The sequence below is a fragment of the Trifolium pratense genome, linkage group LG3 (genome assembly GCF_020283565.1).
Source record: "Trifolium pratense cultivar HEN17-A07 linkage group LG3, ARS_RC_1.1, whole genome shotgun sequence".
NCBI lineage: Eukaryota > Viridiplantae > Streptophyta > Magnoliopsida > Fabales > Fabaceae > Trifolium > Trifolium pratense.
In genome coordinates, this window is record NC_060061.1 from 25009332 (window position 1) to 25081420 (window position 72089).

At 30.6% G+C, this 72089-nt stretch overlaps 5 protein-coding genes and 1 pseudogene across 5 annotated transcripts; 1 reads left to right on the forward strand and 5 right to left on the reverse strand.

The window, feature by feature from the left end:
- Window positions 1-1368: 1368 nt before the first annotated feature.
- Window positions 1369-4581, reverse strand: LOC123913706 (lysine histidine transporter-like 8). Its single transcript, XM_045964527.1, has 5 exons — window positions 4080-4581; window positions 3022-3155; window positions 2448-2896; window positions 2122-2253; window positions 1369-1971 (listed from the first exon to the last, which is right to left on the reverse strand). Exons 1-5 carry the CDS (start codon window positions 4400-4402, stop codon window positions 1486-1488), a joined length of 1524 nt encoding a protein of 507 aa, XP_045820483.1. The 5' UTR covers window positions 4403-4581; the 3' UTR covers window positions 1369-1485.
- A 9597-nt stretch (window positions 4582-14178) lies between these two features.
- LOC123914839 lies at window positions 14179-19410 on the reverse strand (annotated as a pseudogene).
- A 357-nt stretch (window positions 19411-19767) lies between these two features.
- LOC123913708 (lysine histidine transporter-like 8) lies at window positions 19768-23097 on the reverse strand. The gene is made up of 5 exons (XM_045964531.1): window positions 22781-23097; window positions 21204-21337; window positions 20624-21072; window positions 20378-20509; window positions 19768-20253 (listed from the first exon to the last, which is right to left on the reverse strand). Exons 1-5 carry the CDS (start codon window positions 23095-23097, stop codon window positions 19768-19770), a joined length of 1518 nt encoding a protein of 505 aa, XP_045820487.1.
- A 5712-nt stretch (window positions 23098-28809) lies between these two features.
- LOC123913709 (lysine histidine transporter-like 8) lies at window positions 28810-35900 on the reverse strand. Its single transcript, XM_045964532.1, has 5 exons — window positions 35402-35900; window positions 30608-30744; window positions 30030-30478; window positions 29739-29870; window positions 28810-29618 (listed from the first exon to the last, which is right to left on the reverse strand). The coding sequence occupies exons 1-5, from the start codon at window positions 35725-35727 to the stop codon at window positions 29133-29135; spliced, it is 1530 nt and encodes a 509-aa protein (XP_045820488.1). The 5' UTR covers window positions 35728-35900; the 3' UTR covers window positions 28810-29132.
- Window positions 35901-51029: 15129 nt separating this feature from the next.
- On the reverse strand, window positions 51030-51855 carry LOC123916721 (auxin-responsive protein SAUR68-like). Its single transcript, XM_045968236.1, has one exon. The coding sequence runs from the start codon at window positions 51559-51561 to the stop codon at window positions 51127-51129; it is 435 nt and encodes a 144-aa protein (XP_045824192.1). The 5' UTR covers window positions 51562-51855; the 3' UTR covers window positions 51030-51126.
- A 16897-nt stretch (window positions 51856-68752) lies between these two features.
- LOC123917586 (expansin-like A3) lies at window positions 68753-71041 on the forward strand. Its single transcript, XM_045969347.1, has 5 exons — window positions 68753-68967; window positions 69072-69181; window positions 69423-69601; window positions 70362-70494; window positions 70618-71041. Exons 1-5 carry the CDS (start codon window positions 68853-68855, stop codon window positions 70861-70863), a joined length of 783 nt encoding a protein of 260 aa, XP_045825303.1. The 5' UTR covers window positions 68753-68852; the 3' UTR covers window positions 70864-71041.
- Window positions 71042-72089: the final 1048 nt, after the last annotated feature.

Sequence of the window (72089 nt, forward strand, 5' to 3'; positions counted from 1 at the left end):
TTCAGAGTTCTAGAGTTTAGGCAGATCAATTTATGAATTTTGGGTTACCGAAAGTTTTATTTATTTCCTAAAAACTAACTCACACGTGAGCTCTTCTTATTTCTATTTTAAAATCAATTTATGAATTTCTATTTTGGCCAATTACAAACATCCATGTGTAAAAATACTGCCACATCAACTTTTTTTTGTCAAAATAGGTCAAAATAAGAATGAGGGACTACAAAGTGCAAAAAAGAGTAAAAGTGAGGGACTAAAATTGCACAATTGAAACTAGGGGGAATAAAATTGCACAATTTGAAAACTTGGGGGACTAAAAGTGCATTTAAGCCTAAACTAAAAGGACTAATTTGGTATTTAAAAAATTTAATAGATCAATCTGTTATAAATATTGAACGTAAACGACCCCAGATATATTTGGCCTAAATTATAACAAAACCTCAAATATTTAAGGAAATTGACAAAGAACTAAACCTACTTAATTTTTAAAACAGATGATTTTGATACGTTGATAGCAATCTTGAAGATAATAATAAGCCAAAAAGAAAAGAAAGGTGTTGTGAGAGTGGAGAACAAATATTGATAAACAAACAAGTTGAAACCTTGGTGAAGGGTGATAATGGGTCTATTTGTTTCAACTTTAAAAAAATAGATTTTTTCTTTGTATTTTTGAAAATAAATTTGCTAAAACTGATTTTCAAAATATTACAAGTTTTTTTATATTCCTTTTTTCTAAATCGAAACAATAATTTTGACATCATATAACATAAACACACATTATTGAAGATCAAAATATAGTCAAAATCACAATGTTTTCAAAAAGTTGTATTTCAAAAATGATTTTTATGAAAATCTATTTGATATAGCTTTAAAATTAAGTGATTTTTCGAAATTTTGATATCAAATATTTTTTTTTCAATAAAATAATCAAGTACCTAAAATTACATTTTAAGAATAACTATTTAAACCAAATTTTTATTTGAAGCTTTTATAAAAAGTTTATTTGTAACTTTTTTTTATACAAAATTATGTAACACTACAAGAATCTATTTTAAAAAAAAAATTATAACAAACAGGCCCAGTGTCCATTTTTCTTCAAGCAATATATAGATGAATGAATAAATTGACAGGCGATAATACAACAACTCAAACCCTGGTCATATACATGTACACTTTCAAAATTAATTTTTCTTATATATCTAAAGCTGGACACATCTTGGGGTGGTTGGCGCGCTTAGAAAAATCGACTAGGATTGTAAAAGAATAATCCTCATAAGTTTAACTCAGTTGGTAGGGACATTACATATATATATATATATATATATATATATATATATATATATATATATATATATATATATATATATATATATATAAGAACTGGAGTTTCTAGCAACTAAGCTACATGACAAAAAAAAATAAAAAAAAAATAAACTATTGCTAAATAAAATTAAAATTATCATGGGTAAGCTAAGTCCTTGTCCTTTATTAAGGTTTGAAAAAATTAGCATGTAATCCTTTGTCAGCCAAAGTCCTTATAGCAGCAGCCACCAAAAGAACACTGAGAAGCATCCCTAAGCAACCAAGTACGAGGTTGAAGCACCATACTACACCCTTTGCACGTGGTTTCTTAATTGCTAGCCACATGAAACAAGGGTATGCATATGTAACAGGCACGAGGGTAATTCCACCAAGGAGTGCTGCAAGGCTTGGCAAGAAAGGGAATGTGACCGCTATAAAAAATGTGATCCCTCCAAAGATTAAGCGTAAGCATGTTCTCAACCATCGTGGACATTTCTGATTCTTTAAGATTGTGTATCTTAGTTCCAAGTTGTCAAAAACAGGCATGGCGTAGACTTGGAAGCTACACAAACAATGCAATATCACTAGAACATATAATGCACCCATTGAGAATTTTGTTACTTGTTGTTTGTGAAATTGTGTGAACGCCGTTAATAATCCTCGATCAGGTATCTGAAAGGAATATGAATACACAAAATTAAATATTAATTAAGATTTTAATTTAAAAACAATATCATTGTAACAAGTTTTTACACGCTCTACTTTTATGATAACCACTCTTAAGATCACAAGCATAAGCATGAACATTTTTGATGTGCTAACCTGATTTCCATATGCCCAGAATCCGATAATTGCGAGGGGAAATAGACATGTGGCAATGAGTATATATGAAACAGTGACTCCTCTGCGCATTGGTTCTTTTGAAGTTTCTTTAAAATTTGAAGGAAGTGTCCCCTATAAAACAAAGACAGAGTTATTTAGGGAAGTTGTGAGGTGTAAATGTTTTCCTAATTCCAACTAATTAATTTAGACATTGATAGTTTGATGCATCATAGTTCATAGATATTTTATTTATAAAACATATAATATATGTATATGATGAAGGCTAGTAATTCAATATAATAAATATCATGTCATAATAATATTACCTGTATTTCTAGCACAACATTGTGCCCTCTAAAAGCTAGCACAATAATTCCAATAGCATTCATAATGTCACTAATCTTCACTACAGAGGATTCTTGTGACATCAATGTAGTACTATAGGACACACCCATTGGCCTACCCTTCTTAACAGAAAGGGACCAAAAGAGTGTGCAGTAACTGATTGCAATAACAGCGCCCACCAAAGAGACAGTAGCTATTGAATTGAGATTAGGCAACTGAGCAATGAGTATGGCTGCACAAGTAAACACCAAGAACCACTCCACACCGCTTAGCGAGTGAGCGCTACATGTCTGAACTCCGTTATCATTTTCACAAAGAATCTTGAATAATTGTTTCATTGTCCCACCACCAGTGATTATAAGCGTAACACAAGTACCTCCTGATAGGTACATTACTGGAAATAGTGCTGCTAATTTTCCTAACCTTTCCCCTGAAATTAATATGCACAAGTAAAATTGAATTAAATGTGAGTACAATATTCATTAATTTGATGGCTAAGAGTGTGATAGATAGACTCTATTTAATAGACAATAAGAATAAGATAAATGTTCTTACCAAAGGCAGACATAGCAAGGAAGAGGTATCTACTATGACGTTTTCTAGAGGCAGATTCATGAAGCTCAATTAGGAGAAATATTGTATAAAGTTGCCAAATGAATGCAATTGTTAAACACACACTACCCCATGCCCTACAAGTAGTAAAATAGACATTAGTGCCACATTAGTTATTAATAAATTTTTCTTTCCACAAATGTTTTTTATAATATTCTAAATATGATTAAGATATCTACGTGGTTTATTTGGTTTAGTCAACATTAGTTGAAGCTTTTCAAAAAGGTCTGGAATTTTTAAATTCTAATACTGAAGACCAGAGTCTCACATTTTCGATAAAAAAAATTGTAACAGGACCGATATCACTTTGAATTTTCAACAAAGTAAAGTTGAATAAAAAATTATGGTAAAGTTAAGTGAAATTTCAAGGAAGCTTTTAAAATATTTTTAAATTCAGTCGGTCTTGAATTGTTGACTTTGAATGCAAGACAAAACTAGCTAAGTTACAATCATCAACAGACTGATGGTGGTTGCGAAAACGTGATTAGTAATTTACTATTTTTCAATTTTAAATATAAGCAAAAAAAACCAATAAATCTGATTTATATTATAGACCAAATTTATTAACAAATCTAAAAAGTAGTTTTTTTTTTTCCTTCCTTATTTTAAAATTGAGAGAGTAACATCTTTGTTTAAGTAAAAACATACGATATATTTTTAAATATTCAAAAAGAGATTCTAAAAAGTTCCGAATCTAACTATATTTTAAATCATACTATCTTTGTTCCATATATATTATAATATTACAAGAGACGGTTTATTTTTTAAATTTATTGAATAATTGATGTATTTAGTCTATACAATTGATATATTTGATCAGGTACAACAATTATTCAATGAATCTAAAAAGTGAATTGTCTTTTGAATAAATAACCAGAGGTACTATTATACAGTATATTGCATTATTCATATTATACAATATTTTGACAAGTATATATTCAGAATATTCCTATGCATATAGTATGACATATAATAATGTTAGCTAAGAATAAGATACGTACCAACCAAGAGTGGCAAAGGCAACAGGAAGCATAAGAGCTTGAAATCCAATGTTTGAATTAAGAATATGGAAGACTGCATAATATGCATTTCCATTTCTTGATTCTGTAATTGGAAGCCACTCATCTTTTGGATGCTGAACTTGCTCACTTTCTGATGACAATGAGTCGGATTCAGAGCCAGAATTAGTGGTTGGTTCATCATGAATATGTATGAACAAAGTTGGAGATAATGGAGATTTGAAATTAGCATCAGAGAATTGTAACAGAGCTAATTCTGATCTCAAATATTCATCTTCATCATCATGATGATGTACTTCTCCCATGTCTACGTCGTAATTGTATACAATAATACAACTATATAGTAATATTAATACTGATTAATTAATGACAGATGCGAAAAAACTGAATTAGAAGAAATTGAAGCTATTATGGAGTTGTTGTGAATGATGAAATTGAATTGCAGAGTTTTGCAGCTTATATAGTGATGATGAAAAACATTGGAGTCAAACTATTCAAGTCCAAAAGCGTGGTGAATTCCACTCAAGGAATTACGTCATGTGTTGCTGATCTCACTGCATACTGTGTTAACTAACACTAACCAATCTAAATTAATTACTAATGTTATATTTGACAAATATGATTAATTAAGTGAAAATATTTAATAATCTATATGCAGCCACCCCTATATTTCCTGATCTCATGGAATACGTACCCACATGTGGGTAATATCCTCTTTTTTTTTTGCGGCTATCTCCTCCATAACTATGTACTCTTCTCCCTTCTTTTTGAGTTCTTCAAGGGTCAGGGTGTCCCAATTAAAATAGAGGCACGTTCAAAAAAATAATAATAATAGTTCATAGGATAAATAAGACAATGCAACTTCAATTAAAATACAATGTTTTCTTTTTGTAGTTTGAATGAGCCACATCAACACTGTCCGCCAAATATGAGTCAAATAGAAATTAAAACTTGATCTAAGTTTTTAATTTTTTTATGGTGATATTTTTGTTTCACCAACATGTAGCCAAAACTAGTGCTAACTACTCCAACTGTGAAGGCCAGTCAGATTACGTTTTTATATCATTTTACACCGTTCAAGCTTTCAAAAAATGGGAAGGAGAACAAAATAATGATTTGTCACGTTGGACAATTAAATACTACAAGGGATTACTGAGTTGCAGTGATGATGAAGCGATAGACTACTTTAAAAATATGGATCGGAATCAAAAGATTTTCACTTGGGAAGATGATTCGGATACCAACACGATAGATGTTGCCTTTGACAAACCGAATGTCAAAGCTCGAAAGCAATGGATTAATGGTTGGTATGACCTTCACCCCAGATAATAATTTTAAGTTTGAAATTTGACTTTTTTTTCATTCATTTTTTTTCTTTCCTTTTTTCTGTCCGATAATTATTTGGAGATTCAAGATGAAAAATTCTTACTATTCAAAGAATTCATCGATAAAGAGTACATTTTATATGCTATTGCTAAGTTGAAAAGGAGCATTCCATCTATGATGGATGACCTTTTTACTGCCCAAAAAAGATTCTTTACGGCTTTTTAAGAAGAATTTAGTCAAAGAAATTAAAGTAAACCAATTTATTGGCTATGTTTCTGATGAAACATAGCCAATAAATTGGTTTACTTTAATTTCTTTGACTAAATTCTTAATAGTCGTAAATAATTTTTCATTGGGTAGGAACAAACCCATTCATCATAGATGGAATGTCAACTTAGCAATAACATATAAAATGTACTCTTTATTGATGAATTCTTTGAATCGTAAAGATTTATCTTGAATCTCCAAATAATTGTCGGACCGAACAAAAGTAAAAGGAAAAAAATGAAAAAAAAAAAAAAGAAGTCAAATTTCACACTTAAAATTATTTTTGGGGTGATGGTCATACCATCAAGCTATTAATTCATTGCCTTCGACATTCAGTTTGTCAAAGGCAACATCTATCGCGGCGTTGGGATCCGAATAATCTTTCCAAGTGAAAATCTTTTGATTCCAATCCATATTTTTAAAGTAGTCTATCGTTTCATCATCATTGCAACTCCATGATCCCTTGTAGTATTTAATTGTCCAAAGTGACAAATCATTGTTTTGTTCTCCTTCCTATTTCTTAGGAGCTTGAACGGTATAAAATCGTATGAAAACGTAACCTGAGTGGCCAATTGGAGTACTTAGCACTAGTTTTGGCCAAACAAAGAACAAAAAAAACACCATCATCAAAAAAATTAAAGACTTAGATAAGTTTTAATTTCTATTTGACTCATATTTGGCAGAAAGTGTTGGTATGGCTCATTCAAACTACAAAAAGAAAATAAAAACAAAAGAAAATAACAATAAAAATAGAAGCAGAGAAAAAAGTCAATTTCTTATGCTCTGCGGCTCTGCCCCCACCTTTTATCCTCTCTCTCTGTGTGATCAATGCAATTGAATGAAAAACACAAACCGTTTCAAAGATAGAAAAAGGATGAAGATCGACAAGATGGAACTGAGCATAGTTTAAGTACAGTGAGGTGGCGGTGATGTTGTGCACAGCGGCAACGGTTAAAATTCAGTCTTTTTAATCCTAAAAGATAGACAAGTTTCCACTTTCCATATTGATTTGTTGACTACAGTCTTTTAATCCTCAACCAATTTTCCATTGGTTGTGGCATAAATTATAGGGATTATTTTAAGTGTAAAAGTTGAAATTGCATTTAAGCTAAGGGTCTTGTTAACATGTGCATATAGGGCACATGATAAGATATCTCAATATAGAAATTTAACATTTAATGATACAAGACATTTAATGCTTGAAAAGTTAAAATGCACAAATTCTAAGACATAATTTCTATTTTTACTACCTTATCATGTGCCATATATGCACATGTTAACATTCTCCTTAAGCTAAAATCTATAATATGTAATAAGCCAGACATATTTACCTTTCTCTCTCCTCTCCTCATTCAACCTCATTCCTCACATTTAATGTTGATATACATATTAATTAAGAGAAGAAATACAATTATGAGTTTTAATGTCCATTTTCTCACATTTTGAATTTAAAAATTATTTCCTTAATTTTCACGGAGCAATAAATGTGATATAATTTCAGTAATACATTTATTTCTAATTATGGTAAAAATACGTTTTTCTTGGCAATATAAGAAAAATTCTTATATTATTTGTGAATGAAAATCATACATAATGATGGATGAGATGTTTGAACTAATTTATTATCATACGTTGTATTTTTGTTGATTTTTATGTATATGTTTTTTAATATTTTTACTTTTAATTTATACAATATACTTTTTTATGTGGTTTTGCATTGGTAGAATTTTGTGTTATGGTTCTTATTGTTAATTTGATGTAAATATACATGTTTTGATTTCCAGGGATTCCCATGGAGATTGATTTGTGGAGATAAAGTTGAGATTCATGTAACAAAATATATGCAACATTCATATTATTGAGGTACTATTATTTTGTGCAATTGTTTATTCTTCTATTTTTCCTACAATTATAATTAATCATGTTATGAAGGACTAAACATATACTCGATTCATATATATATATATAAATATCACCATTTTATTTATGTGATAGGTATTATTTTTCCTACAATTATAATTAATCATGCTATTATTTTGATATTGATTTATATTTACCAGCAATATGTAGATATCACCATTTTATTTATGTGATAGGTATTTCAGGTATAGTAATATCACTCTTTTTTTGTCTTTATTTTTTTTATTCACTTTCTCATCAAATTTTCCTCACATTAATTTTAATCTTCTTATACTTTTGTTTAATCTATTTTTTTTTCCAGCAACAACAATCATAGGTATTCTCTTTTTCTCTTCACCTCTTTTGTGTGACTTATTTGTATGACATTTTTTTTGGTCTAATTTTTTATACATTTCTATCATAATTGAATACCCTGATTCGAGTGTTTGCAACGTGTATAACCTTAATACATGGTTTCTAATTTTGATTATAATTGTTTTCATTGTTTATTGCAGATTCATGATCCAGTAAAAAGATAAGAATGTTATACCATCTATATATGTGATTGATATGTGGTTTTTATTTATTTATTTGGTCAAGATATGTTGTTTTTATTTTATATTGGTATTTCTAGACATCTATATCTTTTTTTTTTTTGACAATCGACATTCATATCTTACATGTTAAGAAGATGAAATAATTACATGTAGTAGACATCTATATTAATGGACCTCTCTGTTATTGAGAAGATGAAATATTATATTTATCTTACATGTTTATTGAACTTCTCTATTGTTATAAAATAAAAATTTGGAACTCTCTATTTTTTTAATTCTTTTTATACGTATTTTTTCATCTCTCATTCTTTATTCTTTTGGCTCATTCTACATATATATATATATATATATATATATATATATATATATATATATATATATATATAAATTATTATTCTTTTATTATTAAAGCTTAAGTAAAAAAATGTAATTTCTAATTTATATAATTCTCTGTAAGCAATCATATATAAACCGATTTCATTTTTTCTCTCCTATATCATATGGCCTGATTAAAACAACCAACACATCTCCTTTGATTTTGCATTCAATGAAATCTATCTATATTTATAATCTATAAATCTATACATATGATAAAACCAGATTTATTTGTCTCTCTTTCATCTTCTCATTTATTCTCATTCCTCATGCATTTGAAATTTAATGTGATTATTAAAATTAATGACAAAAAAACAATCTGTCCAAAGTGATGATAAAAAACGAAAATGGTACATGTAGAAAAAGTTGTCCAATGCAGTCCATTTGTATATTTTTTTGAACAACCAATTATCCGGTCCAGTCCATTTGCGTATTTTATTTCATTAAACCAAATTAATAAAATTGTTGACCACACACCATATGTAAATATGATAATCCCAATTATCACATTAATTACATTCATGATTCTTGCATTTTTTTTTAAACGCATCATTGATTTATTTATTTAATGAAATAAAAGTCATTCCATTTGTTAGACCAATAATGTGTTTTTAATAAGGAAAAGTTTTTCTATAACATTAAACTGATATAAATATACAAATAATAAAATGACTTAAAAATTTATTTGAATCTTTTTATGACAAGAAAAAAGTTGTCTAAATATAGCAATAGCAATAATAAATTCCACAATTTTATGCGAAAAAAAAAATTTCACATAAATTGTTCAATTTATACTTTTATTTTTGGCCAAAATCGTATAAATGGTAATCAATATAATTATGTAATTAAAGAATGACATAAAAAAAAGCTGTACATATGAGAAATATATGCCATTAAAGACTAAGAAATTAATGAATGATGAATATACATAACCGATAAAATAAGAATTATTCTTACTATTAAAACAATTTAAAATAAGAATTATTATTAGTCATTGCAATTGTAATAGGATAAAAAAAATGATTGTAAACATGTTTATTAAAAAAAAAGTGTGATATCCTCTTTTAATTTATTTTTAAAAATTGAGAAGCTTTATACGATTGTGTTTATAATTCAAAATTACAAATTTAGAAAATGACTAATATTGTACAGATTTATTTGTTAGTATTTATTTACACTTTTAATTTTAAGATATTTCATCCATAAATCAGGGAAAATAATTAATGTGATTATTTGATGTCTTTATGTTCTTTTTTTTTTATTCTCATATCTTATTTTTCTTGCAAATATATGATGTATTTTTTTTTATCAGTATTTACTCCCGATTTTTTATTTTTATTATGATTTTGTCAATATCATGTTTTATATTGGATTTAATCATCTGTTATATTTCATTTGCAGATATGTAGAAAGAATGTGAAATGACTCAATTAAGATCAAGATAATTGCAATTGAGGAGAAAATTGATTTATTTTTTATTAGGTTAGAATTATTTTCCGTATTATTTTTTATTTATTTAGAGTAGACCACCAAAGAGGAGAAAAGGCGATATAATTTCTCATACTCCTTTATTCTTTTATATTTGGTTAGTTAATCTTTATTGTTAATTTCTTTCAAAACTTGAATGTGATTTATTTGATCCAACTTTTTTCTTTTTTGCAGATGATTCAAGGTTTATTTTTGGTACTTTCAATATTTTTTTTATTGGCAGTTTCAAGATTCATAAACTATTGATTTTATTGTAATTAAATTTGAATTAATTAGAGTTTTGAAATGTTTACCTGAAATACAATTTTTATTGTTCATATGAATATGTTATAGAGTCGATTGAAATTTGATTTATCATTTAATTAGTTTTGTGTGTTTGTCACTTTTGGTTGATCTTATAATTGTAACATGGAAATTTGGATATTTTGTCCAAAAAGTTTATATAAGGGAAACATGAAGAAAAAAGTGTTTATGTGTCCAAAAAAAATAAAAAAAGTTTATATAAGGAAAACATGAAGAAAAAAACGGAAAAAGGTAATTAAACAGAGAAAATTAAAGTTTATGTGTGTAAATTTTTGTTTTGTACGTGGAATATTATTTAGAAGTTTCACTGCCAATTTCGATAAAAAAAAAAAGTTTCATTGTCACTCAATTGCTCAAGTCAAATATAGAAATAATATATAGCTAGCGTATTAATATTACACTAACACAAAATTGGGCACACAAAGAAAAACACATAGTATAGTTTTTTAACAAAAGAAAATAACAAGTCTACAAAAATATGCATTCTCACCCAACAAAATAAATTAATATGCATTAATTATGACAATAAAGAAATCTATAGATTCATACATTATTACCGGATCTATTCTATTTTTGTAATATATATTATAGTTTGTATTTCTACTCATGTTAATATGAAGGACTATTCTTTTGTAATTTCTACGAAAACTTATATATCTATTAATATATATTAATATGAAGACCCATATTTTTTTTTTGTAATTTTTATGAAATCTATATTTTTATTCATATTAATACGATGACAATTTTTTTATATATATTAAGGAGGCCTAAAATCCCAAAAGAAAAACAATTACATAGAAATCACTCGAGGGGTAGTGTTTTCCAAGAAATCAAAGTGAAATATAACCCTAATTTGAGTTGGACAAGCATAAAAAAATTACAACATACATCAATAGGGGCCTATTTTTTTATTGTAATTTATATGATAACATATATTTATACTTCTGCATATATTAATATAAAGACCTATTTATTTTATAATTTTTACGGAATCTATATTTTTAGTTATATATTAATAGGGAGACTACTTTTTTTTAAAAGCGAAGGACCATTTTTTAGCGAAGGACCATTTTTATGTGCATAGATTTTACAGTCGTTCTACTATACTATAGTTCCTTTACTTTCTTTTTTAAAAAAAAAAAATTATAAGTGACAAAAAAAGATGATGTGACAGCTGAGTCACTTAAGTGACTTACCACATCAGCATTGACTTGGTCAAAATTGACCTTTTGCAAAATGAGGTAAACATAGGGGACCAAAAATGCTATTTTGAAACATAGAGGGCCAAAATTGCAACTTTGCAAAACTTGGGCCAAAAGTGCAATATAGCCAAAAATTGATTATATTTTTTTTGACAAAAGGTAAGGGATTAATTTTAGACTCAACTAATTAAGTTTTTAAGTTCTCGCTTCTTTGCCACATGATGCGAATAACTCTAGCATGTGTTATACTTGAAATTCTCATATCCTCCACCTTATGTGGACAAAATGATTCCACTTGACGAACGTTAAAATGATCGTTTATGAAAATTTACTTAGTGGTCATAAATAAAAACATGAAAATTTGACTTTAAAGGTTCATGATAATTCCACTATTTATCTAAAATTTTTCATTATTGACTTTTTACGACTATAAAGACATCTTTTATAATTTATATTAAAAAATTGCAAATTTTATAAAGAGTTAAATAAATTTTTGGCTTTAATGCAGTTTTGATCCCCCTATTTTGAAAAACCTTAACTTTTGATCCCCTATTTTAAAACTCAACACTTTTGATCCCCCTATTTTAGTTTTTTGTTAGTTTTAGTCCCCCACCTCAATTTGGTCAAACTTTTGCTAATGTGTCATGCTCACTGATGATGTGGCATTGTACATGTGGACAACTTGCTATGATGATGTCAGAAAAATTGGTGACACACAATATTTGACCTATAGAGATGCATGTTTTGCAATGAGATTCCTTAAAGATGATCGTGTTTACATCACTGCAATCAAAGAAGCAAAAGATTGGGGCTCAGGACACTATCTAAGGAAATTGTTTGTCCACATGTACAATGCCACGTCATCAGTGAGCATGACACATAAGCAAAAGTTTGACCAAATTGAGGTAGGAGACTAAAACTAACAAAAAACTAAAATAGGGGGATCAAAAGTGCTGAGTTTTAAAATAGGGGATCAAAAATTAAGATTTTTTAAAATAGGGGGATCAAAACTGCATTAAAACCTAAATTTTTTATTTTTATAAATATCTCAAATTTCGTTTTTACTCTTTATAATTTTTTTTTAACAAATTTTGGTCCTCAAATATTTTTCGTAATAACTTTTAGTCTCTGCTTTTAAGTCAATTCATGTGTCTTATTTTTCGTAACGACTTTTAGTCTCTGCTTTTAAGTTAACTCATCTTTTGTTAAAAATTCTAAACTTCAATAGGAGAATTTCGATAAATTTTTTAACAAAAGATGAATTTTTAAATGCCAATTTTTTTTTTGACGAATTAAGCGTCACAAACTTAAAAATTGATATTTAACTCATCCCATGCTAAAAACAATTAAAATTTTGCAAGATAGATTTCTATATATTTAATAAATATGACTGTGAAAAAAATTCAAAATTTCATAATTTTGAGATTCTTATAACAAAATAAACATAAATATGAATAAAAAAACTCTTTTAGAAATATAAAGAGTGCATATGAGTTGACTTAAAAACAAGAATCAAATATTGTGACAAAAAATATTTAAAGGACTAAAATATGTTAAAAAGAATACAGGGACTAAAAATAAAATTTAAAATATTTATAGAGATGAAAAATTTCTTTTAACTCTTTTATAAATATATTTTTTACCCGTGCTTGGCACGGGTCCGGATACTAGTTAAACTAGTTGCGAAATTGATAGACAACTTACGACAAGTGCTTTGGCAGAATCATCTTCCGTCAATATTAGAGTAAATTTGTTAGAATATCCAGTGCCAGCCAATATTGCAGCATCCTCTAAAAATTTAAAAGATTTCATCTAAAAAAAAAAGATTTCATCCAAAAGAATAAATAAATAAAATATTTTATTTAGATCTTGTCTATTTTTTTTGCCAGTATTTTTATTACATATAATTTAATTAGAGTATTTTGCCCTTTTTTTTTGTAAATGTTTTTTTGGCTTCTATAATAATTAAAAATAAAAATGCTTTATGTTATGGTGAGTTTGTTAATAAAAAATTTTTGCTGCTAAAAAAAAGACGTGCCTTATACATAAAAGAAAAGGGTTAAATATATTTTTAGTCCGTATAAATATCTTAATTTTTTTTAGTCCCTATAAAAAATTTCACCAAGTTTTAGTCCTCAAATATTTTAAGTGCCACTTTTTGGTCCTGCTTTTCGGTCAACTCATGTATATCATTTGAAATTTAATTTTTTTTTCTTGCGATCATGTTTATTACATTATAATAATCTCTCTTGCAAAAGTTTAAATTTTTTAAACAAGGGATGAATTAAATATGATTTGTTTTTTGTTTATATAAATTCATAAATAATTCATCTAACATTAAAAAATTCTAAATTTTTGTACGAGAGATTCTTATAATAACATATAAACATGAATACAAAAAACCAATAAAAAAAATGTGAAGTAGGGACCAAAAGTTGTGAAAAGAAATATTTGATGGACTAAAACTTGCTGAAGTTTTTTACATAGACAAAAAAATCGAGATATTTATAGGGACCAAAAATTTATTTAACCCACAAAAAAATTACCATTTATAATTTGGATATCCAAAAACCAATCCAAATTAAACCACACAAAATTAGAACCAAATAAGTTATGGCATCAAGTGGTTAATTAGAACCAAATTAAACCACACTATAAATAAATAGTTATCACATGTACAAGCTTCACATTAATACTTGGCTACTTGCTAACTTTTTTTCTTTTCTTTTTTTATTTTTCAATCAAATTCTCTTCTCTTCGAAAAGAATTAGCGAGATAATCCTTCAACCTCCCCATCTCTTGTGCTACATCTAGCATGGTTGGTCTTGTGTAAGGGTTCTGTTTTGTACACAGTATCCCTAGCGCAATGAGTTCTATAGCACAAAACTATTTGATAAATAGCAATCTTGAAACAGACACAAAAAAGTCATACTCAGTTTCTTAAAACTGTAAAGTATAGATCCTGTTTGAATATAAACCTTAATTAAGTGCTTATACTATAATGCTCATCATATATGTGCTTATGAGCTATTTCTATAACAAAAGTTAAAATAAAGTCCAATTGCTTTCCTATAAGTTGTTTTCTTAAGCTATCATGAAGAGTTTATGAAATTAAGCTCAAAACAGCCTATAGACATGTCAAAAGTTGTTTTCATTAGCTCTTTCAAATAGTCTCACAATAAGCTGAAATAAATCAATCCAAACATGATCTTACTCATTAATTATTAACAAAAAATAGTCATGAACATGTCATAGAAAAATGTTGAAAGTTCATACCTGGAGCTATATAACCAACTGAGCCAAATAACAAGCCATGTGTTGAACTGAAAGATGTTGAATTATTACATGTGGAAGTATTGTCATCACTTTTTGCAAGCCTTGAAATTCCAAAATCAGTAACCAAAGCTGTAAAGTCATCATCAAGTAGTATGTTACTTGGCTTAAGATCACAATGCACTACTTTACTTTCACAGGAGATTAATGGTGCAGATAACACATTCCCTCAACTACATCACTGCAAATCCTCACTAATTGAATCACATCCAGTCTCTGGCTTAACTCATGGTTTGGATCATATAAGTGCTTTTCAAGACTACCATTTGACATTAGTGGACGAACAAGAGCCTTAAATTCTGGTTTATTGCAAATTGTGATGATCCTTATTAAATTTATATGCCTTATCTTTTTAAGAATTTGACATTCCCTTCTAAAGCTCCATGATTTTTCACCATCTGTTCTTGTATCCAATACCTTCACAGCTACTCCATGATACAGATAGAACTGAAGGCCAAAATCACAAACTAATAATGTCATGTAATAGCCTAAATAGTAGCCAAGTCATGTAGTGGAGCAAATTATATACCAAAGAAAATTGCTCGTGTACTGTCAGACTAAAATGATGAAAAGAACTCATAAAGACTCCTAAGTGCTAAGTTCTAGTCATAAAATATTAAAGGAAAACTCACAAAAAAGTACTCCTTCCCAGAAAAATAGATTTATTAGAAATGTGCTATTTACAAAGTCATATTATATTAACAGTTATGCATTACAGTGTAAATAGTATTACTCAAGAAATCCCCATAGGCAGCAAACATGCATTTTATGCTGCAACTATAGAGAATGAAACAGAAGATCAAAGACAAGTCAAAGTAATCTGAAAACATTTTTGAACTGAACCACCAAAACCCTTAAACCCATATTGGTCCAAACAAAACAAAACAAACAAGTTAACAATCACTACTCCTTCCAGACCTCATGTTGGTTGGTCCAAGGAAACTTGGCACCAGAACCATCACCAGACCGGTTCGAATCCGTCCACCACGATCCCGGTTCAAACCGTCCCCTATTATAATAATTTTGGGGCTTAAATAAACCGTTCCTTTTTCTCATCAAGCCAATGACTTTTATTGGGAGCTTCCTCAACAAGACTAGCCATAGCTTGTTTATTCAAATTCTTCTTATCCTCTTCAATAAACTCGAATCGGGTAAAGATTGGGGTCAATTGAAAGAGGATTTTTTAGGGTTACATAAGCTTTCTTGTAATCAGGTTTAGCGATTAAAATTCCACCGCGTTTCTTCTTCTTTCCGTCCATGTTCAATGTACGAACCTTTTCGACTTGGAATCCGTAGAGAGATTCGAGAATGCGTTTGATCTCGATCTTGGTGGCTGAAGGAATGGTTTTGAGATCAATTTCTTGAATGTTTGTGAAGGTTGTTGGCATGAGAAGTTTGATTGGTAGGTTTGCCAAGTTGACGACTCTTCTTCCTAATCTGCTTCCCTTCTCTGCACTTTCGATAAACCCTCACTCACTCGCAGTTCAATTCGCAAAAGTTTTGTTCTGTTTGTTTGGAAATGGAAATGGAAATGCAGCACCCCCGGCACATACATGAGCGCAGGTATTCCCAATTTACCCTCTCGCTACTTAGAAAGCAAATGTGATAAAATACAAAACTAAAACATGGTTGTTTGCTTGCAGCGTTGTGAACGGTATGGGAATGTATGGTTCGCGTCCCACGCAGTGAACGTGTCGGTAGTAAAAACATGAAAAATGTTATTCTAACATAATTTTCAAACAAAAATACAATAAATATATACTTTTTGTTTTTTTAATATTATCTGCATGCATCGATTTCTGTGCATATGAGTGGTAAAAAAATGTGTCAATTATGTGTCCTCAATTTTTGTGTTTAGATAACAATCCTCTAAATACATAGCCCCAAACAACTGATTGTCAGCTTATTAATTCTGATTGGTCGAGAGGGAGTTGTGAATAGTGCATCAACCAATTAGAATGCATCAAAAAGTTTCTATAAAAGGGATGCATTTGTGTGAAAAAAATTTACAGCAAAAATCTCTTCTCCTTCCGTCATTCTCATTCCGTTAAATTTTTTATTTTATAGTTTTTTTTGTTATTTTAGTTTCATGTGTAAACGGTCGGATAGTCCGATGTCGATTACCCATAACACTCCTACTAGTGTTGTTTTGTGACCATAGTTGGGAATGTTATGGTAATAGATAGAGCTGTCAAAACGGGCGGCCCGGACAATTTCGGGCCGGCCCGGTCGGGCTTCGGGCTTCGTCGGGCCGGGTTAAAAAGCCCGGATGAAAAATGGGCTATCAAAATTAGTGCCCGAGCCCGGCCCGGTACGGGTAGTCGGGCTTTCGGGCCGGGCCGGTTTTTTTTATTTATTTATTTTTTTTACTTCTAGTGCTCAAACTCAACCAAGTAAATACCATTAATAATTCTCGCGCGTCCTATTTTTTACTCATCCGCTATATATATATATATATATATATATATATATATATATATATATATATATATATAATAATTCTCGCGCGCCGTATTTTTACTCATCCCCTATCTACGAGTTTCTCGCGCGCCCTACTTTTACTCATTCACTACCTACGAGTTTTTCGCGCGTCATATTTTTACACATCCGCTACCTACGAGTTTCTCGCACGCCCTATTTTTACTCATCCGCTATGTACGAGTTTCTCGCGCGCCCTATTTTTATTCATCCACTACGTACGAGATTCTCGCGCGCCCTATTTTTACTCATCCACTACCTACGAGTTTCTCGCGCCCTATTTTTAAGCATCCGCTACTTACGATTTTCTCGTGCGTCATATTTTTACTCATCCGCTACCTACGACTTTCTCGCACGCCCTATTTTTACTCATCCGTTACGTTCGAGTTTCTCGCGCGCCCTATTTTTATTCATCCACTACGTACGAGTTTCTCGCGCGTCCTATTTTTACTCATTTGCTACCTACGAGTTTTTTGGGTGCCCAATTTTTACTCATCTGCTACTTAAGTAGGGGACGGTGTTTTATAATTTATAGGCTTAAATATGTCATTAGTCCCTGCAATTACACCAAATTTTGGTATTGGTCCCTGCACTTTTTTTTGTTGGGTTTAGGTCCTTGCAATTACATTGAGTTTTGGTATTAGTCCTTACTGTTAGTTGACAGTTACAAAAATGTTAAAAGTTAACGGAGTGCCACGTGGCCCAATCAATATATGCCACGTGGCACTGTAAAAGGCTCTTTTTTTTTGGGATAATTCACATTTATTATATTTATATTTTATTTTTTTTAATTTTAATTTTTTCGGGCTTGCGGGCCGCCCGCGGCCCATTCGGGCTAGCCCATATTGTAATCGGGCTTTGTCGGGCCGGGCTAAAAAGCCCGGAAAATAATTCGGGCTAGGATTTTCAAAGCCCGAGCCCGGGAAAAAATCGGGCTTGGCGGGCCGGCCCATTCGGGCTAGCCCATTTTGACAGCTCTAGTAATAGACATTGGATTTTTTGTGTCCAAATTAATTAGGAATGTTATGAGTATTCGAAATTGGTCCTACGTTGTTTATATTTTTGAGGTTTTTTCATCTGTCAACTTTTCAATACTGCACGTTCATCTTTTTTCGTTTTTATTAAATTTTTATGTAATTTGTTTAGGAGTGATATGAGTAACCGAAACCGGTACTACCAAAGTTTTCGAATGGGTCCGGTGGTTGAGGCTGGTTATTGTAATTTATTTTTTTTGAAAATGTTATGAGTAATCGAAACGGGTACTACCAAACTTTATATTTGAGCTACGCAATTGAGACTGTAGCGGACACAAATGAGACTCTCCTGTGGAGGTGAAGTGAATGGTGGTAAAGATTGAAAGACAAATAGGCCGATATTTATATCTTTGTTTCCGGCTTAGGTGCGAATTCGCCGAAGGTGTCAGCTCAAGAGGATGGGACAAAGAAGAGATTGAGATTGTTTAGTTTATTTAATTGGAAATGAAAATGCTGGATGTAATATTCAAAATGATTTAATTTTTTTGTCTAATCATTTAATAAAACAAAATTCTTAATTTGTGATTTTTTTTCCGCCCCCAACGATCGTCATCTTGGGAGCGAACACCCACGGGGATCGCCATCTAGGGAGCGAACGTAATGTACACCAGAGGCATCTGGAAGATTGTATTTTCCTGCATAATCTTTTGAATCATGTTTGGCGCGTAAGTAAGTTGGGTTTAGGTACACCTGTATTGTCCTTTGTAAGAGCACTTGAGGACGGTTTAGGCTCTTCACCTTTAGTCTGTGCTCGTTCGTATGTTTGTCGTGGTCGTTTTGCCACATGTTTATCCTTATCCCATTTTGATGAGTCTTCTAGTATGTTGAGCTTTAGCCGATCCAGAACAAGTAGAATGGTTATATCATTTGACCCTTCGATGGAGAAAACAATCTTGAAGTCATAGATCTCAAGATTTTCTCAACAATCTTATTCTTAGTCAATCTTTTCCCTTGAGTTGTATATTGTTTGTAATAGAAAGAGTTCTTGCAAATAACTCATCCACAAACTCACCTTGAGATCCTTCATTCTGCTATCACCAACTACCATGAGTTATTTTGGTGTAGGATTTGAAGCTGCCACAGTAATAACATTCTCAATCAATCCCCAATATTCTTTAGCATGGAGCAAGTTTTCCATTAATTCCGCCCAATGATCATAGAAACCATTAAACTTCATAATTGATGGTGGCATGGAAGCTAAAGATTCGGCCATAATTAAAGGGTAAACATGAACTATCGTTCTGGTGAACGAAAAAACGGTTGCATCATTGTAACAGAAAATGCGCGCATAAACGAGCTCACAAAATTGTGTTGTGTAGAAATCGAAACTAACTTGAAGAAATTAATTAGGATTCTAAGAAAATAATTATTGCATAAAATTATCATCGGTAGTTCCTTATCCTTATTAAGGTTTGAAGAAATTAGCATATAACCCATTGTCAACTAAAGTCCTTATAGCAGCAGCCATCAAAAGAACACTAAGAAGCATCCCTAAGCAACCAAGCACAAGGTTGAAGCACCACATTGCACCCTTTGTACAAGGTTTCTTAATAGCTAGCCACATGAAACATGGGTATGCATATGTGACGGGAACAAGTGTTATTCCACCAAGGAGTGGTACAAAGCTTGGCAAGAAAGGGAACATGACCGCTATAAAAAATGTGATCCCTCCGAACACTAAGCGAAAACATGTTCTTAACCATTGTGGGCATTTTTCATTCCTTAAGATTGTGTATCTTAGTTCTAGGTTGTCAAAAACAGGCATGGCATAGACTTGGTAGCTACTCAAACAATGAAGTACCACCATAACATGGATTGCACCCATTAAGAACTTTGTTACTTGTTGTTTGTGGAATTGTAAGAATGCCGTTAACAATCCTCGATCTGGTATCTGGAAGGAACATGAATACACAACATTAAATATTAATTAAGATTTAATTTATACACAATATTGTTATAAAAATGTTTTTTTATCGTGTATGGCTTTTATGATATTGTTGTGATATACTGCTGACCTTGTTTCCATATGCCCAAAATCCGGCAATTGCGAGGGGAAAGAAACACATGGAAATAAGTATATATGAAATGATGATTCCTCTGCGCATTGGTTCTTTTGATGTTTCTCTGAAATTTGAAGGAAGTGTCCCCTGTAAAACAAAGTCAAAGTCTTTCAAGAGGTGTAATTCAATAGAATCCATACTACTGTGTAAAAAAATAAAATAGAATCCATACTATATCATATCATGATATCATAATGTTACCTGTATTTCTAGCACAACATTGTGCCCTCTAAAAGCTAGCACAATAATTCCAATAGCATTCACAATGTCACTAATTTTCCCTACAATTGATTCTTGTGAAACCAATCTATTACTGTAGGACACATCCTCTGGCCTACTCTTCTTGACAGAAAGCGACCAAAATAGCGTGCAGTATGTGATTGAAGCAACAACCCCCACCAAAGAGATAACTGCCACTGAATTGAGATTAGGCAGCTGAGAAACAATTATGGCAGCACAAGTAAACACCAGGAACCACTCTACCCCGCTCAGCGAGTGTGTGCTACATGTCTTAACTCCATTATCATTTTCGCAAATAATCTTGAATAATTGCTTCATTGTCCCGCCACCCGTGATTATAAGTATTACACAAGTACCTCCTGATAAGTACATTACAGGAAATAGTGCTGCTACTTTTCCTAACCTTTCACCTGAAATTAATATGCAAATTAAAGCAAAAGAAGATTAAATGTGAGTACAATATTAACTTTGAAATCTAATTAAGAGCGTGAGAGATAAACTCTCTTTGATAAGAAATAATTGATAAGGGAAATTTGGTTACCAAAGGCAGACATAGCAAGATAGAGGTATCTACTGTGACGTTTTCCAGAGGCAGATTCATGAAGCTCAATTAGGACAAATATTGTATAAAGTTGCCAAATGAATGCTATTGACAAACACACACTACCCCATACCCTGCAAGTAGTAATTGATTTTAATATGTGTTAGTACTATGTGGATAGCAAAATCAATCTTCCTTAAAACTATATCTATGGATCTAGGAGACAACATTGTTATATGCACTATCCTTTAACAACATCTAATGCTAAAAAATAAAATATCAAATACAAATAATATAAAAGCATGTTGTGTGTCATACTTTGAAGTTTGAACGGACTTTGCAGGAATATGTGGTATATTTCTAATTCTAACACTTTTTGCTTATTAAAAAAAAAAACACATGGCCTCCACCATTATATATACTAAAGTAGGCATGACAATAATAAAATTCATACTTACAGGTACTCGTTCAAAAAAAATAAAAAAATAAAACTAATATCTATAGGTACGTGTTCAAACCCGCTTTGATATGACCGGGAAAATCCGAGTTGACTAGGTTTGATTTTGGATTTGAGTTTCCTTCGATTTTAAAAGACATGGGTGGGGCAGGTAATGAGGATATTGACACCCACCCAAATCCGTCCCGTTTATATCGGAATTATATTTATATCTCTTAAATTAAAATCCTTAAGCAAACTCTTAAATTACATTCATATGTTTATTTTTATTTTTATGTTGAGTATTAAACAACCAATTTTCTTTGATTTTTTCCTTGTTCGAAAAAGTTATAGTGTTGAAAAAATAATTTTGGTTTTTTAACAAAAATCTTTATAAATGTGCCGCACACACATCTTCTATTTGATGTGTCACACATACATCTTCTACTTGTTGATGAATTTTTTGCGGTAAGACATTTTATGTGTAAATATTCAATGGTACGTAGTTTCGTCTATTTTCCTAAAAAAAATTATGTGTGTGCGACATTTATAAAAAATAATTACTTTTAAAACTATTCATCTATTTATTAAAGGTTTTATAAAAAAATTGAAAAGTAAATAAAAAAAATTAAAACTGTTACTTCAAATGATTTTTTTCCCCATTGATCTAGTAATAGTGAATAACATATACTCAAAATACAACGTACGAAGAGTGACAAATATAGTGACCTGAATTCCAACTCGAGAATCCGCTTAGAATGATCCCACAGTTAACCACGATACTTTAACAACAAAACAATGAAAAAAATCTTTAAATTAGAAGTTGGTTTTAGCAGCTTATTGAAAAAAATTAAATTTTATTACCGTGTGTTTATATAAATAAAACTCATGTTTGTATAATCTATAACAAACCGACTCATATTTTAAAACGTGATTAATTGATTATTATCATTTGGTGTATCTATAAAATTTTCTTTTAAGTAAACAACAAAAACAAGATTCTAAAAAGGTCTGTATCTAACTAACTTATTTAATAAACAGCCTAAATAATTATCATTATAATTTAATAATCTAATTGGCACATTCGAAATTTACGAATGTACGGTAGAATTTCCCTAATACTGTTAGATAAGATACGTACCAACCAAGAGTAGCAAAGGCAACAGGAACCATGAGAGCTTGAAATCCAATGTTTGAATTAAGAATATGGAAGACTGCATAATATACATTTCCATTTCTTGATTCTGTTAATGGAAGCCACTCATCTTTTGGATGCTCAACTTGCTCACTTTGTGATGATGATGAGTAAGATTCAGAGCCAGAATTAGTGGTTGGTTCATCATGAATATCTATGAACAGAGTTGGAGATATTGGAGATTTGAAATTTGCATCAGAGAATTGTAACAAAATTACTTCTGATCTAAAATATTCAGCTTCATCATGATTTACTTCATCCATGTCTATGTAAATTGTACACAAAAATACAACTATATAGTACTAATATCAATAATAATTAATTAACCAACAAAAGCACGAAATTACAATAAATAGAAGCTGTTATAGAGTTGTGAAGATGAGAATTCAATTGCAGAGTTTTTGCAGGTTATATATAGTATACAATCATGATGAAAAACATTGGAGTCAATTAGTCAAACTATTCAAATCCTACAATGTGGTGGTCAAACTATTCATAAACTACGTCATGTGCTAATCTCACTGCATATACGTACTGTGTTAACACCAGACATGTAGCCCTGTATATATTTCTTGATCTCATGGGATACGTACCCACATGTACGTAATCTCCTCTCTTTTTTTGCGGCTATCTCCTCCATAACTATGTACCCTAATCCCTTCTTTTTGAGTTCTCCAAGGGTCAGGGCGTCCCAATCAAAATAGGTGGCACAATGCATGTCTCTTGAAAAAAAATAATACTCCCTCCAATCCTTATTACAAGAAGGGATTCACTTTTTAGATACATTGAAAGTTTGATGTAACTGTCTATATTATTATCTAGATATATAAAATTTTGAATGTATCTAAAAAGTGATAATGGGTGCGTTTGATCCGCTAAAAAATAAGGGACTGAACAGGACAACTCCTGCTGTACTGTGTTTGATTTTAAAACTGTTCCTGGTACTGGACAAACTGGGGGCCAAGGGACATGACAAAACTTGAAATTCTTGTCCCCCACAGAACCACGGGTCAACTTTTTGTCCTCAGCACAAGTTGTTTAAAATATCAAAATAACCTTTTGTCTACCAAACATCGTACAACACAAAGTTTGTTCAATACCTTAAACGTTTGTCTTGTGTTGTTCTGTCTTGTACTGCCCTGTACTGTTCTGTCCAGTATTTATATTTTGCAGATCAAACGGACCCAATGTTTTCATATAATTAGGACTAGAGGGAGCATAGATCATATATTTCTAAAGAGACACATTTTTTTTTAAAAAAAAAAAGACTAAAAAATAGTTATATTTTAATAAAAAAAGTAAACAAAACCTCAATTTAATATGTAAATGTAAATACTTTTGTAAGTGCTCTTTGAGCCCTAAGATCTTTCTTGCCTTGGACTGTGGCACCATACCATCACCCTAAATTTATGTAACCAAAAAATTATCATTTTTCTAATTACTTAAAAAGAGTCTATCTTTCACTTTATTGATATTGCTCAAATATCTACTATAACTCATTTTTCTTGAAAATGAGAAAATTAAAATTAATTAATCTCAAACTATATACCTACATTTAAAGAGATAATGACCTCTAGTTAATAATGAGATATTTTGAAAAGAGAAATGCTTATTCTCGCGACAAATTCTTTCACGAGCGTATCACGAATCAACGTGGCACCATCACAACAGCTTGTATTCCTCTGGGAAATTGCTATGTATAGCGAAAGATTTTCCACGAATACATCACGACAAGTGCAATTTGCCTATATAGTACCACTACCTACATGTATTCCATTAAATACGGAATTAAAGTGTCAACAAAATTGTTTTGCCTACAACCCCAACACATGCTTCGTGAAATTTCGTGAGCTATCCATTCGCTGGATATAGCATCACTCTTCCTCTGACATGCGTGTAATTTTATTTTTATCTCTCTCACCATGTGTTTCTCTCCAATATTTCTTTTCAATATTTATCTCTTTTTCTTCTTCCCCAACTGCTTCACCTGTCGTGCTTCACCTTCCATGGCATCTATGTTTAGACATAAGAAGATTCACCTACCTCTAGCTGTGCTTGTGCATATTTTGAAGCATTTATATCTTACTATTGAGAAGAAATTTGAACCCAAACATAGATATCAGTATCCACCAGGAATACAACAAGGTTTCAAACAATCAAATGATTTCATGAACTGATTTCTTTTTGGAGAGCAAGCATTTATTGGTGAAGTTTTATAGTAAGAAAAAAGGTGGATCAAACATTCCATGAACCGGTTGCTTTTTGGTAGAACAAAGAAATTTAAGGATATGAGGTTTTTTCTTATGCAAAGCGATAATAAAATGAATAAAAAAAGAGTTCGTGAAATTTTCGTGAAACTGCCTTCGCGATATATAGCATCCCTCTTTTGAAAAACCGATATTTGCATTTTGGCAGTACCACTAATGTATTTGTTTTTTGTCAAGTAGTTTATTAGTTAGAAATTCAACCTTAAAAATGAATAAATGGAATGTTCGGAGTTTAAACAACAGTTGTTGCACATACAGCGATATTTCTATCAACTAAGTTAAGCTCATGGGGACAACAATACTGTACTTTGCTAAACGAACTTTAAATTAAATGGTCTCTTTCTCCAATTCTCTGAAAATGGAGGAAATTTAATAATAAAAATATATACCTACGTTCATTTCATGACACTTATTTATTATTTCCAAACCAAAAAAATAAATAAAGGAAAATTATTAAGGACGCGTTTCATATACTGTCTTTTTACGTAACTAGACCCTTACCCGTGCGATGCACGGATGTGATGCAATTGTTTTTATTTTACAATTGCATAAAACTGAAACATTAAATATTTTTAAAATAATAATAAAATAGAGAATCCGATATTCAAAAGATTTACTTTCTAAGGAGAAGAGACGTGGCATTGTAAGTGACCTGATGTGGTTAAATGAAAAAATATTATTGGGTTAAGGATTATGGTTTACTTTACATGGGTAACAGAATAACTATCTAAAATATATATATATATATATATATATATATATATATATATATATATATATATAGGAGTAATAGGATATATCTCCGCACAACATATAAATCTATTTCAAAACACACAAAGGATCGGATGAAAAGAGATGTGGCAAAATCTAAGTCACACAATTGACATATAAATAGTGACAGAATTAGAAAAACTCAAATAAAACAAATAAAATTAAAGAGTACATACCTTTTTAAAATATTCCAAAGGGATATGTGTGAAGAGCATCAACCTCACAGTTCAGTTCTTTTGAGTAAGAGATGATGACACAAAGCCTAAAATCAAAAATTATAAAAATAAGTATATCATTAAAAAAAATGAACAAATAAAAAAGTAAAGTAAACGAAAGTAAAACAACTATTACATAATTCAATTAAAAATAAAGTATATATTATTTAATTTGTATCATAATAGAATATGAATACACATATACAGTAGCACTTAACTAAACCTATAAATGATGTGCAACACAAAAGTTGAATGTATGATGTGCAACAAACAAAAAATGTCAAATTCTCTTAATTTTATTTGTTATGCAAAAAAGTTAATTTTTGCAAAAAATAAAATAACTACAACAAATCATGATTTTAGAAAATAACATAAGTATTTATACCTGATGTACAAAATATGAAGAGGCAAGATAATGGAAAGAGAAATTGCACATATAAGACATGAAAAAATCTATTCTCACATTCAACCGAAAAAATAAATGGTAATCTTTTTAAGCACATGATTGAGCATCAGGGGACGAAAATATTTGTTTCTAACATTCATAATGGTTAGTTAGGAAAATATGAATAGGATACAAATTAAAACAATTGTAACCTATATATTAAAATATTGGTAGAAGACTCCAATGGATGAAAATTAAATGGTGACTTAAGAGATGAAAAATATATTACCGGGAGTTACAAAGTTAATTAATGTGTATTTTTATATTCTTTTTTGTTTTGTTGATAATAATGTATTTTTATATTCTCCTTATTATAATATAGTATGCAAAAGTTATTATATTCGTCAAAAAAATTAAAGGCTAAGTAAAAGCTTGAGTGAGTGTATATTAAAAAGTCATAAGTATATAAATGTAGAATATGAAAAGTATAGAGATGACAATAATAATAATAATAATAATAATAATAATAATAATAATAATAATAATAATAATAATAATAATAATAATAATAATAATAATAATATAAGTAGAAATGATGTGGCATTGTATAGTAATTTAATTGGATTTAAATGGATGACATGGCTAAATGAAACAATTTGATTGGTTTAATTGGATTAGGGTTAGGAGAACTATCTAGGAATTATATATATAGATATATTTTTTTTTGGCACGTTACTACATATGTTTACTGTCCTTGTTTTTGCTTGCATGTACATGGACGCGTGACTTATCTGTATGGGAGTAGGCATGGCAATAAAACACATATTTGCGGGTACCCACTCAAATTATACCCGTTTTGACGGGGAAAACCTGAGTTGACTGGGTTTGGGTTCGGGTTTGGGTTTTTCCCGATTTCAAAAGATGGGTTTGGGGCGGGTAATGGGTATATTGATACCCTCCCCGAACCCGCCCCGCTTATACTAAAAATTAGATTTGACCTCTTTTAAATTAGAAACACTTAAACAATCTCTTAAATTACGTTCATATATTTATTTTAATTTGAGTATTAAACAAACCATTTTCTCTATTTTTTTTTTCTTTGTTTAAAAAAATATTGTTGAGAGAATATAATTTTGGACATTTAACTTTTTTTTAATAAAAAAATACTAAAATATAATCTAAAATCGTGTGGAAAGACGCGTAATGGGGATACCCGAAACCCGATGGGGATACCCGATCCCCGTTGGGTATGGGTTTGGGGTTATCATTTTTATCCCTGCTCGAATTTGGGATGTGTTTGGGAAAACCCGAATTTTATGGGTTTGGGTTTGGGGAGGGCAAAACCCGTCCCCGCCCCATTGTCATGCCTAATGGGCCTTTTGATTTTTATAGAATTTTTGGTTGAATGTGATTGGTGGAAGACAATTAACATTCGTTTTGGTGGCCAATTAAAATTGTCCACCGTTCAAGACCATGAATTTTGACCATCTTCCAAGTTTGCATTTTAAAATGCTAACTCAATTCATTGGTTATTTGGCGAATGGTATTTTTCAAAAATTTGCATTTTTACCAAGGTTATCAAAATCGGAGCAGCCGATCGGACCGATCGGACCGTGAACCGGTCATGAAAAATGGTTCGGTTATAAGCAAAAACCGGATAGGAAATAAGCCGGCAAAAAAACGCGTGAACTGGTTTCGAACCGAGTTGAACCGGCGAACCGGCCGGCACGGTCCAAGCGGTTCTGCATATTTTTTTTTTAAAAAAAAACAGGGCAAAATGACGTCGTTTTAACTTTTTTAAAAAATAAAAATAAAAAAAATTTGAAACAAAAAAACACGTCGTAGGAAATGTTTGTTTTTCATCGTAGGAATTGATTTTTTTGAAGGCAGTATGTTTTTTTTTGACAGACAGTATGTTGTCAATTGATGTTATGGTGCTATTTTGTGTTATTGAATTTAGTTTATTATATAATTTCTAATTTGGTTTGAATTATAAATTTTATTTTATTTTGACTTGTGATATTTTATCTTTTTAATGTATGAAATTGTGAAATATTGAGCAATTATTCATATATTTTTATTTATATATTAATTAAAATATATATTTAATTAAAAACGGTTCAACCCCGGTTGAACTTGGTCCAATCAATTGAACCTTGAACCGGTAAGCTCGCCGGTTCGATGACCGATCCGGTTCGACCTTGATTTTTACACACTTGCTGGTTAAGTAGTGTGGGGAACATAAATGAAAAAAAAAAACTCTTGCCGCCAGTGAGTTGGACACTCAAGTGTAAGACATAGTGTTATGGAGAACATAAATGATAACAAGTTGAAAACTTTGGTGAATATATTGATCGTATAGTCCATTTCTTCAAGCAATATTGATGAAAAATTGACAGCCAATATCACAACGCTAACCTCGCTATATGTACACTTTCAAAATTAGGGCACATCTTAATGGTAGGGTAGGTGATTCAGAAATATATACTTTGGATTGAAAAACAATAAATTATTGCTAAATAATAAATAATCATGGATTCTTCCGACTAACTTTGTCTACGGTTGATGGCTTTGTCCACATGTTATCGAACCTAAAATTCTTGTCATTAGGGCGCTATTTTTCTCAAAAAAATTAATCATAGATAGTTATTTATCCTTTATTATGGTTTGAAGAAGTTAGCATGTAATCCTTTGTCAGCCAAATTCCTTATAGCAGCAGCCACCAAAAGAGCACTAAGAACCATCCCTAAGCAACCAAGTATGAGGTTGTAGCACCATATTGCACCTTTTGTACGAGGTTTCTTAATTGCTAGCCACATGAAACAAGGGTATGCATATGTGACGGGCACAATGGTAATTCCACCGAGGAGAGCTGCAAGGCTTGGCAAGAAAGGGAACGTGACCGCTATAAAAAATGTGAATCCTCCAAAGAGTAAGCGAAAACATGTTCTCACAAATTGTGGACATTTTTTATTCTTTATGGTTGTGTATTTTAACTCCAGATTGTCAAAAACGGGCATGGCATAGACTTGGAAGCTACACAAACAATGTAGTATGACTAGAACATATATTGCACCAATTGTGAATTTTGTTACTTCTTGTTTCTGGAATTGTGGGAACGCCATTAACAATCCTCGATCAGGTATCTGGAAGAAACAAGAACACACAAAATTAAATATTGATTAAGATTAAATTTATATATGTTGTTTGGCTTTTATGATAATCACTTCAACAATTGTACACATGAATGATTGTGATGTGCTAACCTGCTTTCCGTATGCCCAAAATCCAGCAATTGCGAGGGGAAAGACACATGCGGCAATGAGTATATATGAAATGGTGACTCCTCTGCGCATTGGTTCTTTTGATGTTTCTTTGAAATTTGAAGGAAGTGTTCCCTGTAAAATAAAGTCACGGTTTTTTCAGTTTAACTTGAGGTGTAAAAGTTTGTCGAATTCCAACTAATTAATTAATTAAGACATCGATAGTTTGAACATTTAAAATGAAAAATAATAATAATAATAATCCTCTACGTTGATAATGTCATAATGTTATACCTGTATTTCTAGCACAACATTGTGCCCTCTAAAAGATAGCACAATAATTCCTATAGCATTGATAATGTCACTAATCTTCACCATGGTTGATTCTTGTGACACCAATGTAGTACTGTAGGACACACCTTCTGGCCTACCCTTCTTAACAGAAAGTGACCAAAATAGTGTGCAATATGTGATTGAAGCAACAGCCCCCAACAGAGAGACAGCGGCCACTGAATTGAGATTAGGCAACTGAGCAACAAGTATGGCAGCACAAGTAAACACAAGGAACCACTCCACCCCGCTCAGTGAGTGCGCACTACACGTCTGAACTCCATTATCATTTTCGCAAAGAATCTTGAACAATTGCTTCATTGTCCCGCCACCCGTGATTATAAGTATGACACAAGTACCTCCTGATAGGTACATTACTGGAAATAGTGCTGCTAATTTTCCTAACCTATCCCCTGAAATTAATATGAAAAGTAAAATTGGATGAAATGTGAGTACCATATTAACTTTGAAGGCTAATTAAGGGTGTGATAGATAAACTCTATTTGATAAGCTATAATTGTCAAGGGAAATAATGTGGTTACCAAAGGCAGACATAGCAAGGAAGAGGTATCTACTGTGACGTTTTCCAGAAGAAGCAGATTCATGAAGTTCAATTAGTAAAAATATTGTGTAAAGTTGCCAGATGAATGCTATTGACAAACATACACTACCCCATGCCCTGCAACAAGTAATTGATTTTGATATATGTTAGTAGTAGTACTATACTGTAGTGAAATTATATATATGTCAATTGTGCCTGAGATTTACTATTATAGTTCTTTATGTATAAAGATTTAAAAAAATATATATGTTTTTAATATTTTAAATTGTCCGTGAAATGTCACAAACTAATCATAAAATAATTATAATTATTACAAGTAGTCTCCATCCTTATATATATAGAACCCCCAAGACCAGAGTCACATATTCGATAAATAATTGTAACCGGGTCTATTTCAGTTTGAAAATTCAACGATAGAGTAGTCTCTACCAACCAAAAATAAATAAAAATTCAACGATGCAGTTAAATAAATATTATGGGTAAAGTTAGGTTAGGAAGCTTTGAAAATAATTCTAAAACTCCAGTGGTGTCAGAATTGTTGACTTTGAACGCAAGACAATATATTAGCTAAGATACAATCCTCAACAGACTAATGACCGCAAAATGTTCATTTTCTTAAACAAATTCAAAAAAGAGAATGTTGTTTGTAACTATGTTATTATTGACAAGCAAATTTATTATTTTTAATATTCTTCTAATTATATTTTTAATAAACCGCGCGACTTGTTTTACTTCACTTTCCTGTATCTGTCAGTGAATATCTCATGTTACCCGTGCGTTGCACGGGTTCGATTAAAATACATAATTAAAATATTTTTATAAATTAAAAATAATAATTGTGATAAGTATAATCACATATTCGATTAAAATATATTGTTAAATACTTTTTACGATATGATTATATTTAATATTATATATGTGTAAAAACAAAAAAAGTTGTTCAGAATTAAAATAATTTTTATTGAAATGATGTATCATATTTTATTTTAATTATGTCATCGTATAAAATCTTAGTTTCATTATATGAGTTGCAATTTTAGTCACAAATCACTTTGCTTTTTTATTTTTAATGTATCACTTATTTATTTATTTTCAATAAGAGTTGGAGGTCATACATACTTATACTTGGTGAAAATATTGCTCATGAGTAATGTTGAACTAAGAAGTATGGTGGTTTTGACATTTTTTACCACGTGATCTCGTATTCTGAAAATTATCTATCAAACAACAACGTTACTGCTTACTCCTTTCTATACAATTTAAGATGCCAAATAACTTATCAACTTACCTCCCTCTCGTTTTCTTGAAGTTTCTTATCAATTATTCACTTGGTGAAATTTTATCCTGATTTTATTAGTCTCGATTTTTTTTGTCTATTGTTTGGTTTTTTTTTTCTATGGGGTTTTTCTCCGCTCATTTTGCTTTCAATTTTTTTATTTAATAATTTTTATTCGGATTTTCAATTTAATTTAGTAGTGCTTATTCGAATGCAGTACTCTTTTTTTATAAATGATTTGTTTTTTTCTTTCATTTCATGGGTTTGATTAAAACACACATTTAAAATACTTTTTATCAATAAAAATAATAATTATGATAAGTATAATCATATATAATTAAATGATTGTTAATATTTTAAATATAGTAACATGGTTATATTTAATATAAATCTATATTAAAAATAAGAAGGTTATTTAAAAAAAAAAGATTTTGTTTAATATTAACCTACATAGTAGATTTGTGTATATTAAGGACAACTAATATAATTTTTAGTGAATATCTGTTAATATTCATAAGTTTGAAGAGGTGCATTATATTTTATTCTAATAGTGTAAAAGTATGAGAACTTAATTTTCTTTTTATGCATCGTGGTAGTATAGTTGCAACTTGCTTTGCTTTTTTACTTTTTTTTTCTTACAGTTGTTTTTTTACTTTTGTATGTTAGAGGTAGTCATGATTGCCTTGTGCTGATATATTGACTTTGTTGAACTGAGTTTTATTTATTATTATTCATTATATATATATATATATATATATATATATATATATATATATATATATATATATATATATATATATATATATATATATATATATCTATTGTGTTTACTACAAAAGGAATCATATATTGAGTTTTTGTTAATTAGTTTTGCTTGATGTGTGTGAAAATTGGCAATATATTTGTTTGAGTTTGCTTTCTTCCAGCTTTTATCGAAAAAATAAAAAGGTGCGTAATTTTATAGTACTCTTTTGAATCTTTCTTTCCATTTCTCTTATTTACTATATCACATAAATAATTTGAAACAACGATGCAAATACTCCGTATGGACATGTGAAAGTTGTTTTCTCTTGATCTGTCGGGTCTACAGCTATTTGATTGTAGAAAGAGTAGTCGTCTAAGAAGCAATAAAAGGCTTGACCAGCCAGCCTCTCTAACATTTGATCCATATAAGGTAAAGGAAAGTGATCCTTCCTTGTTGCTTGATTCAACCTCCTGTAGTCTATGCATATGCGCCACCCAGTAACTGTAATTTACAAACTTTTTAATAATTTATTATCGTTATAAGAAACTTGATTTTCTCATACATTTATTTTTCTTATTGTAACTAATTTACAAATGAAGGTGGATTTGTGGTTTTATTTTCACGATTACTTAAAAAGACAAATTTAATTGAATATAATAATTGCTTTATCACAAAGAATAAGTAATATCAAAAATAAAATGATGTTTTTTTTGTTACAATTAAAATGATGGTTTTGTTGTTTTAATAATTTTAGTGATATTTTCCTTGAAAAAATAAGCAATATTGTTGTAGGGTAGTAAGTAAAAATATGGTATTATGAATAATAACATATATAGTGGAAATGCACTCAAAGATATATACTTACATAAATTGTCACTTTTCATAGACTTCTTGAGCATCAAAGATGCAACAATGACAAAAATAGAGGTCTCTCTTTTATTCTCTTATCCTAATTCACATGAAAAAATTGTCAAATCTACGTTAAGAAATAGAAAAAATTAAGAAAAAAGTTAGAAAAGTAGGCTAACAAACATTATATCAATGAAAATAAGGATTTCTAAAATTTTCACACAATGTAAGAGTAACATAATTAATAAGTTGTTATATATATATAGAAACTAATAAATTGTGAAAAAGATGAAGAACCTATTGAAGAGCATCTATCCAAAAGTTGGTTGGAGAAAAATGATGATGAAAACTCAAATTTGCACTATAAACATTTAGCATTTGTGCACAAAATCATATATTTATACACACAATGGTTAGGAATGGGAAAAGATGAAGGTTCAAAGGATTGAATGATAAATTTATTTGTCATAGTTAAGGAACAAGAGTTAAGGAATATGAAAGAATGGTAGTTTAAAAGTTGGTATGACAAAGTTATTTTTTTAAAAATAATAGCACAACAATAATTAATTAATAAACAATATAACTAAAGTATTTTCTTCATAAAATTTATTTATTTTGTCAAGTATGAAAAAAAATTTAGTAGTAATTTTTTTATTTGGTTTATTTATTTAAAGTAAATTTTTGCAAAGTGCAAATTATATTTATGCATGCATAGTTTATATTTTATGTTTTGTAGTGTAAAATATGAAAGAGCATATATCTATTCATTTTTTCTTTTATAATTTGATTTTTTTTTTTGTCTTTTTTTCATTATTACTATTATTTATGTTATATGTTACACTTGCTACTAATTTAAATTACTTGTCACTTGAACTTCACATGTATAATTATCAACATCAATATAGCATTTTTTTTTGTTCTTTGCAAAAAAAATATTGGGAGCCATTATTATTGTAACATATAGATAATTACTTTGGAGGATGAATGGACATACAAAATAAATTGTGGGACACGTTTTAAATAGATATGAGAGCTCTCTAAAGCATGCCACATCATCACAATGAAGGTCTAGGAGCAATTCAACCTTCCTTTTACTAGTAAAAGATTATTATTATTATTATTATTATTATTATTATTATTATTATTATTATTATTATTATTATTTTTAATTGACAACATAGAAAATCGAACCTACTCACGTTATCATGTTCATGTCCAATTTTTTTTTGGTAAATCAGATATATTTTATTTGAATTTTAATTTTGACATTCGATTTTCTCCTTGTTCTCAGTGACAACTGGTTTGACATAATAAATTGATTTCTATTTCAAATATTTTTCCATGTTAATAAATTAAGTTTGTGAAAGTATCATTGCCTCCTGTAGCAAAAATAAAAGCATCGCTAGAAATAAAAAATCACATGTCATTCCCCCGTCCAATTAATTATAGTCTTCTAAATGTGTGTTGTTGAAAGAGGGCTTCTCCGCCATGATCAACCACCGCGCTGGTCATAAGTTTCAAGATTAGGCATTAAGTTCATCTGTTAGTAAATTGGTGACACTATTTTATTTTTAGTTTTAGTAGTTTTACCAATTTACATTTCTGCCATAGATTTAATCTGGTGGTTAGGAATACACCAACAGAGAACGATGCAGGGAATTGGGCTGCTGAGGATCCAATTTCGTCGTGATAAATAATTAGCAATATCCTTATTATTATATATAACATCTTTGTTTAAGTAAATCATAAAATTAGTTTTTAAAATTTTCATATAAATTCCAGAAATTAAATGTCTGAATAATCTAACTAATATACAATATTTTTACAATTAATTACAAGTTCAGAATATTAATTCCTAGACATATATGAGATATAATAATGTTAGCTAAGAATAAGATACGTACCAACCAAGAGTAGCAAAGGCAACAGGAAGCATAAGAGCTTGAAATCCAATGTTTGAATTAAGAATATGAAAAACTGCATAATATGCATTTCCATTTCTTGATTCTGTTATTGGAAGCCACTCATCTTTTGGATGCTCAACTTGCTCACTTTGTGATGATGATGATGAGTCTGATTCAGAGCCAGAATTAGTGGTTGGTTCATCATGAATATCTATGAACAGAGTTGGAGATAATGGAGATTTAAAATTAGCATCAGAGAATTGTAACAGAGCTAATTCTGATCTCAAATATTCATCTTCATCGTCATGATGATGTACTTCTGCCATGTCTCTACGTCGTAATTGTATTGTATACAAAAAATTGAGGCTGTTTTGGGCTTGTGATTGAAGATGAAATTCAATTGCAGATGGTTTTTTTTTTATATCAATATCAATTGCAGAGGTTTTGGTTATATATAGTAATGGTGGTACTACGGTAAAAAAAAAAAAAAAAAAGTAGTGGTTGTACTAAAATGGATTGAAAATTAAACATTTAATCAATTAGAACGCGTGATGTATTCCACTCACGAGTCACGGGAAAGGGATTAAGGGAATTACGTCATGTTGCTGATCTCACTTCATTCCATCTTAATATCACATCCTAAATTATTTTTTTTGACTAATGACATCCTAAATTATTAATAAATTTTACGCGTTGAATTGAAGTTTTTCTTATATATTTCTACTTTTTTTTTAAACAGTTTAAAAAATATTATTTATTTTTTCTACTAATATATTTCTTTTATTGTATTATAAATCACCTAATTATTCTTTTTCTAATAAATATAGTCTAATAACAGGATTAATTACATATAATGAGTGTAGAAAATCTCATGCTCGAATTCCAATATCTGAAATGATGATATTTCCGACAACTATCAACTAAGTTGTACTTATAAATATTAACCTTTAATGTGGATAAGTGAGATGATCAGAGTTCGAATTATGTTCCCTGCATATATAATGCAATGTCCTCCCAATTAAGCTAAATTCACGGGACACTCACCCTATTATTCTATCGACTATAATTAATAAAGTTATTTTAGTAAGAGAAATTTATTTTATTAATAAAATTAATATGTTTAATCATTTTCTTAAGAATCAAACACAACTCAATTAAGAATTTTTGTGAGACGGAACTAAAGTATATAATAATAATAATAATAATAATAATAATAATAATAATAATAATAATAATAATAATAATAATATTTTTTGAAGGAATAATAATAATAATAATAATAATATGCATGTGCCGCCATATCTTTTCTGATCAGTCTCATGGGATACGTATCCATATAAAAGGGTCATGCTAAACAGTGCTTCTGGGGCACTAGTTAAGCATACTAAAAAAAGAAACAAACGATAAAGTTAATGATGAGAGAGAATAACTTTCCTAAAATGATGAGAGATAAAACTTCTATATTTGTATCCTTAACCCGGGGCACTGTTTAGCATTTTCATATATAAAATGATAATAATACTAATAATTTCTCTTTTACATATTTTTTTGCAGTATATACTCGTGGAGTACTCGTGACTAAAATTATAAAAGTGTAACTTAAAATAGTTTAGATGAAATAATAGCCTCTTAAATATAATTAATTTCAGAATGTGCACCGGTTAATTTTAATAGCCTCTTAAATAGAATTAATGTCAGAATAATAATAAAGAGTTTAATTATTATTCATTGTCAGTGTAAATTTTTTTTACATATGCATCCAATGATGTGTTGTCACATCATTTAATGAATGTGACACATCATGTGTTTTTAATAACAATACATAATGTGATGGTATATTATTGGACGCACGTGTAAAATAACTTTACACTGACAGTGTATATAAATTAAATTCAATAAGAAAATAGAAAAAATTAATGGTAAGCATAAATTACTCTATAATGAATGAAATCAAATCAATTAGAACGAAAATAGCAAGATTCCAATCAAATAAATTATATGTTAATGAGATTCCGATGAAAATGGCTATCGGGAAAAATAACATGTGGATTGAAAACGGCGAGCGGTGGAGCACTCTCTACCATGCCCTTCCCCTATAAAATCCCTAAAATCGGTATCATTTTTTATATTTAAATAAATAAAATGTACAAAAATATAAAAAAAAAAAAACAAATATACAAAAATATTTCACCACATTTATCTGTATATGTCGTCCATTATTAAATTTATCATATATAGCAAATAAGTGTAAAAATATGTTGAAACAAAATTATAAATGCATTTAATATTAGGTTAATATATTAGGATGACAAAATTACACTGCATGTCCTTTATCTTATTTTTTTGTAACACTTTGGTCCTTTATATTTTTTTTGTAACACTTTGGTCCTTTATCTTTTTTTTGTAACACTATAGTCCTTTATTTTTTTTTATTTGTAACATTTAGGTCCTTTATTTTTTATAAATAAATAAGATAAGGATCAAAGTGTTACAAATAAAAAAGATAAAGGACCAAAGTGTTACAAATAAAAGATAAAGGACCAAAATGTTACAAAAAAAAATAAAGGACCAAAGTGTTACAAAAAAATAAGATAAAGGACCAGCAGTGTAATTTTGTCATCCTAATATGTAAATCTAATATTAAATGCATTTATAATCTTCTCTTATCTTTTATATTATAAGCTTGTATACACAAGCAAACTCTAAACTCTAATTTGTTTTCTCTGTTTTCCCTTAAACCCTAATTTGTTTTCCCTGTTTTCCCTCCATTTTATCTTGCAATTTTTATTAAAAAATAATACAATTTTGTCTTGACTAGGATTCGAACCTACAACCCTCCGGTGCAAGGCAATATTTCCAAACACTATGGCAAGTATACCAATTGTGATTAAAATTATGTGCAATAATTGATAAGTACCAACAATTTTAAAAATATATCATATCAAAATTATTGTTGACTATATTATTCATCACGAAATATTTTTATATCTTTCTTGATCAATGATTTTTTTTCTACTGGATCATAAATTTATAGAATAATTATCATGTGAGATTTGAAAAATTATTATCATGCGTGATTTGGAAAGTTATATATATATATATATATATATATATATATATATATATATATATATATATATATATATATATATATATATAGAGTCAGGATCCGTTGACACCAACTAGTTTGACACCAAATGTTACACCTCTCAATAACGTTTTAACCGATATAAATTTTATAAAATCCACCGTTGGATTGAAAGTTTACATCATATAGATCATTTGTGTAAAATTTCAAATAAATCCAAAATCATTTGATATGTTATTGAGATACATCAAAATTAACGGTTTTTGTATTTTTTTAAATACCGTTAATCTTTATGTGTCTCAATAGCATATCAAATGATTTTGGATTTGTCTGAAATTTTACACAAATGATCTATATGATGTAAACTTTCAATCCAACGGTGGATTTTATAAAATTTATATCGGTTAAAACGTTATTGAGAGGTGTAACATTTGGTGTCAAACTAGTTGGTGTCAACGGATCCTGACTCATATATATATAGGGCTGCTAATTTAGACCCAGTTGGGTCTAAATTAGCAAGGTGCACCTTTTGAGTTGGACAAAAATACCCTTTCTTTTTTAAAAAAAAAAAAAAAAAAACATATTGGGGCTGATCCAGTGTCGCGCGCCAACCGCAGGACCACCGTTACAGACCGTTGATTTCCATCAGACGGCCAAGAGATAATCTCATCATGGCTGTCGGATCAATCAGACAGTCCAGATAATCCATCTCCATGATAAGACAGCGCGTGCACCACACTAGATCTGCGCCTGGAGAGAGAAAATTTCATTTTAAAAAAGCAGGACACGTGTCAACTGCTGGATGGTTGGCGTGTTTTTTTTTCATTTAATACTTTAAACTCAATTATTTCGTTGTAAATTAATTTTTTATTTTTTTATTTTTATACCAAAATTCATAATTTTTTTTTGTCTACAAATAGAGACTTGGTTCGTTTGATTTGGACACAAAAAAAAAACTCAATTTTTCACTACCTTTAATTATCTTTATATAATACTGTGAAACCATTTAGCTGGTAGAATGGTTTCACAGTATAACTCTCTGAAACCATTTTACTGGTAGAATGGTTTCAGTGAGTAATTTCTTAATTGTTTGCTTCTGAAACCATTCTGAAACCATTTAGCTGGTACAATGGTTTCAGAGCGTTGTACTTTGAAACCATTTCACTGATAGAATGGTTTCAGGGGAGTTGATTTTTAATTGTTTGCTTCTGAAACCATTTTACTGCTAGAATGGTTTCACAGTATAACTCTCTGAAACCATTCTTCCAGCTAAATGGTTTCAGAAGCAAACAATAGTTTTTAATTACCGTTTTATCTCATTTAATTAACGAAAAATAGTTTCAGGTCTCAAAAAATTTCATAAAATATACCAAAAGTTCCAGAATATTATCTAATATTTTATTAGAAACAAATAAAAAAACATTTGGTTTCAGAGTACAAATCTATGAAATTATTATTATTATTTGTTAAATGGTTTTAAATAATCAGCGGAATTTGTGAAAATAATTTCATGACTTGAACTAGGGAGAGTGAGGTACACAAGAGGGTTCTAAATAATTCATAGTACTTTACATAAAATTTTGGAAATTTTTTATGGAATTATAATATTTTTAATTACCTTTTTACTCATTTAATTAACTAAAAATAGTTTCGGGTCTCCAAAAATTTCATACAATATACCAAAATTTCCAGAATATTATCTACTATTTTATTATGAAAAAATAAAAAAAAATAGAGCCTCCCTGAGGCCGCACGCGCCCCCACGCGCCGCCGGTGAGAGTGGGCGTGGGCGACGCGCACTGTTCATCGTCCCTCCCACCCGTTTTATGCAGAAACGGGTCGTGCGACTCGGTTTTTGACCCGGTTCGATCTCCCTCAATACTCAACGAAACTCGACGTTCCTTATATGGATTTTGATCGTTTTTCAATTTTACAAAGGTTTCCGGTATTAGTTTTTGAAATCGGCGTTCGATTCGCACGTAAAATGAGGTCGAAATTTGGAAGAAATTTAAAAAATGTAATAGTTGTTCTATTGTTTCAAAAAAAAAAAAGGGTATTTTTATGATGCAAATTACATACATGCCCCAGTTGCTCTATTGTTTCAAAAAAAAAAAATGGGTATTTTTGTCCAACTCAAAAGGTGCACCTTGCTAACTTAGACCTAACTAGGGTCTAAGTTAGAAAACCCCATATATATATATATATATATATATATATATATATATATATATATATATATATATATATATATATTCTCATACTATAACACCTTCAACAATATTGAAATCTATTAAAAAACAAAAAGCATTTTTCACATTTCGATGTCTCATGTTAACAACTTCACCACAATTTGACTTAATTTATTCAGAGGTGTGTATAAACTTTCATTCTGTTTTGTGATTTATTATCTTTATTCCTGAAATTGATATTGTTTTAAAACTTTAAATTTATTTATATATATATATATATATATATATATATATATATATATATATATATATATATATATATATATATATATATATATATATATATATATATTTAAACAGGTCCTTTGAATCTTAATCCTTTATCCGATCGGGAGAAGTTGGTTAATGAATTGCAAATTAGATATCGGACCTACTGCATTGAGTTTTGCGTAACCGAAGTTAGTATGGTTCCAAATTTGTAATAGATTGTTTTTTACACCAAAATTCTCAATTATTTATATTTAATTTAATTTTATATGTTATTTCTATTAAAATTATGATACCGAGTATTGATATTAGGATTTTCACACACGACACAATTTTGCATTTAGTGACAAGTCACGATGATCGTGTTACAACAAATTTCTATACATCTGATAATGGAAGCGACAAGTCACAATGTTTTGATGAAATAAAGATGTATTATGACTGTAGATATTTGTCGGCATGTGAAGCTGCTTGGAGGATATTTTCTTTTGATATACACTATAGAGAGCCTACAGTTGAGCGGCTTAATTATCATCTTGAAGATGAGCACACTGTTTTATTTGAAGATAACGAGCGTATTGAAGACGTTCTAAACAAACCAAAGAGTCGCTATCAAAATTTTTGGCATGGATCGATGCAAACAAGAAATTTCGAGAGGAAAAAAATTTAACATATAATCAATTCCCAACTAAGTTTGTGTGGAAAGAAAATTTGCATCAGTGGGCTCCAAGACAAAGAGGTTTTTCACCTGGTGCAGGTGAAAGGTTTTATTTGAGGACGTTGTTAAACTACGTCAAAGGTCCTACTTCTTTTGATGAATTAAAAACAGTGGATAATTTCAAATATGATAATTTCAAGGAAGCCTGTTTTGCAAGGGGTTTGTTGGATGATGACAAGGAGTATATAGAGGCAATAAAAGAGACAAGCCACTGGGGTTCAGGGACTTTTTTAAGGATATTGTTTGCAACATTATTGGTGTCAGATCAGCTGACCAAGCCAGAAATAGTTTGGACAAGTACTTCACACCTTTTGATTGATGACATTTTGCACAAACAGAGACGCTTGCTTGGTGCTCCAAGTATAAAATATTTTTAGCTATTTCTATAAAACCATACTTATTAGTTGTTTATTTTTTTACTCATGTAACCTTGCTTATATCACTTTTTTAATTATTTATTATGCAGTTTATTAAATTGTAGTTTTTTAAAATTGGAAAAAGAATTTTGTCAAAAAAAAAAGAATTGATATTTTTTATAAATACCCTTTATTTTTACGTTAATGTATCCAAGCATAAATCAATTCTGTTTAACTCACTTTTAACAAAAATCAAATCTATCAAACTCAATTATGTTAAATCAATTTTTTTTGCAATACAACCAAACACAACCATAGTCATGTCACTAATCACATTCATTATTTTGATTTTAACATTGCAGATTTAATATTAACCGATGATCAATTTATACAATATGCACTAGCAGATATTGAGATGATGTTACATAGTTGTGGAAAAAGTTTAAAAGATTATCCTCCAATGCCTAGAGCAGACACATCAATAGTTCCTGATATACAAAATAGTTTAATACACGACGAATTGAATTATAACAGACAATCATTAGCTGAGGAACATGTTAGATTGATGTCAACTATGACTTCAAAACAACGTAAAGTATATGACACAATCATGACAAGAGTTAACGAAAACAAACCTGGTGTGTTTTTTCTTTATGGTTATGACGGTACAGGGAAAACATTTATCTGGAGGGCCATGTCAGCCACATTACGCTCAAAAGGTGAGATAGTTTTAACAGTTGCCATAAGTGGAATCGCTGCATTGCTTATACATGGCGGTAGAACAACACATTTAAGGTTTTGTATTCCTCTCAACACCATAGTTCCTAAAATCCCTTTGGCGCTATTAATACAAAATGCATATGGGATGAAGCACCAATGATGCACAAACACTGTTTCGAAGCTGTTGGTCGAACTTCAAAAAATATTCTCAAGTCTGTTGATGAAAAAAATAAACACATTCCCTTCGATGGAAAAGTTGTTGTTTTTGTTGGAGATTTTAGACAAATTCTACCAGTAATACCCAAAGGTACAAGGCCAGAAGTTGTTCATGCTACTGTTAATTCTTCGGTTCATTGGAATTTTTGTGAAGTTTTAACGTTGAGTAAAAACATGAGGCTTATCGGTGGTGCTTCGAGTGCAGACGTTTAACAAAGAAGATTGTTTTCTGAATGGATTTTGGGTGTTGGCGATGGAGAAATTGGAGATGACAATGACGATGATTTAAACTTGAAATTCCATCAGATTTATTGATTTCAAATTCAGGTGATCCTCTTGCTTCTATCGTTGAAAGCACTTATCCCCAATTTTTACAAAACATAACGATATAACGTATTTCCAAAATAGAGCTATACTAGCTCCAAAAAATTCAATAGTCGGCACAATAAATGATTATATATTGGATTTAATTGCTGATGAAGAAAAAAACATATTTGAGTTATGATACTTTACTCACACAAAATGTAGACGGTCAAATAGTGGATGATGTTCATACTCCCGAATTTTTTAACACGATTTCTACGCTGGGACTTCCAAATCACAAGTTAGACTTAAAGTTGGAGTTTCAGTTATGCTATTAAGGATTTTGAATCAAAAATTAGGATTATGCAATGGAACAAAACTTATTATTACGAGATTGAGAAAACGTGCTCTTGAAGGAAAAATTATTTCAGGAAGTAATATTGGTGATCAGGTTTTCATACCTAGATTTTCTCTGACACCATCTGACGTGAGAATTCCTTTTAAATTTCAACGGAGACAATTTCCTATAATGATTTCTTTTGCGATTACTATTAATAAGAGTTTGGGATAATCTTTAAAGCATGTTGGGATATATCTTCTGTCGCCATTGTTTTCACATGGTCAGTTGTATGTTGCAATTTCAAGAGTCACTTCTAGAAAATGATTAAAAATATTGATCTCATCGATGACGACGGTGAAGATACGACTAAGACTTCGAATGTGGTCTATAAGGAAGTGTTCCGTAATATAGCATAATTTTCTTTGTATGAATATTTTTCCAAAATTATTGTTGAACTATCGTTTAATGTTACTCAACTTTTTTCATATACCTTACATTATTGGAATTATCATATCTTATTTAATCATTATATATCTTACGGCTAATCAGACCCGTGCACCGCACGGGTCGATGTTCTAGTATATTCTAAGCTTATTTCGATATGCTAACCTTAAACCTAATCTTTTTCCCGCTCATTTTCCCTCTCTTTTTATTGCAGTTTTAAATTAAAAAAATTAAATTTGTCTACAATGGGAATCAAACTCGCATCATTTGCTTACAATAAAGTTTTTTTAAAATACCTTTTAATATTACAATTTTTTGTTACATATTAGGCTAATTAGACCCGTGCACCGCACAGATCGAAGTTCTAGTTTAATTGTATACAAGTTCACTCCAAAAAATAAAATTATGAAAGTGTATATTAACAACCTACACATTATTATTATTATTAATAATAAATTAGTTCAAGTGGTAAGAAATTAACCCACTTGGGTTGGTCTAGTAGTGTTGGCTTGAGACCTTGGAGTGTGCTCCTCTCAAGATATCATGTTTGATTCCCTCTTGTGTCAATTTCGGTGGGATACTCCATACAGAGTAAAAAACTTTGGCTAGTTACTAAAATTTCAAAAAAAAAAAAGTAGTAAGGGATTGAGATAAGTAGCCAGGGATTTGACTAGTGACCAGGGGCGGAGCCAGGAATCAAACATAGGAAGGGCCAAGTCTAAAATGTATAATTTAGTATATATAAAATTTAATTTTTTTTTGTTGATTGTGTCTGAACCAATCCAAAAGTAAAACTGCAAATCGAACCAATCCAAACTAAAACCGCAACAAACTGCATTTTTTTTTTACCGCATGGATCATTTTTCTTCTAAATCGCACGGTTTGGTTTGCGGTTTTCATTTCTGAAACCGAAGTAAACCAAACCAAATCGCAATACTTAATTTAACTCTATCAACTATTAGCAATCAACCCAAATTTAGTCAATAAAACAGTAGGTTGTTTAAACATATCATTTCACGTGATTTAGAACTATACCGGTGGTATTAAAAATAAGTTATTATGTATATGCAATTTCTGTATATGCATAATGTAAACAATAAAATAAATTAAAATTTCCTATGTTTATTTTGTAACAAGTATTGGAAATATTGTCATATTTTTTATATCGTGATAAACTGTACAAACCGAACCAACCCTAACTGCATTGGTCTTGTTTGGTTTGGATGACATTTCTAAAATCAACCGAATCGCATGCATTTTTATCTCACGTTTAGGATGACTTTTATGCTCAAAACCGAACCAAACCGCACCGCAAACACCCCTACAAAAAAATTTAAGAAAATATAAGTAATATTCAAAGTCAAGAATTTTAAGTATAAGAAATAATCAAAAGGCAAGACAAAGTACACAAAATGTTTTATGCTACGGGGTAAAAACCATTACACAACTCATTTTAGCACTATGAACAAAAAAACTCATAAACACTATGAACAAAACAATACACAAACTTCACACACCAAAACGGCCAACAAGACAAGCAATTATTAACCAAACATAAACACATTAACTCAAGAGCCTCATTTTCAAAAAATGTATATAACAAGTTTCACTCCAAACTTGTACCCAAAAAAAATTCACTCCAAACATATCTCATGCTTGCACACTTTTTTTTACCATAAAAGACAAAGGCCTATTATAAGAGATAATTGAATCAACAAAAATTAATATATTTAAATTATATTATGAATCAAATACTTCAATATATATTTATTGACTCAATTGTCATTTATAAAAATGATCGGAAGTATTATAATACTAATACTATAGAAAAAATATAAAAGGTGGGGAGACCATGGCCATCCCTAGTCCCCTAGTGGCCTAGTGACTTTTGTGGATAAAATTAAAAAAAATCTAGTTTGAAGTGAAGAATTTATGATGAGAGAAATACTTCAATGGACACAAACCAAAATAAAATAGGTTTAGACACATACATAAATAATTAAAATTAAAGAAAAATGAATAAAAATGATGATATTTGATCCGACTAAATTACTTTTGTTTTAATATTTTGGATTTGTGAGTGTGTGCCCAAATATATTGTATTTGGGTTTGTGCCTATGTAAGACACTCATGATATGAACTTCACATGTTCTTTGACGGTGATTAAATCATCATTAAATCGACCATAAATTTTTTATACGAATAACATAATAACCGACTAAAACTGATTGTTGTTGACATCGAACAGTTTCAGAAAATCTTCCTCTTGCACCACTGTTTGATCTCGTACCAGAACTTTGCACATCAAAGAGATTGTGTTTAGTGTTTGCAAAAATGAACAATATTGGCAGAAATGGCACCAAAGTCAAATGTCATATAAATGGCATTGAATTCATTAACCAAGAATTTCTCAGCACTTGCCAGCCATCAATCGTTAATGATGGCATTGAATTTTGACAGTTTCACAAGTGGGAATAAAAGTGAGGAGAATATTAGGAGCATTCCCACGCTTTTGTTTTTTATGTCAATTGGCAAATGAAGTGCTTGTTTGTTTGAGATTTTAAAAAAACGATTTTTTTGAAAAAAAATCATTTTTAAAAAAATTATTTTTTTTAGAAATTTTGAAAAAAATCTAAAGCTATTTACCGTTTGTTTATAATTATTAAAATTTATTTTTTTAAGATAGTGAGGGATAATGAATGATTAAAAAAATGGATTTTGATAAAAGCTACTGAAAATAGATTCTCATTTTAATGAAAAAAATAATTTTTTTACTAAAATGATTTTTGAAAAAATCTGAAACAAACACAAGTAAGATAAAAAAATAAATTTTTTTTTTTGTGAAAAATCTGAAACAATCATACCCGAAATTTCTTTTGATAATTGATAGTGGAAAGTGGATACAAAATAATAGAATTGACTAAAGGCATCATAATTTGTTGCCATGAAATTAATTACACTTGGTGGTGGCCTCCGCACACCATTTGCTCAATTACACGAAAACTGAGTCACATCACCACCCTCTTCGATTTCAAAAAAATTAAAACTATCAAATCCCCTTAAATTATTGTCAAAAAAAATCCCCTTAAATTAAATAAACCCCATGTTAACTCTCCAAAAATTAAAACTTCTAAGAGTCACATCACCACACAACATATTCATCCACTTAGCTCTCCAATAACAAAAGTATTACATGAAACATATTAAGAAAAAAAAAACTCTTTTTTTTTTTAAAACTTGATATCCGGTCTTAGGACTGACTAATCCTTCAACAAAAAAAACTTAACTCTCCAAATGTAATATTCCTCACCCATTCATTTTCTTGAGCTTTTGCACCGAATCATCATGATTGTTGTGATGTTTTTGAATTTAACTACAACTCTTTTTTTGAATTTAGATCCTTTCATGTTTTTTTTCCTTATGTTGTTCATTCAACACTAATCTCAATCATTGATTCATATTTTTCTATTTCTTCTAGACCCATCTTTTTCTTCCTAATAAATAAATCTGATTACTATTATTACGAATTATTTGGTATCTAATTCGTCGATCAATAAATATTAAAAAAAGCATCCAATAGTTGATAAGATGGATGGAAATAATGAATCATAGTTTTAAAAACCGGCCCGGACCGGCCGGTCAGACCGGGAACCGGTGGGGTGGCCGACTCGGTTAGCATGTAGAACCGGTTCTGGTTTTAAACCGCCGAAAACCGCTGTGAACCAGCCGGGTCGATGGTTGAACAGGAAACCAGGTAAACCCGCGCGCGAACCGGTCCGGTTTGGAGAGGAAATGAATTATTTCAAAAAAATCCTATTATGTTGGATATAGGAATCGAACACAAGTCCTTTCTATACTTCAACATCACAATCATCACTAGACCACTTGCATTTATGTGATATCCATTATTACTGAAATATATTTAATACTATTACACTAGTTATAAACAACCATGACATTCCTTAAAAAAAAAACACCATGGCATATATTAATAAATACATTAATAATTTTTTTTCTTATTATTTAATTTAATTCATTGTTTTATTTTAATGTAATATATTAAATAATGTTGTTCTAATTAAAAATTATGATATACTAATAATTTTATTGACTAAATTATAATATTATATGGTTGGATATGTGAATCAAAATATAAATAACGATAAAATGAGACGCTTTTGTGCTTTTTCTTTTAAATATATGAAATTTTATTAAAAAAAGTTTGAAGGGAATTTTTTTTCATTAAATTTTATTGTTATGAAATTTAAGTTAATATTTTTAATTTTTTATATAAGTCGGGTCAATAGTCGTGCGGTCTGACCAGTGACCCACTGGTCAGACCAGTGAACCAGTGACCCGGTGCCTCGACCGGGTCGGTCACCGGTCCGGATTTTAAAACATTGTAATGAATAGATCCATCTAACTGTTCATTATTTCCCTCATATGCTTCCATTTAAGTTTTTAGTATTAAAGGAAAGGTTATACCTATACCTATAGGGTTAGGTTAATCCTACTCCACTAGTACCAATAGGCTGCATGGGGGACGAAGCACTACGTTCACGATTCAACGACACGAGAAAACTTTGTAACAAAATAAAAATAAAAAGTGTTGGACTTGGACCAAAATAGCATGAGAGAATCCATATTTGTAAGCATTTATATATACAATTCAATTGGGCACATGCAGAAAAATGAGAAAATACATTCTCTCTTTACATTCCTTGGTAGATTAGAAGAGAAATTAAAGGAAATATTATGGGGCAAAATTTTCAACCTCTCTTCCCTATTTCTCTTGTCCTCCAAATAAGAGAAGTGTTCAACTCTTTCGTCCCAAACACCCTCATTTTTTTTTCTCTTTTCTCTTAAAACAAATACAGTATAAAAAGGAATGAACTTTTGAAATTTGTCCCCATTCAACTTGGCAATGTGAAGGTGTTTTTATGCATTTGTGAGTGTCCACTAGGTATATGGTTTATTGGTGGAAGATGGGACTCAAAGGTGGACAAGATCCACAGGAAAAAACATATATTAAACAAAGGAGAAGTACACTCAAATAACGAAACATATGCTCATGCCTTTAATTATGAAATTTGTTAGCATTCACAATCCAAAGTCGTAACTACGGTGATGATGGGCCAAATTAATTAAAAGTTGGGGTGCTTTGGGGCCAAATTGTGTGTCAAGTATAATGGACACAAAATTTATGTGGCAACAACCGAAAATGTAAAGTACTTTTCATTGCACTAGCAAGAAAATAGTTTTTCATTTTTTTGACTAAAGAAAGAAAATAGGTTTTTTTTTTTTTTTGACAAGGAAAGAAAATAGCTCTAGAGGATTACTTTGCACAAATAATTGCACACATGAAGTCGGATTAGTATCCACTTGTTTGTACTAGTTTTTTTTTTTTTTTTTTACGAAACTTGTACTAGTTTTATTGACAACGTGTAATATCATTTTGTCAACCGTGGCTAAATTCCGACTTCAGCTAGAACACCAATTATGAATCACACACGGTGTCTTATTATAAAAACATGTCGTGGATTTTATTCAATTTATTAAAAAAAACTAGAAAGAAAAAGTTGAGATAATATAAAGTTAGAAAGTGAAAAGATGAACTTGTAATAAGAAAAAAAATTATTAAAAATGAGAGTACACCAAATACTCACTCAAAGATCCGGTTACAAACTTTGAATACACAAAATTGATTACATAACCAATTTTATGGTGAACTTGTAATAATAAAGATATAAGTGTAAGTTAGTGACTTAATCAATTTTATGGGACATAAAATATATGCAGAATTACAAAGATAGTCCTTTATCTTATTTATTTGTAACATTTTAGTCCTCTATCTTTTTTTTGTAACATATAGGTCCTTTATCTATCAAAATATGCACAAATTAGTCCTTTTGTCAATTTTTTCTATTAAAAACACTAAAATAATACTTTTATTAATAATTTTAATTTTAAAATATATTTTAATTAAAAACCCAGAAATTCGTCATTAGCTCTTCATCTTCATCATCAACTTCATACAATCCCAGAAATTTATCTTCATTTTCATATATTCCCAACACACACACAAAAATTAACATAAACCCAAAAAAAGAAAAAGAAAAAAAACATTCTGGAAACTTGGTTCCACTTGAAGATCTAAGTTAATAATATATATGATTGTTGTTTCCGGTTGCATATCTAACTTAACAATCATACAATGGTTTTGCTCGGAAACAATAATTTGAACTTTGAAGGATAGATGGAAATTTGCTAATTTCCTTTCACTATTAAGCCCTATTTCTTTCAATTGAATTTGGGGATTTTAAATTTTGATTTTAGAAGAAGATATGCAAGCAATTTGGATGAGCATTTTCTTTTTTAATTTAAGGAATAAGGATGAACATGAGGATGAAGATGATGAGGAAGAAGATGTTCATAAAATTTATGGCTTTATGCATTTTTGGGTTTTTAATTAAAATAGATTTTAAAAATTAAAGTTATTAATAAAAGTATTATTTTAGTGTTTTTTAATAGAAAAAATTGACAAAAGGACTAATTTGTGCATATTTTGATAGATAAAGGACCAATATGTTACGAAAAAAAGATAAAGGACTAAAGTGTTACAAATAAATAAGATAAAGGACTATTAGTGTAATTCTGCCTAAAATATAATAGTATTATTATAGAATTTTCTTATTTTCTTACTTCCTCTGTCCCAAAATATAAGAACTATTTTGATTAAATGATACTATTCACTTATCTTACTTTGACCATATTTTTTTAATAATATACAAATATAAATATTAGCATATAAGATCTTGTTTAATTTGTTTCGATCCAATATTTTCAAATTTCAAAACAACAGAACCAACATCAACAATAAGAATATTTTCGGGGATAGAACTGTACTTCGATGTAGTACGGTATCTGAAATATGAATGCTGAGGAAGCAGATGCTTATATATTGTATGGTAATATTATAGAACTATATTTCGATACTTTATATTTTGAATAACACATGTGTTATTGGATTATTAGTTATATATACAAAACTGATCCTTACAAAAAACAAAAAATCAAAATCTCTTCAAAAGCCATAGATAATTATTGGTTCATTATTTAGCCTAAGATCGTGAAAGGAAGAGGATGCCTCGTTTTGACAAGCAGCATACATGAAAGTGATCAAAGCCTTCTCCACATCTTCAGGAATCTGTTCTTGAACTAACGAGATTGCGTAGTCCAAGAAAACACTATCACACGGTAACATAATAGGTCCATTCCCTGGTAATCCGAACACTTCCTCAGACCATTTGAAGAGTTCTCTAAACACGTTTGTGCTAAGATACTTTAGAGGAATCACAAACCTCTTACTATCGATGCTGTAAACAACAAAGTGACCCTTATTTACCGATGAAGATTTCATATCCGCTTCATTTCTTGGGTATGAGATCCTCTTGCGTTTTCGAGCAGCCATTTTTTGCCACTTTTTCGCCATTTCTATTAGCCTCTTTGCACTAATCATGGTTTTTTGAATTTCTGAGAAATTAAATAAAAGGGAGAGTAAATTAAACTATGAAGCAAATTCTTATTTAGGTTGTATATTGAATTTGAACAATTGGTCTAAAATATATATATACTCAAAAAATTTAGACAACACCATATGCTAATGTATGAAGAGTGTTGTGTTGATAAGGTGCATAGCCATGTGGAATCATACATCCACTAACCATAGAAGTGACACAACAGAAATTAAATTTAAGGGAAATGTATTTTTTGTCTAAACATGATAATTAGCTAACAAGATAAGTGTTATTGTAACCCAAATTGTTCCTTGGAAGTTTTGTGACATAAATGCTAAAGATGCAAAATCGTTTTCTATACAGCAGGGTATGAACTATATATAAGTTAATAACATTTTGGGCCCAGTAGCTGAGCAGATAAGTAACACATACCTAAATAATTATAAGATTAATATAGATAACACCACCTACTGAAATAGCACTTATAGCAAGATGCATGAATATATAAAGCAAAGGAACATGGAAATAGTTATATATGTATGTAGCCCAAATTTTTAATTTTTATTTTTGTTACACAAGGTGAATTTTCATCCTCTCCAAACTGTTTTTTTATTTTATTTTTATAAATAGCAGCAACTATGAATCGAACTCTAACCACTTGAATTAATTTATTGTTAATTTCATTTATTTCTGTACAAATAAATTGCAAGTCTTTTGCATGATTGGTTTCTCAAGTATACAACTTCGTATATTTATTGTAAAATGTACTATAATACAATTTATGGTGTATAGGAGGTGAGTATTAATCTTAAAAAAAAATCTTTATACAAAATGCTATGTAAAAAATATAGCGGGGGAGGGAAATAGTATAATAGTTAAAAATTTCCCTTAAAGAGAATAAGTGGGAAATTTCAAATTCAAATTTTAATTCCTGTATATATAATGTGATGTTCCTACAACTGAATTATGTTCATGGAGAGCTAATAGTATATTTTCTAATCATAGATGAAAAAAGACTAAAATGTTGAGAAATATATTTTTGTCAAAAAATATGATGGGGAAAATATTTTATATTAGGCCAAATCACAATTTAAAGCCTTGTTGATGAATATGAATACGGCCCGGCCCATACATATGCATGGCCCTTTGTTATGAGAAGAGGCCCATGTTTACTCACGTAGACCTACCTAGATAAAACCCGAACTTAGGCAAACTTTGAACCCTAAAAAAAAAAATCTTTTGCCACTTTATCCATTTTCTCACGCACTCTACGAATTTATCAAAATATATTTGTCCGTTACTTAGATAGCGGACACCTCAAAAATATCTTACCTTTATAACGTTCGCTACTTAAACAACGAAATGATAAAAAAGAAAAAACATAGGGCTACAATCATCGCAAAAATTTGACTAACATGTGAAGGAAGATTCTCAACAAAAAAAAAAAACGATATCATTTTGTCCTTCACTACTGATATTTGCAAGTAGATCTACACATAGACATTTGTAAACACTACGTAGTATATAAATGCAGGAAACTTCTCATTCCCTTCATAGTTGCACTTGCACATCCCATAGCAGTATAGCACAGCCATTGTTCCCACTCTTTATGAGTTGGAAACTTTATTCCTAAGTTCCCACCGAAGAGCAAAGCAGGCAAGGCAATCATTTCCTTTTTGGTTTTGGTGAAACCATACGCGGAAGCAAACTTTGAAACAAACCAACAACCGACATGCCAGATCACCTCGTTTTCTGTCATTTTTTTCTGTTTCATTATTTGTTTTAAATTTAATATATACGCTGCGTCGCTGCTATCTAATCTCATAATATGATTCTTACTTCACAGCTCTAATAGATACATACTGATGCATCAAGATATTTATTTCTTTTTTATGAATAAGTCAAATTCAGCGATCATATATATATATATATATATATATATATATATATTCATGGATTATTGATCCATTGTGATTTCATACGTACGCAGGGTTGTTCCCATGATTTGGAGGCCCCGTGAGAATATTAAAAATGGATCCTAGGAAAAAAATGCAAAAAAAATATCCCAATTTAAATTGTAAATAACATCAAAAACATTCAAAAATAATCATTCTTGTAACATGAAAAATATTTGAGAAATAAGTCTCTTTATTTGATAAAATTATTGTTAAGAAGTCTCACAGCGGATGTGAGATGGTCTGAACAAGGATTTATAAATAAGAGATAATAATCACCTTAATTACAAATCGATTTTGTAGAATTGAGTTAGGTTCAACTCTCAATTCTAAGAATTATGGTATACCTATTAGCTATTATGCATTTAAAAAATTTATTTTTAGGACCCTTCAAATTAGAAAAACATTTTTTATGACCTTTTGTAACTAGTGTAAATTCCTCATTTTAGAATAAAGACAACCTCAAATACTTAAATCCCACCCTTTTTTTATTTTGAGGCCTACAATCTCTTAATTTATACTCCTAATTTAATAATACTAATATCTTATATATTTTTAGGCTCCCATTTATATGAGGTCATATATCATGGTCCATGTGGCACATGGATAGGAGCCACCCTTGTTCATACGCTCATTCCGACTCCTTAACAAGTGGTATAACAACCTTGGTTAGGCTTTAATTTGTGCGAGATGAGAGTCTGTATTAGATTCTTGTATCGAAAGTTCGGTGTAGACAAGAGGCACGACATATTGGTAATAACGACCAAGGCAGACCCAGAGACTGGGCAAACAAGCCTTTAACATTTTGAAGGCCTAAAATTTATAAATTTATCACACCTATAATTCAAACGGTTGGTTAAGTATTTATATCGAAAATTGAAGACAAGAAGTATCAAATTGGTATAGTGGTAGCTTATCTTTTTTATAAAAGTTTAAGGTTGTGGGTTCTGCCTCCTCCTTACGATAGTTTTTTTATTTATGTGATGTGGGGAAAAATTATCCAATGGTGCGTTTGATCTACTAAAAAATAAGAGATTGAACATGATAACTCCTTCAATTGTACTGTGTTTCATTTCAAAACTGATCTTCGGATTGGACAAACTAGGGGCCAGGGGACTGGAGGCTAAAACTAAAATTCTTGTCCCCCACTGAACCATGAGATCACTTTTTGTCATCTGCACAAGTTGTCTAAAATACCAAAATAACATTTTTCCACCAAACGTCGTACAAGACAAAATTTATTCCATACTTTAAACTTTCTTTTGTATTATTTTGTCATGTATTGTCATGCAATGTTCTGTCTTGTGTTTCCTTTTATAAAATGACGAGTTTTTCTATAAATATAATCACTCTATAATAGGTGTACCTACTATTTGGATGAGTTTTGCTTATCTCTCTATATTTTTATTTTTTTGCTTTACCCCATGTAATTCAAATATTTCATGTTTGTAACCCTTGACCACACATGTTGGCATATGACTGTATATTTTGGTGAATGACACGTTTATTTGTCAATTTTTTTTTAAAAAAATATTTACATTTAAATTCACCTAGATATTTATAACTTTTTAATACAACAAAATAAAACAACTAGTGTTATTGAAGAAAGACTTATAAATATAAATCCACCTGTACATTTTTTTTTTAAAAAAAAAAACCTTGGCTTTATCATCACCTTTTTTCATGCTCTAGAGAGGGTTCTACCTCTCGAAGAATTGATCTGTTTCCAAACTCTGTCCTTGGTATAAGCAAAAACATCTTTTTTCTTCCTTGGATGAAAGATCAAGGTAGTTACCGGTTCTAAAATTCACCTATACATTTGTTTTGTTTTATTAAAAAATTATAAATATCTAGGTGGACTTAATATAAATAAAAAAATTTAAAAATAGGCATGTCACGTCATGAAAATCTACAGACATGTGTGATCAGATGTTAATTTACTACCAGAAATTTGATTTTTGACAGCATCTTTTTTCTTTACAAGTCGTTAACAAAACTACTTACAAGTCGTTGAGAAAACTAGTAGTTTTATCAACAACTTTTTAAGAAAAAAGGCGCGGGCAAAAATCAAATTTCTCGTAGTGATTAAAAACAAAGAATCTTTGAACTACAAGGGGTAACGTAAATATATATATATATATATATATATATATATATATATATATATATATATATATATATATAGGAGGATAAAACAAAACTAGCCAAATGGCAGGGGTAAAACACCTATTAACCCTTACAATTTTCATTAAAATCACTATCAATTTTTAATGATATTAGCATGAAAGTATATTAGTATGACTATTTTATGTTATTGATGTTATTTACATTTTAAATAAAAGATTATTCTCGACAAAAAAATAATAATAACATATTTCTCTTTTTAAATAAAAAAATGTATTAATTTTACTAACCGTTTTTTAATTTTCAACGGGCCTTTTTTTTTTTCCTTCTATTATGCTCCTCTGGGCCTCAAAATGTATTAGGTCTACCCCGATAATAATAATGGAATTATAGGATATGGTAGGCTCACACTTTGGAGGGTTGTTGGTTTTAAATGTGAGTTATTACTTATTAGTCTCAAATCGATTACAAATAAGTAAAATATTTAATATATAAACGAGGTGACTCATATACGATGTGGTGTATATGTTAATTGCAAAGTGAAATCCTCATCTCATTCATTATTGACAATGCCTTATATAGGCTTATTACAAGATAAGTGCTTAAGCTAGTTTCACTTGGTTAAGCCAAGCCAAGTTGCAGGCCTTGCCTGACTAGGCCTATGCGCGCGCGCTCACTATGTATCACTTTAGTTCTAAGCACATTACAAGATTATACCCAACATAACCCTCCCTTAATCTACAAAGTCATTCAGATCACAAATTCCAAGTCCCTCCCTCAATTTGCAGAAGCTGTCAAACTTTAAAGGCTTGGTGAGAATGTCTGCCAACTGATCCTCAGACCTGCAGTGTACCAGCTCAATAACATTGTCCTTAGTGAGATCTCTAAGGAAATGGTATCTGACATCTATGTGCTTACTTCTACCGTGCATAATAGGGTTCTTAGAGAGCTTAATTGATGAGCTATTATCACAGTAGATCAAACTGCATCCAGGTTGCTTCACTTTCAAGTAACTCAGAACATTTCTCAACCATATTCCTTGACAGGAACATGATGCTGCTGATACAAATTCTGCTTTAGTGGTGGAAAGAGTCACTATTGGTTGCTTCTTTGATGACCATGAAATGGCACCTGAACCAAGCATGAACACAAAACCAGTAGTGCTTTTCCTGTCATCTAGGTCACCAGCATAATCAGAATCACTCCAACCAATAAGATTCAAATCCTTACTAGCACCAGCTTTGTACAAAATTCCTAATCCAAGTGTTCCTTTCAGATATCTCATGATCCTTTTGACAGCCATTACATGCATATCAGTAGGCCTGTCCATGAATCTAGCTACCAAACATACAGAATAAGCAATGTCAGGCCTTGAAGCCAGCAAATACATCAAGCAACCTACCATTTGCTTATATGTAGCACAATCAGCAACTCTTTCATTTTCATCTTTGATAAGCTTGCACCCAGGCACTATAGGATTATTAACTTTGTTGCAGCTTTCCATTCCAAATCTAACCAATATCTCAGTAACATATTTATGTTGATGCATAAAGATACCCTCACTGCCTTGAATTACTTCAACTCCAAGGAAATATCTCATCTTGCCCAAATCTGTCATAGCAAATCTTCTTTTCATGGAGATTTTAAAATCTTCTATTAGTGTGGCATCATTTCATGTGAAGATTAAATCATCCACATAGAGACTGACAATGAGTATCTCATCTTTCTTTCCATATTTGACAAACAAAGTGTGCTCATATGGGCATTTCACAAACTTTTCAGAGTTGAAATAGGATTCAATCTTACTATACCAAGCTCGAGGAGCTTGTTTTAGTCCATACAGGGCCTTCTTCAACTTGTACACCATGTTCATATTACCATTATTATACCCCTCAGGTTGAATCACATATATGTATTCAATCAAATCTCCATGTAGAAAAGCACTCTTTACATCTAATTGAAACACATTCCATTTGTTATTAGCTGCAAGAGCCAGTATAGGTCTGATTGTGTCCCATCTAGCTACAGGTGCAAAAACCTCATTATAGTCAATACCTTGTTTCTGAGTGTAGCCCTTAGCCACCAATCTTGCTTTATACTTCTCAATGTCACCTTTTTCATTGAATTTTGTTTTGAATATCCATTTTACTCCAATGGCATTACATCCATCTGGTAAAGTAGTGAGCTCCCAGGTGTTATTTCTTTTGATGGATTCCATTTCAGCATTCATAGCAGCCTTCCAAACATCATGCTTTACTGCTTCATCATAGGTGCTAGGATCTTTGCTAGTACTATAGATGGCTAGATTATGAAGTTCTCTGTCTTCTTCTGCTTCCCTTCCAGTTACATAGATGTCAAGTCTTCTTGGTGGTTTTCTGATTCTAGGTGGAAGTTGTGTAACTCCATCACTATTATCTTCACTATTATTACTTATAATCATGTCATCATCTTCACTGTTTTCAATTTGATCAACTTCATTGACTGGTTCAACTGGAATGTCTTCATGAACTGATTCATTTTCTGCTTCATCATTGGACCAGTCATTATTGTCAGTGGTTTGTGTCTGTGACAGCTTGTTCTATTCCCACCCTTTTGATTCTTCAAACACAACATCTCTGCTAGTGATTATTTTCTTGTCAACTGGATCATAGAGTTTATAAGCCTTTGATACATCACTTACTCCTAACAGGACACATTTCTTGTTTTTGCTGTCAAATTTCTTTCTCTGACTATCAGGTATGTGAACATGAGCTAAGCAACCAAAAACTCTAAAATGATTCACTGAAGGTTTTCTCCCACTCCAAGCTTCTTCAGGGGTCATGTCTTTGACACTGAATGCAGGGCTCCTGTTCATAACATATGTTGCCCATTTGACTGCTTCTGGCCAAAATGACTTAGGTACTTTTCTAGCACTAATCATACTTCTTACAATGTTCAAAATAGTTCTATTTTTTCTTTCAGAGACACCATTTTGTTGTGGTGTGTATGCAGCAGTCAATTGCCTGTTTATCCCTTCATTGCTGCAGAAATCATTAAACTCATTAGAGGTGTATTCACTTCCTCTATCAGATCTAAGGCATAAAATAGAGCAACCTGATTCCTTTTCTACCAATGCTTTAAAATTTTTGAATGCTTCAAAAGCAGCAGATTTTTCTTTTAACATGTAACACCATGTTTTTCTACTAAAGTCATCTGTGAATGTCATAAAGTACCTGCATCCCCCATTGGATTGAGGTGATATAGGTCCACAGATGTCAGAGTGAATTAGCTCAAGCTTCACACTAGCTCTCCAATTGGCTTGTTTTGGAATGGTGTCTCTGTGTTGCTTGCCAGTCAAGCAATCAGTACAATTCTCTTCAGTGTCTTCTAATTCAGGTAGTCCTTTCACTATTTGCCTCTTTGACAAAGTATTGAGCCCTTTAAAACTCAAGTGCCCATATCTATCATGCCATAGTTGGGTGCTTTCTTGTTTAGCAGTTTTCAGACACATAGGCATTATAACAGGTGCAGTAATCACATACATTCTATTCTTAGACATATGTGAAGTGAATAACAAGCCTTTATCATCATGATACACTTTGCATTCATCATTTTTGAACACAATTGAGACTTGTTTTTTGTTGTATTTGACCAATACTCAGAAGATTAGTCTTCAATCCAGGCACATAGTACACATTGCTTATCACATGAACAATGTTGTTGATACTGAGTTTGATGTTACCCTTCCCCTTCACATGCATTTTAGAATCATCACCCAATTTCACAGAGTCACTATAACTATCATCAAAGTTAAACAGCCATTCTTTGTGTCCTACCATATGGTTGCTACAACCAGAATCTAGAAACCAATTTTCATATTTTCCAGTTGTATCAGAGAATTGCTGTTCAGTTTTAACCATTTGCAATAATTCTTCATTACCATCATAAAATTCAGCATAGTTCACATTACCTTCCCAATTGGGGCATTCAAATTGGTAGTGACCTAGTTTGTGAAAATTGTAGCATTCAATCAATTATTTGCTTTGTCCACCTCTCCCTCGTCCTCTATTGGAATTTCTCCCTCTGCCTCTGCCAGATCCTCTTCCATTCGAAACTTTCAAAGCTTGTTCTTCAGTGTTCACTAGTGATTTTGCTGGAGGTTTCTTCATTCTTGCTTCATGAACAATGAGGCTGCTCTGCAATTCATCAATGGACATTGCAGTTACATCATTTGATTCAACAATCGAACACACCACATAATCAAACTTTGAAACCATGGATCTTAAGATCTTTTCAACTACAGCAACTTCTTCCAATCTTTCACCCTGCGCAGACATTCTATTTGCAATAGCTAATGTTCTTGAAAAGTAATCTTCCACAGATTCATCTTCTTTCATTTCAAGAACTTCAAACTCACGTTTCAGGGCTTGTAGCTGAGCTCTCTTTACTTTTGTAGAACCTTGATACTTCATTCTCATCGCATCCCAAATACTTTTGGAGGTATTTCGATCAAGAATCGTTTCAAGAATTGAACGATCAATAGACTGAAACAAGTAATTCTTCACCTTCAAATATTTCAATTTGCTAGCTGCAGTGGCTTGAATTTGTTCAGCGGTGGCGTTTGCAGGTGCCACGGTGACTCCTTCTTCAATCGAAGACCACAGTTCTTTGGAACAGATGAGATTTTCCATGAGCATCGACCAATGATCGTAATGACCATCAAACTTTGGAACACGAGACTGTGAGTACTTGGACTCATCCATTGTTGGATCAGGGAAGAAGCTTGAAGAAGAAGCTTGAAGACGAAGAAGTGATGTGAAGAAACTAGCGCGAAAAAACGGTTGTAACGGCTTTGTTGTGAAAACTGTCGTTTTCTCTCTCCTCAGGCCTAGATCTTTAGGAACTAACTGATACCACTTGTTAATTGCAAAGTGGAATCCTCATCTCATTCATTATTGACAATGCCTTATACAGGCTTATTACAAGATAAGTGCTTAAGCTAGTTTCACTTGGTTAAGCCAAGCCAAGTTGCAGGCCTTGCCTGACTAGGCCTATGCACGCGCGCTCACTATGTATCACTTTAGTTCTAAGCACATTACAAGATTATACCCAACAGTATATGTCTTTTGTGCTCATATATCGCATCCACGAACTTTCCAGGAAGTGGTAACAAAGTCCTTGGTCGGATTTGTAGGGGTGAGGAAGTGGAATCCGTGTTTGGATCAATTATAGGATATGAAATACTCACACTTATGAGAAAAATATTGGGTTCAAGTGTGAGAGGTTATTCTCACCTCACCTATCGGTAGGCAAAATGTTAGACATATAAGAGAAATAACTCATACAAGGCACATTCTGACATTGATCGCTCCTTGGTCGCTTGAGTGAGTGATTGGGCGAGCAAAGCAGGATCATTTTGAATTTTGGCTCGCTTCTTGCTCGCTAGCCGACTATACTTAATCAATAATTTAGTTCTTTTTAGTCCAAGTCCATAAAGTTTTCATTTTTCTACAAAAATAGTTGGGATTAGGTAAAAATGCGCGCTATTATTTTATTTTTAAGGTAAAAATACTATAAAACAGCTATTTTACTAATTTAAACCGATATTTACAATTAGTTGAGCTTTTCTATTGAATTGCTTATAAAACAAATTAATAAAGACTTAAATTTATATAAAATCACTACTTTGTACCACTTATCGAGCTGCAATGACTAGCCATTTAAATTGAGATCCCAACCTCAAGGGGAGTGCTTTCACAGTAACTCATCCCTTTTGAATTCCAAATGAATAGAAATTGCAGAACAATGCTCATAAGATTAGGTAAAGCATTTTGCCATCAGAAATTACTTTAGATTTTTTCTGATATTCCAAATGAATATTAAATGATTTTATATTTTTCCTTTAGAAAAATGATTTTATATATTTATAGAGTTTAATAAAATTTATCTATATAAAAAATTATCTATATATATAAATGAATTCCTAATTAATTTTTTTTAACAAAAAAAAAACACATCGGTAAACAAGTATTGAAAACAAAATATTTGGGTAGATGATGTTATAATATTTTCTAATATTTTGTGGGCTGCAATCAATTGTGGGTTTTGGTTTTAATAAAAATGGGTTGATGTTGTTGTGATCCATTTGATGATGCTTAAGCCCGATAATTGTGATCAGTAATAATGGGCTTGAACACTAATTCTGATTTGTGTAGAAACAAAGTGTAGGCCCAACTCTAGAGTCCATGATGGGTGGTACTAGGGTTGTTATCTTATAAATAGATAGGCTAGGTCCCTTTTGTCGTCACGTTGTCAAGCGAACGCTCATTTGTTGTCTTCCCCATCAAAGACCTCAAAGACTGGAGCATGTGATAGGCAGAGGAAGACCTTGTCTAGTATATCGATGTTTTCGATATTGGTGCGCTTCCGGTAACAATGGTTTGTGATTATGATTATCAAGTAAGTGTGTTCTAATTTCATATAATATATCGATCTCTAAATTGTTAATTTATTACATGTGGTATCAGAGCCTAATATTATATGATTAGAACCCTAAATTTCGGCTGTGATTCATTCAAGCCAATCATATTTGTTTTCCATCGATTCGGTGTTTTGGATTTTATATAATTGCTTTATTATGAATTCAATTTTGGGTTTGGCATATGTATATTGCAATTTCATGCGATCTTTTATATTATTGTCTCCCACCTTTTATGTTTTGATTTTGTGCAATTTCCTTGAACCAAAACCCGATGAAAGAACTTAAAGAAACCAAGTATATTGTTGTTGTAAGCACGAAGCAGCATTGTTTAATTGAAGCTTAATGTTTTTTTTTAATTTGTGCTTCGTCTCAAATTGGTTGAGTATAAGCCGATCATATTTGAATTATTTTCATTCATTATAATATTTAATTTGGGGTTTTCTCCCACTTGATAGAGAATTATAGTTGAATTACCAATCCAAATGTGTTAAAATATTTAAACAAATATTCAACTATTTTCTCTATCACACAATGAACATGTCAAATAGATTGCATTTTATCCAGAATAGAACTCTCAAAATTAAATTTAAAATACTCTCACTCAATCGAGTAAATTTTTTAAAAATTGGAGTATATAGAAAAAATCATTTAATGATTATGTAGAGAGTTTCCAATTTAGAATATTCTGGAAAATAACAATAAAACTTTCATATATTGCATATTTACTATTTCAGAAAGGAGTAGTAGATAATAATGAAAACAAATTTCTCCTTATATGCAATTATATAATATATCACACGAGGATAAATAATTGCATCACTAACCTCGAATATTGTGACATTTTCATTCTTACAAATAGTGTCAATAAGCTTTTATGACTTTACGATTATCATAAGATCTATGACGGTGTCATCTCTATTCCAATATCAAATAATAGGTGAAGTACACAACCTGATCATGTCTACTCTTTCACCGAGAAAACAGAGAACCAATTTGAAAATGCCCCATGACAGTTCTAATTCAAAGTCACAGTATGGCCATCGTTACGCTACAATTTCCTGTAATTATGCTTGAAAAGCAACGAAAAAATCTCCATACCAATTTAAAGCATTGTCAACTCAGTTAAAATAAATGGCAAGTAGCTAGAAATACACAAATAGGGTCTTTTGAAAATAAATTGCAAACAGTACTTTCATGCATCTAGCAAATATTGATCATATATACGATTGATTGATGAATTCAACAATTGGCCAGTTTAATTAACAATATATGGTGCACCTTTACTCAATCGACTAATATCCATAAAAATATATACACGTACCCTGAATTAGCCAAAACCAATATTATAAAATTGGCAGCAAACATAAAACCAATACTAGAAACCAATACGATAAAATTAAGCCAAAAGGCTATCAGGAAGAATAAACCCACTAACAGGGCAGTTTGCAAAACTTGGAACAAACACAAATTTGGGGTCTCACTTTATTAATCCCAAGAATGATTCATTATCAATTTATCAGTTTGCAAAACATTGGCAATTTTAAATGTTCCAATAATTAATCATGTAAACGATGCACATGTTTCTTGTAGTACAATTGAATTGAACAACATCATCAAGTAACAAGTAACAGTTGAGGAAATATGCCAAACAAAAGGTAAATAAATAAACTCTTTGAGGAAAACATGTGAATGGCCAAAACCTCAAACAAATACTAGAAAATTAATTATCACACAGATTGGCCAAAACTGAAACAGAAGTCTGCAAAACCATGATTATCGGCTTATCGCAAAACCAAAGCCAAACGGTGTGTATATAAAAGAAGACCGCAAACTACAAAGCACAGTGCATGTTTCAAACAAATTTTATTTATTAGCAACACGTTGCATTGAACATAGACCAAACCGATGATGCATAATAGAAGTTACATCACATGCATAAAGCAATTCGCCCAAAATTAAAATGAAAGCTTAAAAACTTGCAAATTGCTAAAACCCCAAACAGAAGTATCACTAAGCAATAGAAGTCGGAGACATGTATGGATACGATATGTCCATCGTTGGGAATAACAAATGAACCACAAGAAAATAAATCAGCCGAAAAGTTATTTTCTCTATTGTTTTGGAGCTTGTCAATTTAACATGGGTTTTAATAGTTATCAATCCATTGATATAGAATCGAGAATCGGTAAAAAAATTAAAAATAACAAAATCATATGTCTTTGATTTTGGTTTTAATATGCAAACCATGATTCTTTTTAGTGGGAAAAATACAGAAATTGGGCGACTGATTAAAAAAGAAAACATGAATTTTGATCCACCATTCATTAATACAATAATATGCCAAAATAGATTCAACCAATTCCGATTCGAAAAACAATCCAATTGATGACATAATCAAACATGGATTCTAATCAATTGAAATTAGGGTTCTAATTCATATGCAAGAGACTATTTGTTTTATATCCTCAATGACTTGCATTGAGGATTTTAATGTCCTATGGTGTTTATTAAAGTTCGAGACTATTTGCTTTATATCCTCAATAATATTTCAAATGAAGTCTCATATTATTCCGCTGCATAAATCATTTATTTATTATATTGAGTTGACTGTTTCACAGTAATGATCTCTCATGAGTTGACTGTTTCATAATAATGATTTCTCTCTCCCCAACTAAAGACATATAATTATATGTGAAAACTTTTAATTATTGATTCCTATGCAAGAGATTTCGTGCATTGGTATAGGCCGTTACCATCAAAGTGGGACCGCTTATATCAATTGATGGAATTTTCTTTGTAGTTTGAGGAATGTTTTTAATTGTGACATGTGATTTTCTGCCTAAAGGTGATAATTATATGTTGTAGTTAAAAATTAATTTGAGATGAAGTTATTGGAGAATGCGTTGAACGGAGGAATTTGTCAGCCCAAAGGTGACAACTTTCAAAGCTCAATGTATACTCATTGATTAATTCATCTGAGGTTTTGACTGAGGATTTGACCTTAGTTTGTACATTCTGCCCAAAGGTGATTGTACTATTATATTGGCCTCTTTTGATAATACTAATCCAATTTGGTTTTGATTCAAATGAATTTCTCCAGTCATGTTTCCATTGAAATGTTGAACATAATAGATCACTTGATTAGTGGGAGATAACTTATATTCTTTTGATATGCTTGATTAGTGGGAGTTTGAATTTTATATTAACTCCTTTTATAAATTTGAAATTATTTGAAATATAAAAATACTTGAGCTCAGTGTTGTTGGGATCACTATGCCGGTGATCAACACTATTTTGGAGCTGAGGCATTATATAAATAAATATTATAGCTTAGTGTTGTTGGGATCACTATGCCGGTGATCAACACTATTTTGGAGCTGAGGCATTATGTGAAAACATAAATAAATAAGCTCAGTGTTGTCGGGATCACTTAGCCGGTGATCAACACTATTTTGGAGCTGAGGCATTATGGTATCTTAAGAACCATGTAATTTCTCTGGCTTTGATGCATTTGAGAGAAATTATGTCTAAAATATTGGAGCTCGATGTTGATTAGATCATTATACTGCGGTAGTCAACATTGTTTTGGAGCTTGGACTTGTGGTATCTTATGGACCATAGAATTTCTCTGGCTTTAAGGCATTTGAGAGAAATTGAGGACTGACGAAGAAAATGATAGTATGGTTGAGATCACAAACATATCATTTTCTCGCTACACTCTACACAAATGACTAGTCGACGGAGTTTGGTGGTATTTGTAACCATGGAAGGTGTTGTGTCGATAATGATATAATTACCGCTATGATTCGATATCATTTAACTTTTGTTGGACGGAGTCTTAATTAGATGTTGCATCTTGGGATCAATGTGGCCACGTTAAAATATGTTGTCAACCCGAGAGTCGTTTTCAAAGTGTTTTCTTTAAATTAAATATACACAATTGATTTTGCCCAAGTGGGAGAATGTTATAATATTTTCTAATATTTTGTGGGCTGCAATCAATTGTGGGTTTTGGTTTTAATAAAAATGGGTTGATGTTGTTGTGATCCATTTGATGATGCTTAAGCCCGATAATTGTGATCAGTAATAATGGGCTTGAACACTAATTCTGATTTGTGTAGAAACAAAGTGTAGGCCCAACTCTAGAGTCCATGATGGGTGGTACTAGGGTTGTTATCTTATAAATAGATAGGCTAGGTCCCTTTTGTCGTCACGTTGTCAAGCGAACGCTCATTTGTTGTCTTCCCCATCAAAGACCTCAAAGACTGGAGCATGTGATAGGCAGAGGAAGACCTTGTCTAGTATATCGATGTTTTCGATATTGGTGCGCTTCCGGTAACAATGGTTTGTGATTATGATTATCAAGTAAGTGTGTTCTAATTTCATATAATATATCGATCTCTAAATTGTTAATTTATTACAGATGAATGTTAACAACATTATCTTTTGAATACTTTCTCTAATACTTATTCTCTTAAATAAAATTCAAGTGAATCTCCCTACTCTATGAAGAAAAGACTTTTTTTCAAAGCAAAGAATTTACATTAATTTCAACCAACTAAAAAAAGTGTTAAAAGATAATGTTGAAAATAGAGTTTTTCTAACACTTGTCTATTCATGTATTACAAAGGTAATTCTTTATAAAACATCTTACATATTATATTTGTTTTTGTTCTTTTTAGAATATTACAGTACATCAGAATGAATTTAGCTCATAGACAAAGAATTATCCATCTTCAAGTAGAAAGTGATTCGAAGATATTGGTCGACATGGTAATAGGAAACTGCAATGTTAACAGAAATATTCCTACTTTGATCAAGTGTATTTGTGATCTCAAGAACATGAATTGGCATGTTAAGTTTACCATACATGGCGAGAAGGAAACAGATCAACTGATTGGTTAGGTAATTTCAGTCTAACTTTGAACTCTTTTGATTTGATGGTTTTAGGGAGTCCTCCTAGAGAACTCCATAGACTCATTTTTTTATGATGTATCCAGCGCTTACATGCCTTGGAGTGTTCGCGCAGTGTTCTAGTTTTTTTTTGGGCTCTGTCCTCTTTTTGTAATAAAAAAAACTTAAATATTACAGTATATTTTAACTTTTCCATAATTGAATATTATATATTAAATTTTCCCTAATTGAGTTATTTACTACTCTCTCCGTCCCAAAATATAAGACCTAGTTGACCACTGCATGTATGTCAATGCACAATTTTGATAATTAATATCTTCAATTGTCTATTTGTAAAAATTATAAAAACTTGATATTTTGAAAATACTCATAAAAAAAAATCAAACAAGATCTCATATGTTACTCCCTCTAGTCCTTTTTATAAGGAACACATTGAAAAAATTACACAGACCAAAAAAACACATTTTACATAGTTATTTTCATTTAATACTCTTATAAATTTAAATGTATTTCATGTATACCCTTATTTAATTACTCTTAATTCAACTACCTTACTTATTTTTAAGATTCTCTCTCATAATAAATAAGGACATAAGTGAAATTAAGCATTTAAAACATTTAAAAATTGATCACAGTTTCTTATAAAAATGATCAAATTTTTTTCCCAAAATATTACTTATAAAAAGGACCGGAGGAAGTAATATTTACATCTATATGTTATTAAAAAAATACTGTCAAAACAAGATAAATGAATAGTACATTTAGTCAAAATAAGTCTAATATATTGGGACGAAGGGAGTATATTTTGAAATCTATGTGAATAAGTGAAGTGTCCGAGATTCGAACATCAACTCTTACACTGTACATATTATGCGATGTCGCTGTCAATTGAACTAAGCGGAATACAATATATTTTGCAATCTAAACTCATCAATCATATATTTTCCTTAGATAGCCTTCCAAGAGTGCGAATAACATTAGCCACCAAAATACAACACATGAATCAATGCCAAGTTTTATTTTTGTTAACTCTAATTTTGAACATTTGATAATTTAAAATTGGACCGTAAAATAAATAAATTTAATTAAAATTTATATTAGAATTGATATTCGTATCAAATTAAGCAATTTACTGAATCAGATACTGGTGGTAAAATTAAAAAAAATTCAAAATTTAAATTTTCCTAAAAAATTTATCTTCAGAATCTCATTAACCACTTAAATTAAATATCGTATCAATACTATTTTTTTTTTTTGCTTTTCACCACCAGTTTAATCTGGTTTGGAATTAATTATGATATTAAGTGGTTTAAGTCCTCTCCCTCCCAATCACAATTGCAGGAATCGAACCATGATCATTTTTACCATATTCAGCACAAATCACCACCAAACCAACTATAAAAATATCAGATTTCATCATAGCACATCAACCTAAAAATCGGTAAACGCACTTAAATGTCTTCCAATACCACACGGCTAAACTCTAACCTCAATAGGAAATAAGTTGTCACAACCAACACACAGCTATTGTGCAACACAGAGGTCGGTGAGTGTACTAACAAAACTCACCCAATCTTTGGTATTCAGTGACTCACCAAAACCGTGTCCCTTTCACTCATTCTTATCCAACAATAAAATTTCTTATTTTTTTCTTTCCAAACGATAAAATTGCCTTTTTTGAAAACTAATGCTTACCTGTTATAATATATATTTAATATTCTATAGTCTATACTTTATTTTTCTTCTCTATATATAAATCACCCTCTTCTCCTTTTCCTTTGTCAACTATGTTTTGTACTTACCCTTCTTCTCATTAATCTTCAAAATCATAAAACCATATATGGCTTTTTTTCTTTGCTTCTTCTTTTTCTTTCTTGCTTCATCTGCCACTGCTTGTGATCGTTGCTTACACCAGTCCAAAGCTTCTTATTTCAACAAAGCTTCATCTCTTTCATGTAACAATCATTCATTAATAATATGTTTCATTTTTCATCTCTCATTCATAAATAAATTTATAAAATTATTTTGTTACTAATTGTTTTTTTTTTTTTATATGTAGCTGGAGCATGTGGCTATGGTTCTTTAGCACTTGACTTTAGTGGTGGACACATAGCAGCTGGTGTTTCTTCAATTTTCCATGACGGAGCTGGTTGTGGTGCTTGTTTTCAGGTTTGTACACAAATCATCACATTAAATTTTTTATTTAGTTTTAAATTGCAGTTGCAGTCGTCAATGTATTATTCTGAGGCCATAATTGTGGATTCAATGTAATAAGTCACCAGGATCTGTGGCCGCAATTTAAAACTATGATGAAAATATGACATTTGAACAAATTAATTATATTTTTAAAAAATTTTGTTGATGTCATGAACATTTTATTTTCCTGAAATTAATGAGCAATTTGTTGCAGGTAAGATGCAAGAACCAAGCACTATGCACAAAAGAAGGTACAAGAGTGGTATTAACTGATCTTAATCACAATAATCAAACTGATTTTGTTCTAAGTAGTAGAGCTTTCTCTGCCATGGCTCAAAAAGATATGAGCCAACAAATTTTGAAGCTTGGCATTGTTGACATTGAATACAAAAAGTAAGATACTTAAACCACTTTTTTTGCTTTACTTTAGTTATAAGTTGTTTCTAGATAGATTTAGCTTTTTTTTTCTTTTGTTAATGTTAGGAGGAGCTTTTGTTTTTTTTCTATATTCTTGATATATGATATGCCACATTTTTAGTAGGCTCCACTACCCACCTATCTAGTGGACATTTCCACCGGCCCACTTTGAAAACATAACACCAATGTGTACCAAATATATGAACCATTTTTTTTGAAAGTAACCAAATATATATTTTTTTGGTACAAAAAGTAACCAAATATATGAATCTATAAGACAATATATGTAACACAATAATAATAGTAACGGTCTAATCTGCACTATAATGTAGTGCATAATAATGTAATGTACTAATGTTATAATGTCAGATATTTATTTATGTCTGTGCAACTGTGCAAGCATCAGATGTGAAGCCATGATTAATTTTATAATGGCTTCAATTTAGACAAGGAGCACTAAATTCAATTTTTTTTTAAAAAAATAGTCTATTGATTAGAAACTTTACCTTCAAAGTGAATAAGTGATGTGTCTGAATTCATATCATAGTCTCTACATATATAATATGATGTCTTACCAACTAAGCTAACTTTGTGGACTCAAATTCATATATTTATTTATCTTTTATCTTTTTTTGGTTAGATAATCAAATGGAGTGTCCATGATTTGAACTTTAGCCTCTATATATTTTTTGCTGAACACTGATTTATTCATCCCACGTGGGTTTTAATGTTGCAGAGTACCTTGTGAGTACAAAAAACAAAATTTGGCAGTTCGTGTTGAAGAATCAAGCAAAAAATCAAATTATTTAGCAATTAAATTTTTGTATCAAGGTGGTCAAACAGAGATAGTAGGTGTTGATGTAGCTCAGGTATATATTTATTATATGTTACACATTAATATATAAGCTAAAAATAATTCAACATCATGAAGTGTTTTTATTTGATTTAAAAAATTTATAACTAATTTTTTCCGACTTATTAATTACTACTAGGTTGGATCGTCACAATGGACATACATGAGTAGAAATCATGGGGCAGTGTGGGACACAAGTAGGGTTCCACAAGGAGCATTGCAACTTAGGTTAGTGGTTACAGCAGGATATGATGGAAAATGGATTTGGGCAAAAAAAGTGCTTCCAGCTGATTGGAAAAATGGAGTGATATATGATTCTGATGTTCAGATTACAGATATTGCACAAGAGGGTTGTTCAACATGTGATGATGATACATGGTCATGATGATTTAGGAGAAACTCATATGCTGAATTGAATTACTCACATAACATATATATATACATTATAGATTTTAGGTGGCTTTAATTTTTATCATACTGTGTATTATAGGGCTTACAAACCAACTCATGTAATACCCAGGAATTATTATATCTTAATAAAATTAAAGAGTTCTCTGTTGTAACTACTCAATTTCATTACTATGTATATTCTTTGCTTTTCAAAATAATATTCATTTCTCATTTTTTATACAAAAATGAAAACATTTTTTTCTCAATTTATTAATAAAATAGGGAATTTTGTCGTTATGTTTTAACAATGTTATAACCGATACTCCCACTCATACATTCAAGATATTGGTAATTGTTCGAAAAGAATGGTCAAAATCATTATTTTAAATATAAAACAAAAATTAAAATTTGTATTTTCTTTGACAGTTTTTTTTTTTTTTTGTCAGATAGTCTAGTAGCTAGAAATTTCAACATCAAAGTGGATAAATGAGGTGTCCGGGGTTCGAACCCCGATATCTGCATAAAAATAAAATTCTTCAAATCCATCTTCTTTATTTTTTACATGTAAAGTCAGAAGTGATATCGATACTTCACCATTATGAAAATCAATGCTTTAGAACCTTGTTTGTAAATTTCCCCTTTTACTATTTCTATGTTTTATTTTCCTTGTACTAAAATATAAAAAAATTCAGAAAACCTGAAATCCAAGCCTATGAAACTTAAATTCATCACTATTTATATTGGCTCAATATTATTGGGCCAGTGGGCTTGACATATATTCTATGTGAATTGTTTTTCGCGCCTCCATATATTCTATTTTTATCAACCTAACACGCCTGTCTGAGTCAACCGATCACAAACAACGATACTCAACATCGGGCATCCTTCTTGCATCGCCGTAGTTGATACTACCATTAAATTTCTCCAGTTGGTGCTTCAAATCGCACAATGTAACATCGACGTTGATCCTAAACAAAGTGGGGTTTCTCTTGGAATAAACAAGCTTTTAAGATTAGGAATAAGACGCCCTGTTCAATATATTTGTTTTTCGTTTACTGGACCACTTAATATGGTTCGAGAGTCAATTTTGACATCAAGTAGTTCCAGCCTCCTATCGAGCGTAGTTGTGGGGGATCGAATCGTGGTCCTCCCTACCATGTCCAGCGTCAATCACCATAGGACCAACTATCGATTGATAATCCCTAGCTCTCTCATTTATAT

Coding starts and splice junctions, on each gene's coding strand:
- LOC123913706 (XM_045964527.1), bottom strand. CDS start 4,402: ATGGGAGAAGTACATCATCATGATGATGAAGATGAATATTTGAGATCA. Junction 2,897..3,021: donor CCTTGCTATGTCTGCCTTTG/GTAAGAACATTT, acceptor TATTAATTTCAG/GGGAAAGGTTAGGAAAATTA. Junction 1,972..2,121: donor TCTGGGCATATGGAAATCAG/GTTAGCACATCA, acceptor TATTCCTTTCAG/ATACCTGATCGAGGATTATT.
- LOC123913708 (XM_045964531.1), bottom strand. CDS start 23,097: ATGGATGAAGTAAATCATGATGAAGCTGAATATTTTAGATCAGAAGTA. Junction 21,073..21,203: donor TCTTGCTATGTCTGCCTTTG/GTAACCAAATTT, acceptor TATTAATTTCAG/GTGAAAGGTTAGGAAAAGTA. Junction 20,254..20,377: donor TTTGGGCATATGGAAACAAG/GTCAGCAGTATA, acceptor TGTTCCTTCCAG/ATACCAGATCGAGGATTGTT.
- LOC123913709 (XM_045964532.1), bottom strand. CDS start 35,727: ATGGCAGAAGTACATCATCATGACGATGAAGATGAATATTTGAGATCA. Junction 29,871..30,029: donor ATGTTGTGCTAGAAATACAG/GTATAACATTAT, acceptor TTTATTTTACAG/GGAACACTTCCTTCAAATTT. Junction 29,619..29,738: donor TTTGGGCATACGGAAAGCAG/GTTAGCACATCA, acceptor TGTTTCTTCCAG/ATACCTGATCGAGGATTGTT.
- LOC123916721 (XM_045968236.1), bottom strand. CDS start 51,561: ATGATTAGTGCAAAGAGGCTAATAGAAATGGCGAAAAAGTGGCAAAAA.
- LOC123917586 (XM_045969347.1), top strand. CDS start 68,853: ATGGCTTTTTTTCTTTGCTTCTTCTTTTTCTTTCTTGCTTCATCTGCC. Junction 68,968..69,071: donor CAAAGCTTCATCTCTTTCAT/GTAACAATCATT, acceptor TTTTATATGTAG/CTGGAGCATGTGGCTATGGT. Junction 69,182..69,422: donor GTTGTGGTGCTTGTTTTCAG/GTTTGTACACAA, acceptor AATTTGTTGCAG/GTAAGATGCAAGAACCAAGC.